Source organism: Lygodium microphyllum, chromosome 26 (genome assembly GCF_053477565.2).
Source record: "Lygodium microphyllum isolate KBCC chromosome 26, Lygodium_microphyllum_v1.1.10, whole genome shotgun sequence".
NCBI lineage: Eukaryota > Viridiplantae > Streptophyta > Polypodiopsida > Schizaeales > Lygodiaceae > Lygodium > Lygodium microphyllum.
This window is the reverse complement of record NC_141160.1, coordinates 43,135,596-43,207,684: the sequence shown is the minus strand read 5'-3', so window position 1 is coordinate 43,207,684 and position 72,089 is coordinate 43,135,596. Positions and strand designations below refer to the sequence as shown.

Genomic DNA, 72,089 nt, shown 5'->3' with positions numbered 1-72,089 from the left:
AATAAGAGGAGGCCTAAAAAATGTAAGTTTTTTTACAAATCTGAGTTAGCTCTATATTAGTGTAAGGAATCTTGCCAAATGTTTCCCAAAAGAGTTTGACATATGAAATGTGATTAGTCACGACTCTCCCTATGGACAATAGTCATCTTGTGTTTCATACGTCGAGAGGAATCCAAGTTTTCCCAAAAAGAAGCATGGATCAATAGAGCTAGATCACATAAAAGGACAATTTTTCTTCCGTGGATGTTGATAATAATAATGAGTACATCAACTATATTAGTAATGGGATTATTTAGTTTGAGGTTTAGATATTGATGTTGGCATTCGAATTGAAAGTTTCACAAAATTTTATTTCACTATGAATAAGATTTAAATATTATTGATATGAACATTTAATAGATCTTCTCTCAAGGGTTGAACTCATTGAGTATAAGATTTAAGATTTACTAGATAACCATTGTTCTATTATAAGACTTGTAAAACTTCATAACATAAATGGGCTTTGATGAAATATGTATCCAAAAGAAAAGGACATGTGAAATGTGAGAAGGCATAGGTTTCTCTTGTCTAGAAGGCCTAGTTTACATTTCATACATCTTGGGCCTGCATTGTTTGATTGAAATTTGAGGTAGAATGGTAGTACAACTCTAATGAATCATTGAAATTCAGTTTTATCATTTGATAAAATGATCTATTGTTAAAGGTGTGGGATTGAGACTATGTGAGTAGTGTTTGTTTATAATAAGTGACTATAAATGTTATTATATTAGAGATTTAAAGATCTGTCCTAATTTTGAAGTATTTTTTATTTTTTATGGATATTTCAGATGGATAGAACTAAGGCCACTACAAGGAAGTAGAATGTTGATCCTAGAGGTCTTACTTCAAAGATTCATCAATCCTCCAAGCCTTCCAAACTTACAAGGAAATCAAAGCCAAGGAGAAGGTTTTCACAGCATGTTAGATACCTAAAGAAGATTAGAAGTACAATGAAGGCTCTTGATAATGCAATTCCAAAACTGCCTTTTCAAAGGATTGTTAGGAAAATTTGTGACAAGCATAGTCTTGATAGTGTTAGATGGACTAGGGCAGCTCTCAATTGTATTCAAGAGGCTATAGAAGATTTTTTTGATTGAGTTTTTCCAAGATTCTTATATTTGTGTTGCTCATGCACATAGGGTTACACTTATGGATAAAGACATTATAATTCTCAAGAGGTTAAGATACAAGTTTTCAAAGGTCGTTGAGTTTGTCCCCCTTTCTGATGTTAAGACTTTCAATATTTTAAATATGCCTCCATATAAAAAAAAGAAAGGTGATCCGGCTCCTAAGGTTGAATATGTCATCCATAAAAATGACACAAGACTACATGAAAAGGAGGAAAAGGCCACAGAAGAGCAGGCAGATAAATGAAGGAAGTATAAAGAAAGAAGGAATAAGAAAAGGAAGTAGAGCAACTCCCATATTTTGAAGAAGAGCTATCTACCCTTCTTGAAAGGGCTGACTCTAAGGGCTTCAATGTCTGTTGCTTTTTACCTAGTGATATTAACAAAAGATCTGATATGGTATTTTTTGACTCTGACTGTGTTCAAATTCTCAAGAATAAAATGAGAGAAGTAAATGGCTCTATTCTTCTTGCTGGGATAAGGTATAGTATACCAAATTTTGTTTTTACTCGCTATATTTTTCTGGCAATAGACTTTCATGTTGATGCTCACTATCTCCATTCATTTGCTACATGTGTAATGCATGAGCTCCCCTTTGATATACAACGAAAATTTGAGGTTCTTGATCCATCTATCTCATTCTATATGAAGAGTGAGTTTGATACAAGTACATTTGATCATTGGTTCAATCCAATTGACTTTGAAACTTTGGAGGTTCTTCTAATTCTATACAATGAAAAGTAAGTAATTTGATATTTTATTAGACTTAATGAGATATTATTTTACTATATTATTAAAATATGATTATTTTTAGTTATCATTGGAGCCTGATTGGAATAGATTGTGTGGAGAGGCAATGTTTTCTCATCAATTCTATGAAAGGAAGCCATGAAAATACCAAGTTGTAAGTTATATAATCTAGGGTCTCCTTGATATTTTGATCTTTTTTTTGCAAGTACTCTAAAAACACCATATTAAAAATTTTGAGAATTCTCATATAGTTAATATATCTAATATTTAGCCACATGATCAAATCTTGTCTCCTTACTTGAAAGTGAAGCCTACCCTAATTACTATATAAATTGTCTTTCCAAGTCCCACTTTGAAGAATAAGTTAAGATTTAGTCACATGGCCAAATCTTTACTCTTTATTTGAAAGTGAAACTTGGGATATTCCCAAATTCTTTAATATGGTGTTTAAATATTTTGATCTTTTTTATAATTACTCTAAATTTTATTACATTTTTTGTATAAAGCTATAAAAAGATTGATTGAAGTGCTAGACAAAAAGCCACCCATGCCTTTTGATTTACTTGCAACAATGCAATATAGACAAGTTGCGATAAGGTCTTGATTAATATGGTTGGAATATAATAAAAAATTTATTCTATAAACCACCATAAACAAGTTTCATAGTTTTACTTTATATTGTTGATTTCAGTGTCCTCATCAAGATGATAGTCACTCTTATGGCTGGAGAGTGATTGCAAATGCCAAAAGATTAGTTAAGTTTATTTATCTCAATTATTATAAAATTATAAAGATAATGTAAAAGATACTAAACCTTAAGATAGAGATTTATTACAAAATAGTCTATTGATGATAATAATATAGTCCATTGTAAAAAATAACAATGAACTAAAAATCTTTTCTTACAAATGCATAACATTTTACAAGGGATTGCTATATAAGTGAGTATGTTTGGTATGTAATAGCAAAGGTCATGAAATATATAATGGTCAATTGTATACAACCGATAAGAATGGACAATAGTGGGGGCTTGGATATTGAAGGAGAGGAGGTGCATGTAACTACAACAGGGGAAGTTATGCCTTCAACACCCAAGGCAACCAAAGCATCAAAAAAAAGGCAAAAGAACTCCTAGAAAGGATGTTCCTTCTCCTAAGAAAAGTTCTCAAAAAAAGAAGTAACTTTGCCTCATTGCTTGTAAGCCCTTGTGTGTATAAGTCATGGAGATGACTAAAATGAAAGAGAAAAAGTTTCAAGAAAAAAAAGAATTAGCTTTTCCTCATTGCTTGTAAGCCCTTGTGTGTATAAGTCATGGAGATGCTGAAATGAAAGAGAAAAAGAGTAAAGAAAAGGAAAAGGATATCAAAAGAGGAAACCAGCAATGCATCTCGCTTTTGATGAGTGCCACAATCACCTTAGGTGCATCCGATGGCCTCAGTTGGCCGGCTCCGTGCCTAGCCCCCTAGCCCCTTTTTCTTCCCCCACCTCACACACTTAGAGTGCATCAAGGGTAGGACATACCTAGGGAGGTCACCCTCACATATGGTTAGACATGTCTCTCTAAGCTACACCCACCGCACCTCCCCTATGCATGAATTGGGTCCTCAAGTGTAGGACAACACCCCATGCTTTACCTACAGTCGACCCAACTCCCAGTTCCATTAGCATGGACACAATGCATTGCACTATAAGATAGACACACACTTAGGCAATATGCCTTCATATCCTTTTGAAGTGGATCCAATGCCCTACAACCAATTACCAACTTCGGAGGTCTCGTCACCTACTCAATCCACTATCGACCTCCACAGTCTTCACCATTACTTCAACCTCTCCCCGGCCCTCATAGGCTCTTTGCAGGTGTTCCTTGGCTTCATTGGGCACCTTGTATGCCCCCATTTGCCCCCTTATCCTCAAGATAACCAGCAGGCCCCACTATAGCAACTCATGTTTTTTTGCGCTGGTTTCAAAATTTGGCTCAAAATTCCCATTTTTTCTCATATCTCAAGTATCCGAAACTCGATTTAGGCAAGGTAAGAGTCTAACTTGGGGTTTTGGCACACTTCGAACGTAATGGCGATATCAAATCTGCCAAATTTTTATCTGATCATAGAATATTTTGCAACAGATCTGAGTTTATTTATAGCAAGAAAATATTTTGAGATGCTTTGGGACTTGGTTTAAGCTTCCATAGCTCAATTTATACATGGATTTACTGTGGTACATTGTTTGGGCAGCAAGGTTTTATCAAGGACGGCTTATACATAATGCTCTTTGTTGAGATTCGAGTGTCCTATTGGATGTATTGATGCTTGGTCATCATGGTTTATGCCCGGATATGCTATTTGAGAGCTATTGAGTCTTGATTTGGATGCGGACACTTTGTTGTCAGTTGGGATTTATGCTACCTCGGTTGACAGGTTATTTGACCTTCAGTTTGGTTATGCCTATGGTCTATGGTGCTCCCGACTACTCGGGATGATATACTGATGTATTTGGATGATGCCACCTTGATGTTTATGCTCTCGAATGCTTCTTGAGCAAAGATTAGAGCTCAAATCTTGGTTCACTGTCATTTTCTTTGCAGTTGGCATTTCACTTGACAAGGTTTATATCCCATGCTACCCATTATGGGATTGATATCTAATGTGGATGCTTTTGGGTTCGACTGCAATATGATAGATGGTTGGGCTTGAATCGACTTGCATTTGAGAATTTTGTGGAGTAGTTTTCATTTGGTCAGCTTATCACTTATGCAGCTTGGATGCTATTTGGCCCTTAATGCCCCGATTATGGATCTTGGATTTACTTGGATGCAGATACATGTTTAAGTACTGCTTGCTCCATTGTCTTGACAGTTGGTTATTGAGCTTTCATTGCTCAATGATGCTTAGTTATTTGCGGGTTACTCCTTGATCAGTGGACTTCTTGATAGTGCTTAGGTTTAGCAGTTATGGCTTTGTTGCTTCTATGTGATGCCTAGCTTCTATGCTACTTGGGTTGCTTTTGCCATACAGGTTAGAAAGTAGTTGCTCTTTATGTTTGCCCGCCATCTATGCACTTTGTCTAGTGTCGTGTACTTAACAAAGCCACTTATTTGGATGTTGATGTACAAATGCTTGGGCTTTTCTTCGAGCTTGACTCTTGCAGGATTTTTTGCCTCTTGTCGATCTTGGCTTGACTTGGATTTTCCCAGATGGCATTATGTACTGCAGAGCTATGCTTATGCAGGTTATGGGCTGATTTCATGGCTGAATATCGTATGCTCTTATGACAGATGTCTTATGCTTTACTGTATTGTGGTTGGTTATGCCATGCAGTTCGCTACAACTCTTCTTCATATGGGAGCTTTTGTATCCTTGGTTGATGCCTTTATGTCCTTCCGTCCATTGAGGTTTCATGAGCCTTTGTAGCAAGCTTCTACCACTAATGTACTTGCAAATGATTGTCTTTATGAGCAAGTTCCCTTTGTTGGGACAGCCCGCGGCTCCTTGAGCTCCATGAATGCTATGGATAGCCCTATTCATGATGGCTTGGATTCCTTGTCGTCTTTTATAAATGTATGCTTCCATTGTGGGAATCTTGGGCATGTTAAAAGAAAATGTTTCAGATGGATTAGAGAGTAGCAAAGACAGAGACAGACTTGACATGAGCAGAGAGTCTGAGATACATGAGATGTAGCGGGTGTTACCATTGTTACTAGTAGTGAGGTACATGTTGTTATCCATGATGATCCAGTTGAGCATATACTCCTGTCATCTAGTTTCCCTACAACTTTCTTACTCAGTGATACGGCCTATGCCTTAGATTGGCTATTGGATTCTATGGCATCTTGTCATGTTACTCCACATAGACCATGGTTCTCTACTTACATGGAGTTTGATGGATGCATTTCTTTGGGCCTTGAGTAGACTTATGCTATTCTTGGTATAGAGGACATACACCTAGCTTTGCCTAATGGGACTTCTCTTATGCTTAGGGATGTTTTACATGTTCCCATGCTCAATAAGAGCCTGATTTCTGTCAGTCAGTTGCATGATGTAGGTTACTCTTTTTCTCTTTAGGATAGGTCATAGAAGATCTATCGTAATTACTTGGTTTTGGCCAAAGGTTCTAGAGTTGGTTCTCATTACTCAGTGCATGTCTCTCATGTGGGAGATTCTATGGTTGCAATTATCCGAATACCACTTGCATTGTTATGCAATTATCACCTAGGCCATACGCATCATAGAGAGATGGAGATCTTTGTCTCGTTCAAACTCATTACTGCCTCCTATGTCACTTACAGATCTTGATGCTTGCCCTGATTGTACTCTTGTTCCTTGCACAACCCCCTTGGCTTATGGCGATCGTACAAGGCATGCTCCTCTAGATCTTGTCCATTGTGCAGTATATGGACCTATGCTTTCCCAGTCAGTGGAGTGTCATACTTTGTGACCTTTGTTGATCATGCTACCCACCGTGTTTGGGCTTTTCCATTGGTGCACATTGAGAATGCTGCAGTTATGCTTGACAGGTTTATGGATTTTACTAGTAGCAGGCCTAGGTAATTGCAGATGGATTATGAGAGCCATACTCTCTCTCCCAGCTTTTGGACCTCTTGTCAATAGTATGGCATTGATTTCTTGTCCCCACGATATTATGGGATTGCTCATGGCATGTGTCTGACCTTACAAGCAAAGATTGCTTCTATGCTTACCACAGCTAGGTTATCTTATGGCTTTTGGGTTGAGGCCCTTATGATGGCAATCTACTTGCTTAATAGGACATTGTGTCTGACTTTGGACGGTTTTACACCACATGAGACATGGAGTGGCATGAGACCCTCCTATGATTACTTGAGGATGTTTGGTTGTCAGTCATTTGTATGTATGCCAGATATGCCTATGTCACGCAAATGTATCCTCCTTGGTTATGGAGATGGTAACTTTTAGGCTTCCAAGTTATGGGATTTGGATGCCCAGCAGGTTATATGCAGCCATCATGATGTCTTTTATGAGATGTAGACATCTCTTAAGCCTCTTGATGCACGTTCAATGAGCTTTATGGTTGATGCTATAGCCGTAAGTCAGTCTTCCACTTTGTTGAGGCCGCATGCTATCTTGAGACCCCGTCTGTTGAGATGCTGGCCCTTCTTCTATGAGTGACTTTGGAAAGTCTATGTAGTCTCATGTAACATACCTTGTCCAAGCACGTTTTAGCAATTCATCGAGAAACGATTCTAGGCATCGCCGCTCGATACTCCCATGGAATGTTTCGGGGTTTGTCGCCTAGGGTTTCCCGAGTCCGCCTCGCAACGGAACGTCCACGGCTGAACCCACTAGGATTGACCTGAAATTTGGGTTCCTAGTAGACAAAGTCTCCTGACAGTATCCTAGCATCGGGTTTTTGGACATCCTACTTTACGCAAAGATACCCAATAGAATGGGAAAGGAGAGGAATGTGTTGCTCAGCCTCTCTGCCCATAGAGTACAGTCCCATTTCGGTCCCATAAAACAGCATGAATCGGGTTCTAACTTAACAATACCTAAAGTCATCGTCGGTAAAACCTTGTGAGAAGCCACCCAGTTCTCTGGGACCACCGAGTCGTAGGACGGACCCGTCGGGCATTCTGCCCACCTGCTTCCCTTGATAGCTTTAGTTTTCTAATTTGGTCCTACCACATTTATCTGTCGCATTTAAAATCGGCTTCATTAATTAAGCCTTTTAGGAAACAGGTTCGTTCGCATAATTTACAGCACATACACAAAAACAGAGCACGCAAACATTTTTGGCAAACAAGTTTCTTAATTTATCTTCAAGTTAATCTTTGTCTCCTGCCCATACAAGAGAATTATGTATCCCTTCTATCCAACAAAAGTACATGGTCCAAATCACATGGCACCAAAATTTCCGTCCTTTATCTAGAATAGGATCTTCCAACGCCCTAGACATTGGGCTCATGGGGATCTCCAACTCCATTCAAGGGGTGTCCAGATCTCCACCTGATCCACAAGAGGTCTAGGAGTGAGATGTCATTTCCGTGGTTGACCTTTTCACCACGACCACCATCGGCCTGTAAATCGAGCAGTGCCCTCTCAGGGTTATCCGCGGTGCGATCTTGGAGATGATCCATGCGTACAAAATATCCTTCCCTAATTAATCCATTTAGGAATCAAGCACGATCAAGGCAATCAGTCCTAATAACATCTTCCAGTGAAACATTTCCTTATTTTTCCATGGCTACTTGTCATTACAGATCTTTGCTATGCTTTTTCCATCTAACACAAATACTTCGAATATTTATCCAAATCACAATGCAACAATCAATTGATTGAAAGAAAACATTTAGGATATTGTTCAATCAACCAACAAAACTAATTGTATTTTTCCCAAACAATACAAGAATAGACGCGATAATAATTCCATCGCATATTTGCTCTTCCCCTTGGGATCAAAGAGTGATTCTAAGCAAAATTTACTTAATACTTGTATGCACAATTCCTAATCTTATTCTTTTTACGATTATGCTATCCATAACCCCTGACCGATTGCTCTATCAACGAATTAACCATACGCAACTAAGTGCAATTAACTTCCCTTAATACATACACTTTGCAAACTCCATCTTTCAAATATGTGAAAAGAGGCCTATCTCTTCCCCATGACCTATTCTCATACATCATAGCATGGAGCCTGATGTATCTCATGCGAGAATCAAAGCAAGCATCTATCAATTTAGAAATGCATTGCTTCCGATCGGAACCGTTGTTGGATTGACAGTGATGCCTTTGCCCGAAGCTTCGTTGCTGGTTGTAGGATTGCCATCCGCACACGACGTTCTTCACTTGAAGGCCATCGTCCGCAAGTAGACTCAAGAGATTAAGAAGGTGAAATGGATTTGAGATGGGAGAGCGTAAGAGAAGATAGTTAAGTCGAGGATCGAGATAGAGAGAATTGTGCAGCCTCTCGAGGTAACTCTTCTCTCTCTCTCTCTCTCTCTCTCTCTCTCTCTCTCTCTCTCTCTCTCTCTCTCTCTCTCTCTCTCTCTCTCTCTCTCTCTCTCTCTCTCTCTCTCTCTCTCTCTCTCTCTCTCTCTCTCTCTCTCTCTCTCTCTCAGGGGTATCCTTATCTCTACCTCTCTCTTGCAACCTCTCGAGGTCTCCTTATGCTCCCTTATGCCTCCCCATGCCTCATATTTATAATGAATTAGAGAGGAGGGGATAAGGCTGAGAACGAGAGTGGAGGGGCTCTTGGAAGACTCGGTGATCTAATGCTCAGATCATAAATTTGATGGTTGTATTGTCTCCAAAAGGGGGGTAAAACTTCAAGACACTTGATTAGAAAGCTCTCAGTTGACTCCTTCTTCTTTTCTCTATTCGAAGTGTTATCTGCTGCCTGTAGACTGCGACCACGGCGCGCGCGATTTCGCCAGCCACTTTTCTTTATTTTTTTCCTTTTTATAAAATCTCCAAAACTAACTAAAACATCACTTGTCTTTTCTTTTAAATAACTTTTAGTTCTATCTTTTTAGGATAATATCTAAAATATCTAGAATATATTAGTTTTGCCCAAAATCTAATATTTTTGGACCATCCATACTATACATATTAATACTAGTGATTAATAAGGCTCATAAGTCTCGTTCATGTTGTAACTTTCGTGAGGGGTGGCTACGGTCCTTGTGAATCCGAGGAAATTTTGTATTTACAACTAGATTTTTCTACATATTTTAATTAAATAAAAATTATTAGTTATTAATGTTTGTTAGTTTTTAATCCTAGTTAATCTTTAGTTAGTAATCTTACTAACTTGTTAACTGACTAACTAACTTTCGAACTAACCAACTAACTTTTATTACGTGGAAATATTACATCTCAGTTGTCTCCTATACGCCACGCTGATGCTATGAGCTACTCTGATGCTTATGCATTATAACCTTGCACTCGTGAGTTGTGCTTGCTTCATGAGAAGCATTCTTGGACTGCTCCGTTGTATGGAGTTGCGAAATCACTTATTTCCTGGATATCATGAACTTGGGGATGCTTGACTCTTCTTTCACAAAGGTTCCCGCTTATTGCACAACTCGCTTTCCGATTGGGCTTTGGGTGAGATGTCATGATTCCTCACCTTGTCTCTTTTATTTTTTCTTTGTTTTTTCACTCCCTTGTCCATTGGCCTTTTAGTGGAAGGTTGTTAGGGTAAAAGGCCCTTGGGCCTGCCCGTGTACAGTGGTCGCTCATATTCTTTATTCATATATATATATGATAGTGCAATAAGGTTGTCTACATACTTTTGGACAGCACCTACATTGTGTGTGCTCTTCTCTCCCGCATCTTCCTCTTCTCCTTCTCCACTGCCATTGCATCCCTTTCATGGGGTAAAAGGCCATTGGGGCTACCCATGTACAGTGACCACCCATATTCTTTATTTATATATATATGATAGTGCAATAAGGTGTCTACATACTTTTGGACAGCACCTACATTGTGTGTGCTCTTCTCTCCCGCATCTTCCTCTTCTCCTTCTCCAATGCCATTACATCCCTTTCACTCATTTGTTATTAAGTTGGAACACAAATGAGCATGGTAGTTCAATATGTTCATTCTATAAATCCTTTTCCTCACTTGATGTAGCATACATGATAATCTAACCTTTAGGATTGCAATAATGTTCTCATCGAACTAAATATCAAGATCCACTATAAGATCTTTGCTAAAATTATCAAGATTTTGGTCTAAAGCAACCAAACTACCACTAACATAATGCCATCTACTATAATAAAAGCTAAGAATAAAATTTTAAGTGGCAATCATATATTTACAAGCTTTAGAGTCTTGATCTATCTTACATATAATTTTTTGTCCTAGTGTCCCATCCTTCATCAACAAATTGTATGACATGATCATATATTAGTCTCTTCAATGAAAGCATGGCCTTTGATCTTCTTATCTTAGCATAAGAAAAGAATTCAACAAAATATATTAATAGACATAAACAAAGTAACTTTGCTTAGCCTACTTGAGATATTAGGTTTTAATGTTCTCTGTATCTCAAAAAATATTTTACATCTATAGCCCTCACTAGTAGTTGGACTTGGCAAAGGAGGTCACTCAAAGCTTGAAAAATTGGGTAAAGAAAGGGGGGATATTAATCCCCATTGGCTACGCTACATGGAGACAATATAAGAATGGTCGTTGAAGAATATTCCATTCTCTTCAAGCTGTCTTCTTTCTACCTTTGTATATCTCTTCTCCAATCAAACCATGCATCACATTCATAACAGCAATAACAGACTCGACCAATTGCCATTCCTCAAGATTAGAGGGATAGACATCTACAAGACAAATAAACAAATGTTATAATGAAAAACCTTAAACCAAGTTCAAGAAAAGAAAAACTTTAAGAATCAAATCCTTACAATTTGGTCTATGCATTAGAATATTTGAAGTTCTAGGTTCCATATATAACTCTTTGTGCATAAACACATGTTACACCAATGCCTCTTTTATATGAATCTTATTTACTCCAAGCTTGAAATCTCAAATTCTACCCTTCCAAGCAGAGATGAATGAGCTCTCATATCTTCTCCAATCCATCTTCCATCTTTTTCAAATGAGTTAAACACTAATATAGATGTGATTTGGGAGCTTGGACGCCTTGTTGAATGTCGAATTTCTATATCCATAGCAGAGAGAGAGAGAGAGAGAGAGAGAGAGAGAGAGAGAGAGAGAGAGAGAGAGAGAGAGAGAAAACGACTAAGCTACCACAAAGGAGAGAAAAACACGAGAGGAATAAAAAAAAAGAGAGAAAAAAATAAGTGCCAAGCTCTTTACTAATTTGAATTTAGATTAAACATGACATTATCATTAATCCAGACATATCATTAAATAAAAGTGATCGAGATTGTATATCATTAATGCAAAGAATGTCATAATCATGAATATAAGAGACTAAAAATAGATATTAATAACATGTCGTAATATTATTATGTATGTATCTTTTTGTTTAAAATTTTATTTTTTTAAATAAAACTCTTGTTACGAAGGCTCTGCTCCTATTGGTCTAGCGCACTCTCTCTCTATCACCTAAAATGCATTTTTGAGACCTCAAAACTCCCCTAATGCATGCATTATATTATTGTGTGAAATAATAATAGAGGATGGTGTATTATTTATATATTACAAGAAGTTTAGGGTTTAAGGTATAGTTAATAAGAAAGGTACTTAGAAATGGGGGAGAGAGAGAGAGAGACAAATAGAGACAAAGAGAGGAATAGAGAGGGGGCTAAACACCATCACTTTATAAGCATCGCAATGACCCATGCTTGTGTGGTCCTAGTACAAAGCAATAGTTAATAATGATGGATATTTACATCAACCACCATAAGGTTGGGTCACTTCTTAGTTAGTGGGTTTAGCTTACTTCCTTAAGCACTTTGTAGGGTGCCAAGTCGCTAAAACCTCTAACTTGCATGCTTTATTATTTAAAGATGACCAAAATGGAATATTGTTCCTCTACTTCCATCTCACCCAAATTGCTATTGTTCTTATCATGTCCCACATCCGCATTGCACCTTCATCGAGTTTTCCACCTTGCCCAAAGAGGACCATCTTAGTTGATGTTGGGTATTTCACTCACGCCTCACTTACGCCTACGCTCACAGAGTGTCGGTGATCAGTAGGACACTAGGGCACTTTTTACTCTCGGTAGGAGAGGTTTTTTCCCCCATACTTATGGTATTATTTTGTATGTGCTTATGACAGACACTTACCGTGTTCAGGTGTAAACACCCCCTACAACCCTAAGATTTAAGGGTTGTACCTTGTGCTTTCATCTTACACTCTTTCAGTCTATTGCATTGGGTGTCGTGCTTCACTCTCATACTGTCTACTGAGTTTCTGTGCTGAGCTTCGATCCTGCCTTCATCTCACATTTGGTATCAAAGCCAATGGGCATTGTCCATCAATACACTACTGCTTATACTCCATAACAGAATGGGGTTGTAGAGAGGAAGAATCGGTCACTCATGGAGATGGCTAGATGTATGCTGAAGGCAAAGAGCTTGCCTCATAGTTTTTGGATGGAAGCTGTCATGTGTGCTTGCCATGTTTTGAACAAATGCCCCACCAAAGCTTTGAAGAAAATTACACCTTTTGAGGCTTGGAACAGCTGGAAACCTTCTGTTGGACACTTTCGTACCTTTGGGTGCCTTGCATATACACACATTCCACAGGTACTCAGAAAATAGTTAGATAACAAGGTTGTTAAATGCATTTTTGTGGGTTATAGCAGTGAAAGCAAAGGCTACAGACTCTATGATCCTGTTTCTAAAAAGGTGTTTGTCAGTAGGGATGTACTATTTGATGAAAAATCAGAATTGTCCTTGGCTAGTTTAGACACATATCAGGCTGTCCGTGATGAATTTGAAGGGTTGTTGCCCATTACATTTGGTGATTCAGTTGGAGCTTCAGTAAGTGAACTCAATGTTCAGTCAGCTGCTCCTTTGGAAAATGCATAAAATCAGCCATTGGCTGATCTGAATATTCAGCAAAGTGCTAAAACTAAAATTCAACAAGAGCTTATGCACAGTCAAGAGGCAAGACAAATGCCTAGATGGTATTTACAGACTATGAAAGATAGTCATCTGGATGCATCGATGGCTGGTCGTACTAGAAGGCAAGATCATATGCATGATACTACACATACCATGGAGTTTGTTATGGCAGCAAGCACCCTTGATGATGAGGAGCCTGAATGTTTTGAGGATGCACAATAGAGTGTGCATTGGATGGCAGCAATGCAAGTTGAATTAGATTCTATCACTAAGAATCAAACATGGGATTTGGTGTCTTTGCCATTTGGAAAGAAAGCCATTGGAACAAAATGGGTCTACAAGCTAAAACAGAATGCCATTGACAAATACAAGGCAAGGCTTGTAGCTAAAGGCTATGCACAAAAGAAAGGCATTGACTATGAGGAGACATTTGCTCTTACTTCCCGCATGACAACCATCAAGTCTATGGTTGCTTTGGCTACTCATTATGGATGGATTGTGCATCAGTTGGATATTAAAACTACATTTTTACATGGGGAACTTCATGAGGAAGTATGTGTATAACAGCCCATTGGTTTTGCAATTGAGGGCTTTGAACACTTGGTTTGCAAGCTACTAAAAGCTTTATATGGCTTGAAACAAGCTCCTAAAGCTTGGTATGCAAAGATAGATGTTTTCTTGCTTAGCCAAGGGTTCATAAACAGCTCATCTGAGTCTACCCTTTACGTATGTAAAGAGGGGGGATCCATGTTGATCATTTGCCTTTATGTTGATGATCTCTTGCTTACACGGACACATGCTGATCGGATTTCAACATTTAAACAAAATTTGCAACAAACTTTTGACATGTCAGACTTGGGGTCTTTGCATTATTACTTGGGCATTTAGTTCATACATGATGCTAGAGGTATTGGATTATCATAATCAAAATACATTGGTAAACTTCTTGAGAAGTTTGGCTTACAGGATTGCAAGCCAGTCTGTATACCAATGGAACCTGGACTAAAGCTGTCATTACATGATGATAGTGATTTGTTTGATATACACACATATGCTCCAGTAGTTGGATGTTTTATTTACCTATGCAACACTAGGCCGAACATACAGTTTGTAGTTTCAGCCCTAAGCATATATATGCATCAGCCACGCATGTCACATTGGCAAGTTGTTAAGCGTGTCTTCCGTTATTTGCAGGGTACTAGATCTCTTGGATTGCTTTATGCCAAGGGGGGACCATTGCAGTTACATGCTTACAGTGATTTTGATTGGGCTAATGATTATGATTCATGTCACTCCACTAGTGAAAATTGTTTCTTTCTTGGCTCCTCTTGAATATCTTGGCTTAGCAAGAAATAGTCCATTGTTGCCACATCGTCATGTGAAGCTGAATACAAGGCAGCTTTCACTACCACAGTTGAATGCGTATGGATTAGACGCTTGCTAGTTGATCTGGATGTATCTGTTATGGAGCCTACTCCTTTGTTCACTGGCAGTCAGAGTGACATTGCAGTCGCACGGAACCCCGTGTTTCATGCACGCATGAAACACATTGAGATACATTATCACTTTGTCGGAGAGAGGCTACATGCAGGTGATATCAGCCTTGTATATTGTCCTACCACCAGTAATGTGGCTGACATCTTCACCAAAACTCTTCCTTGTGAAAAATTTGAAGCATTTCGCCATACTTTAAATTTGATCTCCTTTGGTGACAGATGATCCTTGTACTCTTGATCACTCTTCACTCCAAGGGGGTTTGTTGGGTATTTCACTCACGCCTCACGCCTATGCTCACATAGGAGTGTCGGTGATCAATAGGACACTGGGGCACTTTTTACTCTCGGTAGGAGAGGTTTTTTTCCCCTAGACTTATGGTATTATTTTGTATGTGCTCGTGACACACACTTACATGCACTTATCGTGTTCGAGTGTGAACACCCCCTACAACCCTAAGGTTTAAGGGTTGTACCTTGTACTTTCAACTTACTCTCTTTCAATCTATTGCATTGGGTGTCGTGTTTCACTCTCATACGGTCTACTAAGTTTCTGTGCTGAGCTTCGATCCTGCCTTCATCTCACAGTTGAAATCCCACCACCAAACTCGATTACTTCCACCCATCTTCTCAACTCACTCTACAAACTTCGCACCTCTACACAATCCTAGAGGAGATGTTTGACGGTTTCAACATGTCTCTTGCACCACATAATTCCAAAATCCTCCTCAATTTGCTTATCCTTTCTCTTATAGGAGTTTATTTGAGAGTATTTTCCATAGAAGTAGAGTGAGTAATTTGGATGAGACGTATGCCCAAACTATTCTTACCCTCCTTTTTCATGTTCTCATCTTAGTGCAAGGATAGCTTGCCTTCCATTATCTATACATCTTAGATATGTATCTCCTATCACCATCGATAAAATCCGTTACTTTGCAACAAGCAACTTACCCTACCTTTTTGGGGACACCCAAGTGGTTGAGCTACCTTAACAATGTAAAATGTTAGCCACTCTTCATTATGATGATTCAAAACTTTACCCACCTATCAAGTCTCTTATTTATTCAAACCTAGCCAGTGTTGAATTTCCCGTATTGTGAGCCAACACAGGTGATCTATATCCCAAATGTCCTTCAATTTGCCAATGCCTAGAGCATAAAGTTTCCTTGAAAGTCTTGGGTTTCCACTTATTGTTGTCATCACATTTTCAAATGCTTCATGGCTCCTCTTCCATTATCTTTGCCACACCATTATGTCCCCTTAAATTGACCCTTCCAAACTGAGGTAGTCATTGTGCTATCTCTAATTTCGATACCTTGACCTTGATAGCATTACATATAAGGACATCCTAGTAGTTTAGTTTAGGCTCACTCAAGATTCTACTACTTACCAGCCAAAACTTTATTGAACCCATGGTTGTTGAGTATCAAGTCTTCTGACTAGAAATCCTAGTCTATCAGCCTTGTCCTTCACCCTTTCTAGGCTCATCTCACCTTCCAAATTGTGTGATATGTTATTGTAAGACCATTTGCAATGCTCTTGCAAGCATCCATATTACTTGATTGAGACTCGAATCTCCTCTTCCATTATCTTTGATGGCCATTGCACCTTCTTAAATTTGCCCTTCTGAATTGAGACCAACCATTGTGTTGGCTCTACATCTAATACCTTGACCTCCAGAGCATTACACATAAGATACGAACATCCCAACAACTCAACTTGGACCATACCCCACCCAATATTTTATTACTTACCAACCAAAACTTTATTACGCTAGCCAGTGGTTGTTGAGTATCAAGCCTTTTGACTAGTTGAAATACTAGTCTATTTGCCTTGTCCTTCAACATTTCTATGCTCATCCCATCTTCCACCTTAGGTGCTATGACTAATTCCCACACTATTGAATGCCATTGGTAGGTGTCATTGTATATCCATAAGAAGGCCGTAAATACCTTTTCCAATTCTCCCTACTTAGCGTTATTGGAGATGAACATGCTTGTCCCAAAGACAATAATTGGCATTAATATTGAGGACTAAATAGCGAACAGCTTCAGATTGCGGAATTTTGATCCTAACCCATTGAGCCACGAGCAAATCTTGCCATTGCAGGCCATCCCAGTCTTTCCCAGAGAATCTCAATCATCTTGCAGTGTTCTCCATCCATTGCTTGGGTATCAACATCCATGTCTTCCTGAAATCTCTTGCAACAATTCACTAAAAAAGCAATTGCAACCTCGGCCTTCCACCAGTCATTTTAATACCCTGCTCCTTGATTACCTTCTATCTACTTCTTCCCTCACTGTTCTACATCACTCCACCTCTTGTGAGTCCCCAAGGCATGCAGCATGCATGGAAACCTTTGGGGCCTACTACATGTCATTGCAGAGCAATGACCTTAATTTGCTTTAATGTGTGCTTAAATTAAAGCCACTTCACAGGGGGGTTTAGTCAGCTGCCACAAATCTATTAAGAACATGTTCCCACCAGCACCTCGTTTGCGGCCAGGAGGCCAAACTGTTTTGCAAATCTGCAAGTACCCATGGCGTCTAGGCCCACAACTGATTTCCAGATCTGAAACTAGTTCAAGCCAGAGGTTTAAGGCATTGCCCATTACAGTTCACAACCACCTTTTTTTGTTTTTTTTTTTTTTTTTGAGCTGGGTGCCTAAACAGACTCAAAGGCGGAACCCTGTGCCACCAGCTTATGATTTCGCTACTTCCTTCAGAACCAAGATCCTTGGAAGACTCCTCCCAATGAGTGGAGCGTGGGTAGGCACCTAGCACCTCGATGCAGGGGTCCAAGTAGTGATGGACTCTCACCAGCTAAAACCACCGATCCCTGCGGGTTCCCTCAAAGGGATGCCATACTCCAAGGTTGGGCGTCGGCCCAAAGGTGGTGTCCCGTCGCACTCAAGCAAACACTGCCTCCCAACAGCATTCGCTTGCTTCAGCGAGGTGGTGCCATCATTAGTACAAGTACGAGCTTGCGCACAAGATCGCAAAGGGAGGATATTGTCATCTCCCTACCCGCGAAGGGTAGGGATCACGAATATAATGCTTCCAAGTAACTCGGCGTCACCTCACCGAGGAATGCTACCACGAGGCAATGCCCCGGGACCACATTCCTCAAGTGCGGACGAGTGCTCACCTAGTTGGGCAAACACACCCCGCTGATCTCCCCACCAAGGAGTAGCGTAGCTTTATCCTTTAAGGTACACCCTCGGGACAACAGGTCGCAAGTTTCACATATAATACCCGAAATGTGCCTACCGCGTTCATCGGTCAACGCAGGACAGGAAAGCAGGATGTGTGCATAAGAGGTTCCTCCTTCGTGAGAGCTACATAGAGGGCAAGTTTGCTGACGAGAATGTCGATAGCTATCAACCATCTTCACCCCTCCAACCCATGCTAAGCACAGAAACCTTTCCTCAGAAGCCTTGACGTTCTCCGATAGGTTAGTGCGAAAGAGAGAATTCCTTGAGCATTTGAACTTGTTCTCATTATAGGAGGGGAGTCTCACACACTCGTGTTGCCGTTCCCATTTCATCCAGACATGATATCTTACAGTGAGTAGAGGTGCTTCAGGGACGTACTTTTCTAGCCAACGCACGGTCATGGAAGCCCAGGTCCATTTGTGGACTCTTTTAGTACATGACGGAGGTTTCAAGAGCTCACAAATCCACGTCCTAACCCCTGGGTACTTTTTGAAGGCACGTGCACGTTGCTCACCGCAAAATGTTGGAATGGGGGGGATATTGAATTCCTTATGTAAGGTGGATGCTCCGACCGCTGTCGATTTAACCCCTTTGCCCAAGATCCACTTCATCCCCGTGACAGCCATTGTCTCCAACGGCTGAAGGAGTATCTGACCATGCCCTCCCATAATTTCGGCACCGTACGTCAAGATCAGTAACACGCACGCCTTGAAAACATTGGGTCTTTGTCCACATGGGGGTCAAGCGGGAAGAGAGGAATGCTTGATAAGCATGAAGGGTCTTACGGCCCTTCTCAATCCTCTCCCAAATTATTGTTTCAATCAAGAACTCACTATCTAGCACGATGCCCAGATAGGTCTCTCTCACAGACCTCGATCCGTTCTGCCCCTAGGTGGAGTGGTCCATCTCTCAAAGCTTGCAAGTCGCCAAAGAAGACCATGGCCTTAACACTTTGATAAGCCAAAACTCATTCCCCACTTGGTAGCCCACTCGCTCAACCGATTCAATGCTTCTTGCAACTTCTCGACGGACTCTACAAGGAGAATCAAATCATCTGCAAAAAGTAGCCCTTAAATTTTCTCATGAATACCAAAAAGCGCTAACTCCGAATCCGTCACCCTCGTTTATGATATCATTAATAAATATGTTAAAGAGGGTGGGGGACCCGGGGCATCCTTGGCGTACCCCTTGCTTCATTGAAATGGCTTCGGACAGGTCTCCTACCCTCACCCTCATCTCTGAAGCTTGGTACAACCCCTCTATGAACCGTATGCAACGATCTTCCACTCCGCAAGCTCGCAGCTTGCAAAACAAAGCTTGGTGCAGCACAGTGTCGTATGCCTTTTTGAAATCGATGAAGGCGACATAGGTGGATTTGCCCTCCACACGACACCTCTTCACAATCTTTTCAAGGCATGCAACTTGTCGGATACACTACTTGTGCTCCCGAAATCCGGCTTGTGCTTCGAGGAAGAACTTGCAGCTCTCTAAGACCTTATAGACCCTCCACAGTTGAGGTTAGCATTTTGAGCAGCAACTATATCAAAGATATGCCACGGTAATTGTCGGGATTGGTAAGATCACCCTTCTTCGGGATGGACACCACAATGGATGACTCCAACGCCTCCAAAATCTTGCCATCTTCAAAAATCGTGTTCAATACCTTCAACATTGCTATCCCATAGGGGGACTTCAGGATTTCCCTCTGTCCATGACATCCATTGTCCTTGTATGTGATCTTGAAGACCTCTGGGGCGTGGGGGGGGGGGGGGGGGATGCTCACACATGCATACATCTTTGTAATGTAGGTCTTTTTTGGGGCTTAGAGGCACAGCAGTGTCAAATTATATGTCACATTTTCAAAAATCTTCAGCCATTCCTTTGAAACCAATTGCATGTGAGAATATTATCCCAGACTCTTTCTCCAAAGCTCTCAGAGACTCAAACCCCATCTTCCGTTTTTCTCCGGCTCACATACACACACACACACTCTCTCTCTCTCTCTCTCTCTCTCTCACTTCTTTACTCAAATTGATCACAAACGAGAAGCAAATTCTCTAAATTTTTCTCACTCATGCACATAAGAAGAATACTATCCAACTCTTTTGACCACCACAAAGAGCACACCGTATTAAAAGACCATAAAACATACCATTATGCAATCTTCCGTTTCCTCCACGGCAAAATCCAAAAGAGGATGATCCAGGGAAATTAGCAGACGCACTTAAGCAGCTGACTTGTAGAACCCAAAAAGAATGATACATCGAGAAGAACCCGAGATGTGCATGTGTCGTCTAAACCCACCCATCAAACAAAAATTACAATTGCAGAGCAGGAGGAAGCTACACGCTCCGATCTACAACTGCTCTTGAAATTATATCGAAGAAGCGAGAGAAAACACTCAAATTACATTTCCAAGATTATAATCAAGGAACAGTCATATAAAATTCCACAAACAGTACGGAAATCCAAGATGACATAAAACTCGATCAAACTTCATGAGTTTAGCAGACTGGACAAAATATGGAAGGTTCCATCAACTTCGAGGAGACAATTCAGATAACAAAAAATATAGAAAACTCAGAATATGAGGACTTGATGTTGAATTGGTTAATCAAAAAGTTTACAACACAAACAAAATTGGCCTAGAAATTAATGGCCTACAGTCTCTAACAACTTACTGAACGACATCTCGGCGTCTGAGATCATGCTACAGGAACCAGAAAGTGTAATGATTTAGTCAACCTCCTCCATCTTGCTTCCCTCTGCCTCTGCATCCTCGCCTCCCATATCATCATCAATTTCAGCAGACACACCAGCGTCTTCATCTATACTGAGGCCAAGCTTAAGCATGCGGTGAATGCGGTTACCAAAGGTGTTGGGGTCATCAAGACTGAAACCAGAGGTGAGCAGCGCAGTCTCAAACAGTAACAAGACAAGGTCTTTAACCGACTTGTCATTCTTGTCAACATCGGCTCTCTTCCTCAGCTCCTCCATGATGGGATTCTCAGGGTTGATCTCCATTGTTTTCTTGCTTGACATGTAGCTAGACATGCTACTATCGCGCAGTGCCTGTGCTTTCATTATCCTCTCCATATTTGCTGTCCAGCCATACTCACCAGTCACCAGGCAGCACGGAGAATCAACCACACGGTCAGACACAACTACCTTCTCAACCTTGTCACCAAGAATATCCTTGACTACCTTGCACAAAGGCTCAAATTTGCTCTTCAACTCCTCTTTCTTCTTCTTCTCTTCCTCAGAGTCCTCAAGTTTCAGCCCTTCTTTTGTGGCTGAGACCAGCTTCTTTCCATCAAACTCTTTCAATTGACCCACTGCATACTCATCAATGGCATCCACCATAAATAGAACTTCGTACCCTTTCTTCTTCAACTTCTCCAGGAAGGGCGAGTTTTCTACAGCCTTCTTGCTCTCACCAGTGATGTAGTAAATATCACTCTGACCTTCCTTCATTCTCGTCACATAGTCCTTCAGGCTTGTCATTTCATCTCCACTCTTAGTAGAGTGGTATCTCAGCAACTCAGCCAGCTTAGCTCTATTTTGGCTGTCCTCATGGATGCCGAGCTTGATGTTCTTGGCAAAAGACTCGTAGAACTTGGTGTAGTCTTCTTTATTCTCTGCAACCTCAAAGAACATCTCAACACACTTCTTCACAAGATTCTTCCTGATAACTTTCAGGATTTTGTTCTGCTGCAACATCTCACGGGAAATGTTAAGCGGCAGATCTTCAGAGTCCACAACGCCCTTGACAAAGCTCAAATACTCAGGAATGAGCTCTTCACAGTTATCCATGATGAACACCCTGCGCACATAAAGCTTGATGTTGTTCAGCTTCTTCCTAGTATCAAACAGATCAAAAGGAGCTCTTTTAGGGACAAACAGGACAGCCTTGAACTCCAGCTGCCCTTCCACAGAAAAGTGTTTCACAGCAAGGTGCTCCTCCCAGTCGTTGGTCAGACTCTTGTAAAAAGCGGCGTACTCATCCTTCGTGATCTCTTCAGGCTTCCTCATCCAAATAGGCTTCTGTTTGTTCACAAGAGACCACTCGTGAGACACTTCCTTGACCTTCTTCTTCTTTTTCTTCTCCTTCTCCTTGTCTTCATCTACTTCCTCAAGTTTTCCCTCTTCCTCTTCTTTGTCTTCCTTCTCTTCTTCATCTTCATCATCCGACACCTCTTTCGTGGTGGTCTTCTCAGTCCACAAAGAGATGGGATAGCTGATGAACTCAGAATGTTTCTTAATCAAGTCTTTCAACCTCCTCTCATCAAGGTACTCAAGCTGCACCAAATTTAACCATAATTCAGAAGGTGAGTTAAAAGGCCAAAACAAGCGCCCAGCCCAGTAGGGTGGAACCACGGCCGACATGACGTACAAATTCAAGACTCGTCAAAGAGCACGAAGACGTACGACATAAAAGGAAATAACAGCATACCTGGTCTTCCTTCAAGTAAAGAGTAATCTTTGTTCCCCTGCCTAGAGGCTCTCCAGAGTCACGGGTAACAGTAAAGGAACCGCCGGCCTGAGACTCCCAAATGTACTGCTCGTCGTCATTGTGCTTGGTCGTAACTACCACCTTCTCTGCCACAAGATACGCAGAATAAAACCCGACACCGAACTGGCCGATCATGCTGACGTCTGCCCCGGCAGCCAGGGCTTCCATGAATTCCTTAGTACCGGATCGGGCTATAGTACCGAGATTGTTGACCAGATCTGGAGCCAAAACCGCCAAAGCCGCCATAGGCAGAACATTATTTGCTATGTCAAACCGAATTGATGAGAACAAACAGAAGACGTGCCAAGAATCCGTTTAAATACTTGCAGTTCGCATGCGTGGCACGGAAATACGTCTTACCTGCTTTTGTCATGCCAATACCGCTGTCGATGATGGTCAATGTGTTGGTCGCCTTGTCTGGAATGATGTGAATGAAAAGCTCCGGCTGAGAGTCGAGCTTGCTCTTGTCAGTCAAGCTCTCAAACCGGATCTTGTCAAGCGCCTAAAACAGCAGAGCGAAGCAACAGAAGGAAGTTAGTAAGACAGCTCCAGACACAAGCCAAAACAGAGAAAGACAGACTTACATCAGAGGCATTGCTGATAAGCTCACGGAGGAAAATCTCCTTGTTGCTGTAGAAGGTGTTGATGATGAGGCTGAGGAGCTGGTTGATTTCTGCCTGGAAGGCAAAGGTTTCGGTCTCAGCCGCCATGGCAAGTCTGCGCGGAAGAAAACAGGCAGTGAGATAGGGAAAGATGAGATCTCTGGGGTAAAATGAGAAGGAAGAATACTGATAGTAGTCGCGTGGGGTGGAAGGATACTGGCAACACGCTTCTTCTTGAGTAGGAGAAGGGGTTAAAGAGAGCGGCGGACCAAGCGTTCTAGAAAGTTCCGCAGCCCTTGCTTCTCAAGAACGTCGATCGAGTTAGGTCTAGCTTGAAACCATAAAACCCTAACTCCTTTTTCCTTCCATTTTCCATTTCCAAAAATATTGTAAATTATTGCGAAGCTTGCGATGTATTTTTTTTCCAAACATAATTATTTTTTGAAGGCACGCTACGTGCACAAATATATGAATTTCAAGCTTTAATATTTCCAAAGAAAAGCAAGGCCAGGTACTCTTCATGCAACCCAACTCTAAGGCTTCATTCAATTAGTGGTTCGCATGCTCAAAACATTGTCCATGCTCTCTCAAAACACAGTAGACAATATCATAGATAGATAGAACAATTCAAAGGTGACAATGCCTTTGCCCCTTGCACCGAGCAGTGAACTGTAGCATAGCCTATGAAGGAAATCAAAAAGTACACAAATAATTATAAAACCATTCAAAAAAATTTCTTTTCCAGAAAGGGGCATTTGTAGTAAGAATTGGAACATCCGTGACATTATGTAACGGTGATGTCCCCATGTTTTCTCCACATGAATGGTTCCGACGATCACACTTTTTAAGCTTTCTTTTACCTAAAACGAACACTTATCAATGGAGACTTGTATCAAAGAAGAATTGAAATGAAATAGAAAATATAAATCCAATTACCCAAATTAGAAGAAGGTGCACAAGTCTCAACTCCATCAAACACAATAACATCAAGGTGCAATTGATGCACCCTAACTAGGCATGAAAGATCCAAGAATTCATGATGCTCCCAATATCATGGGATGTACAAAGAATGTATTTTTTGAATTTGGAATGCTTCTAGATTGAAAGAATCCAAGTATGGGAGAGTTGGTAGACACTTGATAACGCAAGCAAGGCTCTTATGCATAATGAGATCTAACAATCAATGTGTATTATTCCTGGAGATGCTATTGAGCTTTTTGGTGCAAGGTAATATGTGTAAATAAGTAAGAGAAGTAAGAGAAGTAAATAAATGAAAAAATGTGAGATGTTGAGCACAGCAAGGAGTGCATAAATAAGTAAGAGAAGTCAATTTTTAGAAAGTTGACCCTATTGATAAACATTTGTGAAATCATTTAACCCATCTAAAGCAAAGCTAGATGAAAATTCTCATTGCAAAATGCATCACTATTAAAAACCAATTTTCAGAAGAACATGCGATCCAACTTAACATTAAATAATAACTCTATTTGGTGAAATCAACAATAAAATGTATACATAGAGATAATCTTACTTACAAAAGTTTCATGATACAAATATTATTTATGAAATTAAAAATATTATTTTGATGATGTGATTTGTAGAATATTTTAAAAATTACAAAGGCATGTCTTAAGAAGCATATGTAATTAAACACCAATCCCCATTTTCGAAAGCGACACAATGATTGCAAAACAATGAAATTCAAAAGGGCAATAAGATGTGAAAACAACATAGAGATATTCACAACTATTTAGAAGGAGTCAATTTCATCACTTAATTCATTTGTAAATTCTAACTCATTAGTGTCAACAATCCATTAAACCTAGCAACATACAATTTTAAAGATGCAAGTTCCTTTTTTAAAAACATAACTTGCTCAATATTATCCTCGTTTGACCAAAGTGTTTGTCTCACTCTCTAATCTTGTTGAATCATGCTTCCCTCTCTTCAACATGCTATCCACCAATTGCCTTGTTTCATACACCCCCTCTACTATACCTTTCAACTCATAGTGCAACACTCCAACAATGCTATGGGGGCAAAGATATGCACTTCACAACTCCTGCAAAACATCATGTAGGCATGTAGTTTGTATTTGTATCTCCTTTGAAAAACATTACATGAATTGGCCTAATTGATTTGTAAATTCCTCAGCTTTAGCATCAACTTTTCAAAAACTCCAAGGGAAAGAACTACTATTCATCATCTTTGTAGTTCTTTGACGCTTGGAGATGCAAGGTTGTGAATTTCACATTGCCTCATCTATTGGTCACGGGTGCATCATCCCCTCCTCCAATGGCATAAAAGACATGGACCTGAGAAACATGTATATACAACATTTTTAAACACATCTCAGAACAACACATTGAAACCTTATATAGAGAAGTTAAGTAGAGCTTTGAACACAAAAATGTTCAAGAAATGCAAACAAAGATGAAAATAGTATATACCCTATTGAACGGCACTAAGAAGGTAAGTGTCATCTAGACATGGTTTTTCCAGCATCTTTCACATTACACGCATTCATTGACTTGGGAGACATTGCAAGCACTAGTTTAGACATTGCAACACGCATAATAGGATAGAGGATTGCCCACACTCCATCGCCATGCAAAAGGCTAATCAATACAACAAAACCCAACAATTATACATATCTAATTAAGAAAAAGGAGACGAAGTTGACACAAGACATGCAACTTCGTTGTGCTTATGACAGACATGTAAACAAAAGCATAATTAATTGTAAGATGCCCTCTAAAACATCTTCTAATTTGCTTTCATAGTGAAAATCCTTTACACATGATGCAAATTGAAAATTGTTTGAATCAAAACACAAAGGAAAAACACAATATCATCTAAAACCAAACTGGGTATAAGGTGAAATGCCTACAACTTGACAATGGAGGTGAGTATGTATCTAAAGCCTTCGAGCAGTTTTGTGATGAGAGGGGCATTAAGAGTTAGTTAACCACTCCCCATACACCCCTTCCCCCTAGAATAGTATGGTTGAGCGCATAAATAGAACAATTCAGAAGAGTGTCCATAGTATGCTTAGCCAGGGAGGCTTACTGCAGCACTTTTGGATTGAGGCAGTTAGTAATGCCGTACATTAAATTAATTGATCCCCATGCACTGCTCTTGACCATCATGTTATAGAGGAGGTATGGTCTGGAAAACCTCCATCATATGCTCATTTGCATGTCTTTGGTTGTGAGGCTTTCTACCATGTTCCCAAGGATAAGTACAATAAGTTGGATCCTAAGTCAATGAAATGCATCTTTCTTGCTTATGGGGATATAGATGAGATTAGCTATCGCCTATGGAATCTGCAGGCTTGGAAGATAATTTGCAACCATGATGTTATTTTCCATGAAGAGAAAATGCATAAGCAACCTAAGCAAGTAGCTGAGGTATGTATAGTGATATTTCAAGAGGAGCCTCCTATTATTGTATAGGCTGTCTAGTTGGTCTCTAGCAACTAATACTCTAGTCCCCTATGACCATGATGTTAGACATGATGTACAAGCCCCACAACTAGTCTACTAGAGATAGACGTCACCCTAATTGATTTTGTGCCTCCATGGATTGTGTCATGGTGACAGATAATACTGGTGAGCCTCTTACTTGTGATGAGGCTATGCATAGAGGTGATAGTCACTCATGGGAGAGGGTCTTGTAGTCAAAGTATGACTCACTATTAGAAAAAGTCTGAGACAGTTCAATGCCATCAGACCCAAACTTGATGTTGTGGCATTTCTTTCCAATAACACCACCTCTTGAAGATCTCTACATTTCTTGGCCAAAGCATTCAAACCCTCATCACCAATCCAATTGGATTTCCAACCATCCAAAAGAAGCATTTTGAGCCTTTTGAAGCCATCAGCAATTGCTTTTTTAATGATAGTCTCCTTTTCTTTTCCTACCTTTGATTTTCATGTAATGTGTCCTAGTAAAAATATGCCATTGAAAATAAAATTCATGCCCAATCATTCATGACATTGAGAAGAAATGCAAATTTGGATCCATGCGATACAATCAAACAAGCGATGCTCCACTCAAAAAAATGAATGCATTGGAAAATGGTGCCTAGCCTATCTGCATGTGCCTGTGCATCATGCAAGATGCAAACATAATTCCTCCCCACCCACCCAAAATCTCACAATCACTCAAGAAAATAACGGTCCTCAAAATATTGACCGTGAGAAAATAACCCATCTCACAGCTGGCAATGTCCTTCACGACCCCCAAACTCTCCCAACCACCTTTCCCACTCAACCAGAAATTCCTATTTGAGTGATGAAAATCCCAACTCTCATGCATGCAAAAAACAGTGTGTGCACAGTGAAAGGTGCTCTCTCAAGTGTGCATGCATCTAAGATTTACTACATATAGCTGTAATGGGCCCTCATGCTGTACTAGTGCTCAATGATGGTGCAAAACATGTGTTAGCCCAACCTTTTGCATGGAAGTAATTTATAAAAATTAAGAGACAACCCCCGAGTGTAGTGTATCCAACAAGTGCAATGTGACGTGCTCATGAACCCATAAATCCTCATGATGTGCAAAAGTCTAGGCAAGAAAATCATACCTGTTCCAAGATGTTTAGCATCTACTAGCAAACTCTAGCTCCAACCTATCTAAAAAAATACCAATCTTGACCAAGGCTATCAAGTTTCCATACTCAAAAATTCAAACAAAATGACAAAAACAAATCTTAAGCTATATAAACACAGGAAATCCAGCTACAAAACAAACAATCACACAAACATCTAATCTAGCAAAATCCAACCTATCTACAATTTTACTAGGGTTTTCAGTTTTTGCACAAAAACTCTTGACATATTTAGCCCTCCCCCTAGTCTGCAAACACTCATGTGCAGCACTTGCTTTCATAAAATGATGCAACATTTATGAGCCAATCAAAAACTAGGTCCAACAACAACAAAGTATCTTCTTCGCTTGCATGTGACCCTCTACTATTCTCTCACAAGATATGATTTGGGCTACAAAGAAAGGGCAAGGGCCCCTAGTACTTCTCACACCCTCCTTTATAATAGATTTTCCACATGTTATATTTGCTTTCTTAAAAGCCTTAATCTTATTTCAATCGTTCTAATGCTTTTCAAAATAACTTTAAGGCTTTTAATTGCAAAAGCCTAAAGAAGCCTTAGAATCTTTATTCCTAAAGCTTATTTTTAGCTTTTTTATGAGGTTCTATTGCCATGTTCTACTCCATTAACGTAATAGGCCGCCATCTCTACTCTTCTTTGGAAATTAATATGCACTTTGCAATTTTTGTCTCTTTGTCATCAACACCATCTTTTTCTTGTGACTAAATTGAAGACATCGAGAAAGCATTTTCCTACAAAGAATCGAGCTCTAATGGTCTTACATAATCACTTCATCAATCATCCTACTATCATTATCAATCATCCATCATGGCAATGATGAGGTTGCGAATCCGAGCTCAGCTAGTAACTTCGTGACATTTTTTGCCCTTCTCTTCGAGAGCACAGACTCGAACAACATTTGAGCATCTGTCCTTGTCATAAAGCTCGTTGAAAGGAAAATACCATCCCTCACACTTGTAATTCAAATCCATGCTAATTAGCATTCATAAGTAATGCTACCACACTACACAATCAAGATGCAATTAGAGAAACGAGCTACCTCAACTACATCCATTGTCTATTTTGCTTTGGGTATTTCTTGCTAATGAGTGTAGTAAAAATATGCCATTCAAAGTAAACTCTGTGCCCAATCATTCATGACATTGAGAAGAAATGCAAATTTGAATCCATGCGATGCAATCAAACAAGCGATGCTCCACTCAAAAAAATGAATTCACTAGAAAATGGTGCCTGGCCTATTTGCATGTGCTCGTGTGCCATACAAGATGCAAACACAATTCCATCATTAGATTAAATCCTTAACCTCATCTCTCATCACTCAGAAAAGAAAATGCCATACTCCTCTCCGTCCACCCAAAATCTCACAATCACTCAAGAAAATAATGGTCCTCAAAATATTGACTAAGAAAATAACCCACCTCACAACTAGTGACATCCTTCACGACCCTCAAACTCTGCCAGCCGCCTTTCCCACTCAACCAGCATTTCTTTTCCACACTCAAAAATCCAGACAAAATGACAAAAATAAATCTTAAGCTATACAAACACAGAAAATCCAGCTACAAAACAAACAGTCACACAAACATTTAATCTAACAAAAATCCCTGACCTATCCATAGTTTTAATAGGGGTTTTCAGTTTTCGCAAAAATGCTTGACAACGTGCGATTGCTCTAAGGGACTCCTTTATCTATCATAGAAGAAGTATATCCAAAAGTTCCTTGAGCAGTTTCATATGCAGGATGGTAAGCCTATTGGTTGTCCTCTTTCTTCTCATGTGAAGGTTAGTCAAGCCAATTGTTCACAGTCTAATGAGCAGAAGGCCAAGATGGACAAGATCCCTTATGCATCCACAATGGATAGTTTAATGTATGCTATGATAGCCACTTGTCTTAACATAGCACTTGCAATAGGGAGTTATAGCATGTTATATGGCTACACCTGACATGCGATATTGGGATGCCATGAAGGGTATCATGAGGTACCTCAAGGGCATTGCAGATATGTGCATATGTTATGGTAGCCAGGATATAGGAGTCATGTGGTACGCTGACTCTAATGATGCATGATATGCAAATGGTAGAAAGTACATCTCTAGTTATGTCTTCACCTTTGTTGGAGGTGCTATTTCTTGGATATCCAAGGTGTAGAAATGCATGGTCCTATCTACTATAGAGGCAAAGTATGTTGCTATTTCTTGGAAGGTGTAGAAATGCATGGTCCTATCTACTATAGAGGCAAAGTATGTTGCATCCATTTAGGCTTGCAAGGAGGCTCTTTGACTAGGCTGTCTGGTAGCAAACCTTGGTATTACTGATGTGGTCCTTACATTGCATTCGAATTCTATGAAGCCTATTCAATTGGCTAAGAATTTGATTTTCCATGCAAAGATAAATCACATTGAGGTGCATTACCACTTTATCAAAGAGGTCATTGAGGACAAGTCCATCGAGCTTGTCAAGATCTCAACTAACCAAAATCCTACAGATTTGCTCACTAAAAGTCTCTTGGTGGAGTAATTTGTCTTCTGTACAAAGAAGATGGGCATTGGATGAGATGATGTCTTTCCTTATCTTGTTGTACTTTATGTACATTTATACTTTGTTGCTTTTTTATTGTTCTCTCCTCATTGGATGCACATTCGCCTTTAAGTGGAAGGTTGTTGGGAATAAAGGTGCATGTGCCTATACCACTCATATAATCACTCATTTGAAAGTACCCATTTGTACACTATAGGTGGTGAGCACCCATTACTGTGACTTCATTATTTATTCTTTTGATGACTAATAGAATAAGGGAGGCCAATTACACATTGTATCTATTGGAGTTCCCACATCTTGAGTTTCTTTCTCTTACTCTCTTGCCCTATTTGCCATCGGTTACACCTTTGTTGCTCCTACTTGCTCATCGTCTCACTCGAGCTTCTCCCCATCACAATACTAGGTTTGGAATGTAATGAGAAAAAATTGGACAGAGTGAAAAAATGGGAATGTTTGTGGTCACATCTATTTTGTTTCCTCCTTTTACGGTGTTGGGGGTAAAGGCAACTCCGCTTAGCCGCTGTGTATTACTACACTAACAGTACTCGGCATTGTATACTGTAGGTGGCGGGCGCCCATCACCGTCACTTTATTCTTTTAGTGATAGTTTGAATAAAAGAAGGCCCGATCACACATTGTGACTGTTGGAGTTCCCATTTTGTATCTCTCTCTCTTTCTTGCTCCTCTTGCTCTCCCGCCATAGCTCTTCTCAAGTAAGCTTCGATCCTTATCACCTTTCAACTAGTATCAGAGCATGGTTTCTTGAGCATTCCGACTTGGTTTGTGATTCCTTTAGCTTCCTATTGATTACCTACACTCATTGGGTCTCCTTCTCGGCAACCATAGTCAACTCTCTCGAGCTCCCGTCACTCCCCAACTTCCCGAGCACCTACCTGGCCCCTTTGGGCACCCTTAGGCATTTCAACAAATGTATTCCTTCACTTGCTTCAGGTTTTCATTGAAGTTTATAGGTACAATAGGGTTTGCAAGATTTGGGGCAGCCATAACTCCCACCATTGGAGCTTATTCACATCATATCTTGCCTGAAGCCTTTGTAGGCTATCTTGGGCTTGCACTAGGCCTTCATTAGCTCATGATTGAGCCCCCTTTCACCTTATATAGTCCCAAAAGTATTAGCAAAATTCATTAACAGATCATCATGATTTGTGCCTAATTTACAGGCCCCTTGGACAATTCACGCGGGGGGTTCACTCATAGTAAAGAAGACATATCACCTACATGCAAGGACTTCTAAAAAAACCCCTATTTATGAAGCTTGTAAGACTAATATATCCCCTTATTTAAGCTTATAAGCCCCTTTCTTAAATGTAAGTCTTCATAGAACATATACTAACATTCTTTTTAAAAGTTGGAATTATCCTAAGCAATTGAAAGTATCAAAATGGTCATATCACAAAGTGATTTATGTTGTGGCACTTGGATATCATCAAAGTATGTGTCACAATTTTTTGAGTGCCCGTTCCCCCTTACCATATGAGGAGAGAGAGTAGGGGAATCAAACCCCTTTATACATAAAGTGACTACATCAAGCAGACACCAAGCTCTCTTTGGAAGAAGGGGAGTTGAATCTCTCTACCAAAACCATGGGAGAGTGCCAATTCCTCCCCTCCCACACTATTAGGGTTTTAACCTTACTTGTCAAGGTCTCTTGTATGCCATGGAGAAACTAATCTATGGAGAGAGGTGATCAAATGCATCCTCCCCCTTCTTTTTTCCCTCTATCCCCTCCTTAAATTTAAGTTCAATATAGGAAATTAAGAGGGGTCTATCTCTAATGTATACGCTTAAGTGTCCCCTTCCAAAAACCCCCCTCCCTTACACTCACATGATACCATACAACATCTATAGTGAACCCCTCGAGATAGTTCATCTCCCGCTTAATGAAGGTCATGCCTTGCTCCTAGATCATTGTGGCACCCTTGGCAATGATGCTTGATATGTTTTGAATTCTCGCGAGCCTTGGACATTGATCCGAGGTCCTATAGCACTGTTTTGAAATAGTTTACAGCATCTTACAGACACTAAATGTCAATGTTACACTAACAGTTAATGACTATGCTTGTTTGGAGCTTCCTAGCTAAGCGGTTTGAGGCCTATTGATGATTGATTGTTGGGGGATGCAAGACATATGTTTTGCCATGATCTTGGACTATTTTTTGGGCTGAAAAATCTCAGTTTTGAACAATAAATCATTGATGTACAATAGTGGGTTGAAGCCTATTACTTCATGTTTGCTTATGCCTCTTGGAATCAGGACATGCTTTGGAGATGTACTTTGATATATTGATCATCGGGGATCGACTTTGAGCTTGATATTGCTTCGGATCATTGGTTGAGCTTGATCTCACTTCGCATAGCATTTGGGCCTCCATCTTTGATGTACTTATGGCATGTACTTTACTTATGTCTGACTGGTCTTGGCATGCTTAGCCTATGCCACTACTACATGCCTTTTACATTGTCTAGAGTTAGATGCTATTGACCCTTGCTTTGGCTTGACATTCGATTGCCCGGAGCTTACTTTGGCCATTTCTTGGCTTGCTAGAGTTACAGTTTGGATGTACTTGATGTCTATGGATGCTATGTATGGATGCTATGGATCCTATGTGCTCAAGATGTCTCACTAATGCTTGATCTTGGACACTTGTCACTGGTGCACTCTTACATGCTTTGCTTGAGGTTTCTTCCTTGTCATTTATGGCTTTTGTGCCAATGGAAGAGTCTTTGGATACTTGACAGACATTGAGTAGGTGGTTTATGCTACTCGAATACTTGAGACTCGGATCTTCACTTGGATGTTGCATGGTTGATGTGCCGTGGTCCTCACAGATGTATTGGGCTGATTTGGGCTTTGCACTTCTTGAGCATACACCTATTTGTGTCAAGTTTTGCTAGTGCTGTGCACACTTTGCCCTATTACGCAAGGAGTGTGCTGGCTTATTGACGGATTCATTTGATATGCTTGGGTATTTTCTCGATGTCTGTATGACTGTCACTTGTTGATTTGTGCCCGCTTGATGTCAGTCATGCTTTGACAGTCGCTGATTGACTTGGTGCATTCATTTTGCCTATAGTTTGCTCTCATTGTACCTAGATGTTATTTATTACAGCAAGCAGTTATGCATGGATTGATGTGGAATTTTCATGCTGAATCATCCTGGTTTTGTGTACTTTTGATGGTACTTGGTGGGCAACATCATTAGCTATCAGTTTGGGGTTATTTTGCCTTGGTTTTGGTGGTATTTTGGATGTTTATAGCAGAAAACAACAAGCAATTTTGCATTGTCTGCACTGTTTCAGCTTGCAATGTGGCATCTTCTTCCACTAATAGTGATATCTTCAACATCACTAAGCTTGATGGTACAAATTATGCCTATTCGAAGAGCCAAGTTTGGCAGTATTGGTCCAAAAATCGTAGATAAAACCACTAAGGTTGCATGGAGAGCAGCCTCAAACCATGATTGATGACGAATGGATGGAGCTTGATGAGTTATGCAAGTCCACCCTCATCTTGTCTTTCACTGAATGGGTGCATTACAATGTGGTTGAGGAAGCACAAAGTGCTTGGCAGCTTTGGGATAAGATCAAGAACCTCTATGACAAGAAAAGTCCAGCAAGTTAGATGTATTGGCTGAAGCAACTTATGGATCTACGCATGAAGGAGAATATGACGATGTCTACTCATTTGAGCCAGTTCCATGCCATCCTTAAGAAGACTTGACTTCGCTAGGCATTACCTTCAATGATGAGGTTACTCCAATGTTTTTGCTTGGGACTCTAAGCGAGTCATGGGATGTATTCCACACTTCCTTATGTGCTCTTGCTACTATTTTGAACTTGTATGATGTAGAGAGTGCTCTTCTATAGGAAGAGATCAACCGTAAGAACTTGGATGCCTCTCACGTGTCGCATGCTTTGACTGTTAGAGGCATAGATCGTACTGGAAAGAATGACCGTGGGTATGGACATGGTAGAGACTTGCAGAAGTCTAGGTCTAAGTCATGTGTGGTAAGTCACGTAGCAAGTCTCGTGGGAGAAATGTTGATGTGATATGTCATCATTGCAGCAAGAAGGGTCATATACGCCCACAGTGTCATGAGTTGCGCAATGAGAAGCACAAAGAGAATGGAAAAGACAAAGTATAGAAAAAGTCCTTTGATTGCAGCATGGTACCTGCAAAATCTAGTGTGAAAATCGAGGAGATAAATGTCATGTGTAGACTGATGACTCCGATGGGAAGTACATACTTGTAGCTAGTTCTTGTGATGCTACGCCGTTGACCAAGGTTCCCTCTATGTATGCGCAGTGCTGGCTTTTGGATTCTGGTGTTTCATTTCATGTTACACCATGTCGGGAGTGGTTCCATTTCTACCGCATTGTCTCTAGTTCAGTTCGCTTTAAGTCACTTGCTATTGTTGGCATTGGGGATATACGGCTGTAGTTCTCTACTGGTAGTACTTTTCTATTACAGGATGTATGTCATGCACCTACGCTTACACGCAATATTATGTCTACAAGGAAGCTTGATGATGCCAGGTTTCATGTCTCTTTTCGGGATTCTACCTAGAAGATCACACGTGGTAGACTTGTGCTTGCTAGAAGTGCTAAGGCTGGCAGCCTCTATCCTCTTGTAGTTGATGGGTCCTCTGTTGACCATGTTTTGTCAGTGGGTTTCATCCCACATGTATCTCTTTGGCATGCTTGCCATTTGGGCCATATGTCTTTGAAGGGAATGAAAATGCTTTCTAGTTTTTGCAGCACTTACCACCCCTTGACTATTCATGTTTTGATTCATGTGAGCATTGTCTTTATGGCAGACAGACTAGGAATACACATAAGAAGCCTGGTAGGACATGCATGGGTGAACCCTTGGCATTGGTACATTCGGATGTCTGTGGGCCCATGCCCTGTCAGTCAATGGGTGGTGCAAAGTATTTTGTGATGTTTATTGACGATTTTTCACGTAAAGTTTGGGCTTATCCCATTAAGCTTAAGTTAGATGTCTTGGCTATGTTTCAGAGATGGATTGCATTGGTTGAGAACCAGACTGGGCATAGGCTGAAATGCCTTAGGACTGACAATGGGGGAGAATATGTATCACATGCCTTTGAGTAGCTATGTGACGAGAGGGGTATTAAGCGTCAGTTGACTACCCCCTATACCCCACCCCCGAATGGTTTGGCTGAGCGGATGAATAGAACCATCCAGGAGTGTATACGCAGTATACTTAGCCATGCAGGCCTACCATAGAGCTTTTGGACTGATGCAGTCAGTACAACTATGCATATCATAAATAGATCACCTTCTAGTGGTTTGGATTTCCAGGTTGCAGAGGAGATATGGACTAGGAAACCTCTATCTTATGCACATCTACATGTCTTTAGATGTGAGGCATTCTACCATATGGCCAAGGACAAGCATAGTAAGTTGGATCCTAAGAGTGTCAAAAGCATTTTTGTTGGCTATGGAGATGCATGCGAGATGGGTTATCGCCTATGGGATCCATAGACGTAGAAAGTTATCCGTAGCCATGATGTAGTCTTCCATGAAGACAAGATGCATAGCCAGCCTGAGAAGGTGGTCTAGACACACAAGGTTATATTCCAAGAGGAGCCATGTGCTCTAGTACAACCTGCACAGCTAGATGGTCAGTCTTTGCAACATCAGTTGGTACACATGGCTAGGGTGTTGGACAGGCAATAGAGCTGTCATGAGACGATCTACTAGAGATAGATGTCCACTTGATAGATTTGAGCCCTCGATGCATTATGTCTTGGTTATAGATACGTGAGAGCCTCTCACTTATGATGAGACTATGCGCAAGGGTGACAGTCACTCTTGGGAGAGGGCTATGTAGTTAGAGATAGACTCCTTGCATAAGAATATGACTTGGGATTTGGTTTCCTTGCATGCTCGCAAGAAGGCTCTGCCATGCAAATGGGTGTACAAGCTAAAAAGTACCTCTAGACACCCCAAGCACACTTATAAGGCAAGACTTGTTGCTAAGGGTTTTAAACAGGAGCAGGGAGTTGACTTTGATAAAGTCTTTTCTCCTATTGTTAAGATGACCACCCTACCCTTGGTTTTGGCCTTAGTCGTGCAGCTTGACTTGAATATGTATTAGATGGATGTCAAGACTGCATTTTTACATGGGGATTTGCATGATGAGATTTACATGGAGCAGCCTAAGGGTTTTGCAAAACCTAGCAAGGAGCACTTAGTGTGCAAGTTGAAGAAAAGTCTTTATGGCTTGAAGCAGGTACCTAGGGAGTGGTATCATAAGTTTGATGCCTTTATGCAGTCACAGGGCTACATCAAGAGTGCTATGGATTCGTGTCTTTACACAAAGAAAGCCCATGATGGCTCATTGCTTATTTTGGTACTTTATGTGGATGATATGTTGATAGTAGGGAAAGCTCATGATGAGCTGAATGCTCTTAAATCTCAGTTGAAGAGGAACTTTGAGATGAAGGATTTAGGACAGGCCTCTCACATTCTTGATATGCACATTAAGCGCGACAGGCATTAGGGACTACTCTACCTCTCACAGAGGGAGTACATTCATAAAGTCCTTGAGCGTTTTCGCATGCAGGACTTGAAGCCTATTGGTTGTCCATTACCTTCTTATGTGAAGGTCTCACTGACCGATTGTCCGCAGACAAATGAGCAGAGGGCTAAGATGGCCAAGATTCCTTATGCATCAGCCGTGGGCAGTTTGATGTATGTTGTGATAGCCGCTCAACCCGATATTGCCTTTGCAGTTTGTGTTGTGGCACGCTATATGGCTACACCTGGCAGGAAGCATTGGGATGCCGTGAAGGGTATCATGCAATACCTGAAGGACACAATAGATATGTGTATTTGCTATGGAAGCCAGGATACAGGAGTTGTGGGGTATATAGACTTCGATTATGCAGGACATGAAGATAGTAGGAAGTTCACTTCTAGCTATGTATTCACCTATGTTGGAGGTGCTGTCTCTTGGATGTCTAGGGTTTAGAAGTGTACGGCTCTATCTACTACTGAGGCCGAGTATGTTGCAGCCACTGAGGCTTGCAAAGAAGCCATATGGTTAGGCCATTTGGTTCATGACCTTGGGATTGATGCTACACCTACGATACATTCAGATTCTATGAGTGCTATTTAGCTAGCCAAGAATCCAGTCTTCCATGAGAAGACGAAACACATTGAGGTGAGTTATCACTTCATACATGGGGTCGTGGAGGATGGGTCTATCGACTTTGTCAAGATCTCCATTGAAGAAAATCCTGTAGATCTGCTCACGAAAAGCCTCACTACTGAGCGCTTTGCCTTCCTTAGGAGATTGATGGACATTGGATGAGATGACGTTTTTCCTCATCATGTTGTACATGTCTACATTGTACTGTCTTTTCTTTTTCTTTTTCACTTCTCATTAGGGAAGATTCGCCTTTAAGTGGGAGGTTGTTGGGGGTAAAGGCTCCTCCGTCCCTTTCTTGCTCTTGCTCTCCTGCCATAGCTCTTCTCAAGCAAGCTTTGATCCTTCTCACCTTTCATACAGGTGAGCTCTACTACTACTTGAGAATGCTTCTTATTGAGTGTAGGGGTTGTAAGTCATTTAAGAACTTATGCACAATAGAGGCAATTTTGGATCCAACTTTCAAAGTTGCTTGGATAGCTAAGGGATTACTAGAAGATGACCAAGAATGGTACATGTGTATGGAGGAGGCTTTGATGTTTCAGATAGACAGACAATTGCACACACTTTTTGCAACATTGTTAGTTTTTTGTGATCCTATATATCCATGCAATTTGCGAAATTGATTTAATGTTTCCACGATAAATGATATATTACACGGTTTGGTTCTCAACAAGAGCAAGTCAAAGCTGAAACATGGCTAATACTTCTGACTTATTCTTTATGGGGTGTGCCCAAAACTTATGTGAGTAATCATCAATGAAAGTAAAGAAATACTTCACGTCACCTGACAACTTACAAGGCATAGATCCACAAACATCAGAATGGATAAGAGCCAAAGGCTCACCCATGTGCATAATGCCATACTTCTTGTGAAAACTATGTGTCTATCTGCCATAAAGACGATGATCATAAGAATCAAAACATTTATAGTTAAGGGGTGAACGATATTACAAATGGGTGAGCATTTTCATTCTCTTTAATGATATGTGCCCAAGGCAACAATGATATAACAATATGTGGTACTGCATCCCCACTGCCAAAACATGGTCGATAGACCTAGATACATGTAAGGGATAAAGAGTGCTAGACTTGGTACCTCATTCCAAGATGAGTTTCCCATGGGTAATCTTCCATGAGGAATCACCAAAAGATACAAAGTAACATGCATAATCCAATTGTCTTAGAGAGCAAGCTTTTGTTCAAATCTAGAACATAGTGTACATCATGAACAATAAAGATGTTGCATGAAGTAAACTACAGTCCTACATCTTTGATACCAACAATATCCAATGCTAAGTCATTACCCAATCAGATAGATCTTGTCATGTTGCAATACGAGTATCACCAAAAGATACAAAGTAACTTGCATAATCCAATTGTCCAACAGAGAGTAGGCTTTTGTTTAAAACCAAAACATGGCATACATCATGCACAATAAAGATGTTGCTTAAAGCAAACTACAACCATACATGTCCAATACCAATAACATCCAATGCCAAGTCATTACCCAATCTGATAGATCGTGTCATGTTATGATAGGAGTGGAACACTCATGATGAGGGGGGGTAACATGAAATGAGGCCCTTGATTCAATTAGCCACATTGAGCATAGGTAGATGAGGCATCAATCAACTATGAAACATTGATGCTTCTCATAGCTCTTGTGCTTTGATAGTCACAGGTAGTAATGCTAAGAATGATAATGACAGTGGTGGGAGAGACTCTCAGAAGTCTCATTTCTTAGTCATGTGGACTATCTTGCAGTAAGTCTCATGGCCATAAGTCTGCATTGACTTGTCATTATTGTAGGAAGTAGGGTCATATTCAATTGCAATGCCATACAATGCATGATGACAAGCACAAGGAATAGAGAAAGGGCAAACTATAGGAAAAGAATAATGATCGCAGTATGGGTGCAATCAGTTGCACCACAACAATTAGGTAGTCCTTACTATTGTTGCATGTCTGTTTTCAAAACAACCATCTTATTTTTCTAGTTAATATCTTTATGTTCACACTTCTTTGTAAAAACACACATTATATCACTTCACACACAAAAAAAATTAAACTATACTATACAAACTGTAAATTTAAACCAACACCTAAACTAAACTAACCAAATCAAATAACAAACCATATAATAAACTAAACTAAAAATAATAATCTATCACCAATAAGGTATGTATCCCATGATCTAGGCAATGTAGCTAGCAAGAATAATGATGGAAGATTGTCCTTAAAGTCAAACCCTTGTGAAGACAAGTGGCTCAAAATAGAATAGAACTCATTTAAATGGGCAAACATGAAATTCATCTCCTTTATACAAAGGTCCATGAGTTGCTTCGGCTAATACATGTGAGAGGTAGGGCTTTGCTTATCAAAAAAACATAATGAAACTTCTCCCATAATTGCAATAATGCAGTTTACCCTTCAAAGACAACATGTTGTAGAACACCTGCTTAGAGAGTGAAAAAATGATTATAGATTTACATAACTCGTCTAATTCAGCCCAATCCTTGGTATCAAAGAGCTTGGACTTTATATCCTCATCTAAATGGCTTAATCTACAATTTCTACACCAAAACTTGCCATATTTGTGCCTTTGAATAGTTGTAGTTAGTGCCATTAAATTTGTCAGTGTTAAAGATAGCATTGTCATTTGATCTACCAGCCATCATGCGAATAAGTAAAAGCATAGTATAAGAAGACAAGCTGCTGAAAATGGCTACAAATTAGCCCCAAATCACAATCAAGACAAAGGATAAATAGAAGGAAACACCAAACTGTAGGGCTATCCACAAATTGTTGATTGAAAAAATGTCAAATCAAAGCATCTGCTCTCATAAATAATGCATAAACCTTCAATTTCAACACTATTGTAATAAATGGAGAAGTAAGAGAATCTAACGGTAGGTAAACCAAGCAAAAGACTAAGCTTCTATTACCAAGAATATCCCAACCAGGATATATAGAAGTAGTGAAGAGGCATACAACCAATGCCAAGATCTCAAGAAAGCATAAACCGTACATCCAATAGGCATAAACATCATACATGTTGTAGGTCTCAAAGAAGAATAAAAGAAAACACCATAGCAAGGGTAACGAAGCTCATACATAGCCAAGTAGTGTGTATATATCACTAACATCACAAACAGAGATAAATATTGATGTCCAAGACATGAGTCAAATCAGTCCACTAAAAGATAACTACATCTAGTACTCATAAAAAGAGCATGTACATATGTCAATGAGTCCCACTATCTCAATGGACTAAGCTCAACTACATAAAGCCCAAAGCTTTGCTCAAATGTAAAAAATATACAAGTAACACAAGTGACTCCCACTAGAACAAAATTGAATGCCAATTGAGCAAGATAAGCTCAATACACAAAGTACATAAGCATCCGAAAGCTAAAATACATAAAGACCATACATCGTAGAGAAATACATGTAGCAAATCCTCAAGCTCATAAGTGTAGAAGCACTATGTCATTAAGTAGTCACTATCGATACAAATGTCACCAAGCTCAAAAGTCAAAGCTCAAAAGATTTCAAGAGCATATACAGGTGTAGAGGATCAATGGTATACATCAATACATTGAATGAAGTACCCAAATGGCATCCAATAACAATAGGCATAAACTTTCTAGATAATTGCTTGCTACCAACTGTATTATAGCAGTGAAATCTCTGCTAAAATCAAGCCAATGCAAGCTTAAATCAATTCAATATCAACCAAAACATTATCCCAGTATCCACCAATGATTTGGGTTCCAATAGGCATGATTAGAAGTACAAACAAGCTTTAGATGCTGAAGAAAAACCCTACATAAACATGTGTACCATAGGTATACTATTGTATACAGCATGTAACAAAGTTTGGGGAGCTCAAATTATACCCAAAATTCATAGTGCCAATGCTGGGGGACTTCAAGATGATTGCCAAGGTAGCTTGGAGGTCATAGGAGTTGAAGAAGAACTGTAGTAAGCTAGGAAAGATAGGTAGCACAACAACTAGAAATCAGTTGGTTGTGTTGACTATGTTGCTGATGTTGGGGATAAAGGTGTATGTGCATAGCCACATGTGTATTAGTTACACCGATAGTACTTGCACACTTGTACACTATAGGTGGTAGGTGCCCATCACTATATTCTTTTAGTGAAATTTGAATAAGGAAAGGCTGGTCACACATTATGACCATTGGAGCTTCTACATCTTCTCTCTCTTTCTCTCTCTCTCTCTCTCTCTCTCTCTCTCTCTCTCTCTCTCTCTCTTTCTCTCTCTCCTTCCACCATAGCTCTTGCTTTTGCTCGTGTGCTTCCACTCCAAGCTCACTCCCTTCAACTAGTATCATAGACATTGCATTGACATTTGTGAAGAATACGTATAGTTAAAAGGTTTCATAGCATCCAGGTCCTTAGCTTGAAGTGGTATGTATTGTGGTTCACTTGCTTCCCAGCTTGTCTTGGCATGTTCTAGGGCTTCATTGAGCCCCCACTAAGCTCCCATGGTGCCCCATTTACTTCAGTATAACCAACGGTAAGCCCAACTTGTCAAGAAGTGAATTGGAGAGAGAGAAAGAGGAGAGAGAATATTGCAAAAGAGAGAGAAGTGCAAAAGTGAGAGAAAGAGAGTGATTAGGAGAGAGAAATACTAGAAATGGAGAGAGAAAGACTGGAAAGAAGAAGAGAGATGGCTGGAAGCCATGAAAGGATAGGAGAAGCTAGAGAGAGATGAAGGACAAAGATGTATCATTATGTCAAAACTTGTTACAAAATGATTGGTATCTTCACCTTTTATACCTACACCTATGTACCCTATTTTCCATCTCTTACATTCCATCTCCACTCAAAGAAAAATTTGTCCTAAAAAATAATTGAAAGCAAAAGGTCTCCCGAGCACCTACCTGGCCCCTTTGGGCACCCTCAGGGCATTCCAACAAAGGTATTTCTTCATTTTCTTTAGGGTTTCAATGCTGGTTATAGGTCTACATGTCTGAGAAGAGAAAGGGGCAGCACCATTGAAGCTCGGGTGCTCCATATCTTGATATAAGCTTTACTGAGGCACCTTAGGCTTGTTGTGTGCCTTCTTTGACACCCACTTGAGTTTTCTACCACTTTATCTAGCTCAAAAAAGTGAGCAACAACCCCATGTAGATTTGCACCATTTTTCCAAGTGCATTTACAGCACGTGATCAGTTGTTTGATCTCCTTCAGCTCATTCCAGTTCATTGGCAGCCTCATTTTGGCAGTAAATACTTGGTTTATGCTTGGCATTTGATCTTGAGCCTTGGTATTGAGCATTGATGTAATTTAATCCAGGTTTGGGACTATTATACATAGTTTATAGGCAGCCCACAACAATGCTACATTAGCATTTTATGTCTAGACCACTTTGGCATTGACATTGGTTGCTCGGTTGGTCTCGAATGCTCGTCGAATGCTAAGGGAATGTATGCCTATGATATGAGATGCTTTTGGGGATGAATTTTCTTAGTCATTGACTATTTTACATAGTCTACAGGCAGCCCAAAATAGGGCAGCCCCCTGTCATTACACTTTATGCTCATGCTACATAGTCATTTGATGCCTGATTATGCCCGGTTGGTGCCTATACATATGGGAAAGTATGCCTATGGTTTGTCTATGGTTTTGAGCTTGGATTGAGCCACTATTTGCTCAATTTTGGATGTTTATTTGCTGCTAGAATATTCAATGCTGAAGCTCTTTTGCTTATGTTTGGATATGCCTATTGCATTTGGGCTATGTCTTGGATGTATATGTTGATGTAGTGACTCTTGGGGATGGATATAGAGCTTGGATTTGCTCTCAAATCATTGATTGAGCTTGAGCTTGCTTTGCATAGCATTTGGATCTTCATCTCTGATGTACTTATGGCATGTACTTTGCTTATGTCTGATCGGTCTTAACATGCTTGGCCTATGCCACTACTACATGCCCGTTACATTGTTTGGAGTCAGATGCTACTGAGCCTTGCTTTGGCTTGACATTTGATTGCCCGGAGCTTACTTTGGCTATTTCTTGGCTTACCAGAGTTACATTTTGGATGTACTTGATGTCTATGGATGCTATGTACAGATGCTACATGGCCTATATGCTCATGAGGTCTTATCGATGCTTGATTTTGGATCTTCTAGCAATGGTACCATCATATGCCCTTGTTGAGATTATTTTGCTTGATATTTACGGATTTTGTGCCAGTGGGAGCATCTTGATATGCTTGACAAACATTGAGCTGGCGGTTTATGCTAATTGAGCATTCAGATACTTGAGACTAGGATCTTCACTTGGATGTTGCATTGTTGATATGCCGTGGTCCTCACAGATGTAGTTGGGCTGATTTGGGCTTTGCACTCCCTGAGCATACACCTCTTTGTGTCAGGTCTTACCATTGTTGTGTACGCTTTTCCCTATTACATAGGGATAGGGGGTGTGCCAGCTTACTAACAAATTCTTTTGACATGCTTGGGTGTTTGCTCGATGTCCATATGATTGCCACTACTGATTTATGTCTCCTTGATGTTGGTTATGCTTTGATAGTTAGTGGTTGACTTGGTGCATTTATTTTGCCTACAGTTTGCTCTCATTTTACTTGGTTGTAATTTATTACATCAAGCAATTATGCATGGACCGACGTGGAATTTTCATGCTAAATCATCATGATTTTATGTACTTTTGATGGTACTTAGTGGGTAGCATCATAAGGTATCAGTTCATGGTCATTTTGCCTTGGTTTTGGTGGTATTTTGGCTGTTTACAGTAGAAAATAGCAAGCAATTTTGAACTGCCTGCACCATTTTGGACTGCAGTATGGCATCTTCTTCCACTAATAGTACTATCTTCAACATCACTAAGCTTGATGGTACGAATTATGCCTACTGGAAGAGTCAAGTTTGGCACATATTGGTGCAGAAATCTCATATCAAGCCACTAAGGATGCATGGCAGGCAGCTTGAAACTATGACTGATGATGAATGGGATGAACTTGATGAGTTATGCAAGTCCACCCTCATCTTGTCTCTCACTAAACATGTGCATTACAATGTGGTTGAGCAAGCAGCACAGAGTGCTTGGCAGCTTTGGGATAAAATTAAGAACCTCTATGGCAAGAAAAGTCCAGCAAGTTAGATGTATGGCTGAAGTAGCTTATGGACCTACGCATGAAGGAGAATATGACAATGTCTACTCATTTGAGCCAGTTCCATGCTATCCTCAAGAACTTGACTTCGCAGGGCATTACTTTAATGATGAGGTTACTCCATTGTTTTTGCTTGGGACTCTGAGTGAGTCATGGGATGCATTTCGCACTACCTTATGTGCTCCTACCACTATTCTGAACTTTTCTGATGTAGAGAGTGCTCTTCTGTAGGAAGAGATCAATCGTAAGAACTTAGATGCCTCTTGTGTGTCGCATGCTTTGATTGTTAGAGGTAGAGATGGTACTGGAAACAATGACCATGGGAATGGCCGTGGCAGAGACTTGCAGAAGTCTTGGTCTAAGTTGCGTGCTAAGTCGCGCAGCAAGTCTCCTGGGAGAAATGCTAATGTGATATGTCATCATTGCAGCAAGAAGGGTCATATACGCTCACAGTGTCATGAGTTGCGCAATGAGAAGCACAAAGAGAAGGGGAAAGACAAAGTACAAGAAAAGTCCTCTGATTGCATCATGGTACCTGCGAAATTCAGTGTGAAAATCAAGGAGATAAATGTCATGCAGACTGATGACTTCAATGGGGAGTATATACTTGCAGCTAGTTCTTGTGATGCTACACCGTTGATCGAGGTTCACTCTATGTATGCGCAGTGCTGGCTTTTGGATTTTGGTGCTACATTTCATATTACACCATGCCGTGAGTGGTTCCACTTCTATCACACTGTCTCTGGTTCAATTTGCTTGGGTGATGATAGTTCACTTGCTATTGTTGGCATTGGGGATGTAACTGACAGTAGTTTTCTTTATATGATGTACATCATGTACATGCACTTACATGCAGTCTTATGTCTGCAGGGTAGCTTGATGACGTTGGGTTTCATGTCTCTTTTGGGGATTTTGCCTAGAAGATTACATGTGTTAGACTCGTGCTTGCTAGAGGTGCCAAGGCTAGCAGCCTCTATCCTCTTGTAGTTGATGGGTTCTCTGTTGACCATGTTTTGTTAGTGGGTTCCATCCCACATGTATCTCTTTGAGCCATGATGTAGTCTTCCATGAAGACAAGATGTATAAGTAGCCTAAGAAGGTGGTAGAGATATGCAGGGTTATATTCCAAGAGGAGTCACGTGCTCCTACATAACCAATTGGATAGCCTGCAATAGCAGTTGGTACACATGGCCAGGGTGTTGGACAGGCAGTAGAGCCTATTAGAGATAGATGTCCATCTGATAGATTTGAGCCCTTGATGCATTATGTCTTAGTTACAGATGCAGGAGAGCCTCTCACCTATGATGAGGCTATGCAGAGGGGTGACAATCACTCGTGGGAGAGGGCTATGCAGTCTGAGAGATAGACTCCCTGCATAAGAATATGACTTGGGATTTGGTTGCATTGCCTAATTGTAAGAAGGCTTTGGCATGCAAATGGGTGTACAAGTTGAAAAGTATTCCTGGGTACCCCAAGCCGGCTTATAAAGGCAAGACTTGTTACTAAGGTTTTTAAACAGGAGCATGGAGTTGACTTTGATGAAGCCTTTTCTCCTGTGGTCAAGATGACCACCCTACGGTTGGTTTTGGCCTTAGTCACGCAGCTTGACTTAGACATGTATCAGATGGATGTCAAGATTGCATTCTTACATGGGGATTTGCATGATGAGATTTACATGGAGCAGCCCAAGGGCTTTGCAGAACTTGGCAAGGAGCACCTAATATGCAAGTTGAAGAAAAGACCTTATGGCTTGAAGGAGGCACCTAGGGAGTGGTATCATAAGTTTGATGCCTTTATGCAGTCATAGGGCTATAGCATGAGCGGTATGGATCTGTGTCTTTACACGAAGAAAGCCCGTGATGGCTCATTGTTTATTTTGGTACTTTATGTGGATGATACTCCTCACTGGGGCATATTCACCTTAATGTGGGAGTTTGTTGGGGGGTAAAGGTGCCTCCACCTAGCCGCCAGTGTATTACTACACTGACAGTACCGCCACTGCACACTGCAGGTGGTGAGCGCCTGCCACCACTGTCACTTTATTCTTTATTGTTTCAGTGATAATTTGAATAAAGGAAGGCCTGGTGACACATTGTGATAGTTAGAGTTCCCACATTGTGAGTCTCTCTCTCTCTCTCCTCTCTCTCTCTCTCTCTCTCTCTCTCTCTCTCTCTCTCTCTCTCTCTCTCTCTCTCGCTCTTGCTCTCCTGCCATAGCTCTCCCCTGCAAGCTTCAATCCTTCTCACCTTTCAGAGGGGTATTGAGAAATATGCAATCGTACTCCTATGATAGCCTCTTTGTATGGAGCCATAAGGCAAGGAACATGCAATGGCCTAGAAGAACTCCCTTATATCCCATAGGCACAGTGAGGAAAAGTAGAACCATCCTACGACTATAAAAGATTGTACTTGACAATCATTTGAATATGAATGCTATTGTATTTTGTACGTTTAGTCTTGTCCATGTCTATTCAATATTGTGTTTATGAGTCCAAGCTAATCTATCTTCGAGCCTAATTCACTTGAGTAAGAGTCTTGTCTATTCCATTAACCATCATGCTTCTTGTCACTAACTTCCAACCTCCATAGCTAGCGTTGTTCAAGATTTGTGTTTCTTAATAGAGCGTGCTATCCCAACACTCCCCCTCAAGCTCAACTATATCTCTATAAGTCCAAGTAAGCTTCAAAATTTTCAAAGCTTCTTTGCACCTAATGCCTTTATTAAAATGTCAGCCATCTGATCCTATGTACTGACATATACCAAGTCAATATCTCCTACAAGTATCTTCTCTCTCACAAAATGGTAATGCACCTCAATGTGTTTTGCCCTAGCATGGAACACTAGGTTCCTAGCTAACTGTATATTGCTCATGTTGTCACAAGGAATGACAAATGTACCATCTTTCTACACATCCAAATCACCCAATAACTCTTATAGCCATACCATCTCATATGTTGCCATAGTAACACCTCTATACTTAGCCTCTATACTTGATACAGCAATCGTAGGGTTGGTTTTTGGTACTCTACGTAACTAGTATACTACCAAGGGAAAATATGAATCCATTGGTATATTTCTATTAGATATGCTACTAGCCCAATCTGCATCTGTGTATCCAAACACATGTATATCCTTACCTACCTCATAAAAAAGTCCAGAATGTAAAGCAGACTTCATATACCTCAATGTATATCTAAGTACATCCAAATGAGCCTTTCTAGGCATATGCATAAAACCGATTGATAAGGCTAACAACATGACTTAAGTCTCTGGTCTTGTGATAGTAATGTAAATTAGACTCCCTAATATCCTCCTAAACATAGTAGGATCTTCTATCTCATCCCCGACATAATCACTCAACTTTACACTTTGCTCCAATGGCATTGAAAGAGGCTTACGTGCTGTGATACCATGGACAACATATCTAAGCTATATTGCCTTTGGGATAGCCATACACCATTATCACACATGATCATCTCAATTCCAAGAAAGTACCTTAGCTCACCCAAATCCTTCATCTCAAACTTCTTCTTCAAAAGGTCATCCCACTATCACTGTCACCTATAATAATCAAGTCATCCATATAGATGACTACGATGATCATGCAATTCATATAAATGCAATTCACCATGCAAGAAGGAATTCTTTACATCCATTTGGTGCAAACCCCAAACTTTGACTGGCAAAGAAATCATACATCTAACACTTGCCATTCTAGCAACTGGATTGAATGTCTCTTCATAATCTATGCCACATCTTTGAGCATAAACTTTTGTAACTAGCGTAGCCTTATATCGACTAATAGAACCATCTTCATTATTCTTAATTTTGTAGACCCCTTATAGCCAATAGCTTTCTTGTCCTGTAGGGTCACTTTGCCTATTGTTGAATCTTGACGAAAAGATGAATATCAATCATGTGCTCCCACAAGCCAAGTCTACACAGGGTCTCTCACCCCGTGGCTTTCCACTATATGAATGTTAACTTCTTGTGGTTCTTTTAGGAAGGACACCTTGGCACCTCTTGTGGCTCCATCCCAAGCTTCAATTCCACTTCAGCTAGTTGTTTTTTCCTCCATTGCTTTGGGTCTCTATTTCCACCTAAAGAGGATGACTCTTCATATGAGTACTCTATTTTTTGTTGTGTGTGGGATGGTTTGGGAGCATGTTTCACGTCTATGTCTTTGGTTTGTAGGGGCATTGTGGTAGACCAAGGGCTTCGTGCACCAATCGTGCTGTGCTGAGAGTGAAGTCTTCATCGTGATGGTCCATATTCTTTTGTTTCCGTCATAATTTGTTAGGAATTCAGTGCATTTTGGGTGGTTAACTTTGCCCCAAATTTCTCCACATATTTAGCCAATGAACACAATTTAATAAGTTCTTTGGCTTTTCATTCGTCATCCACAAGTTATTTGAGGTTCTGTATCTATTTGTACCTTAGATCTCTATTTCTTAAGATATTAGCATTCATGTTGTATTTTGCTTGCTCTACATTTGTAAAGGGGATTTGTGGCTTCCCATGTCTCTCATGGACAACCTCCTTGTTGACTCCTACCATTTTTGATATGTCTTCTGTGAAAAAAAAAAAACAAAGAGAGGAAAGTTTGAAATATTATATAAGCTTACACCCTTCACTTGTTCAAAAATTAAGTAATTCTTCCCTTATTACAAAAATTGCTAATAGTGATATGCAATAACTAATTTTGAACACTTGATGAACACTTTTGAATACTTGATAACATTTGATGAACACTCCCTCCCCTCTTTGGAGAGTTAGGAATGCTTTCCTAGCTTGGAGGGGGTGAGTGGGGAAAGAATTGGGGTGGCATAAAGCACAACACATATTATTACGAAATGATAGAAAAGATTAAAATAAGAGAATGAAATATGTATATGGTGATTGATGCACACGAGAATGGAGTTTAAGGAGATGATGTGGGACCTTTCTATAGAAACCAATCATAAAAATGAGGATTGTTTTCCTTGGTAGCATAATGGTCTATGTTGGTTAGTCTAATATCCATATAGGTTATATAAGTGAGAACATCTATGAGGAAACCTCCCGTGTTTAGGTGGCTAGCAATATGTAGCTCCTCCTCACATAGTACTTTATCCGAATATAGATGTAGTAATACATGATCTTCCAGAGGGGTTTTTTAGGTGATGGCCAATGCCTGAAAGGAAGTGAGTGTAGTGTAAGTGGGGTCAGTGGTCTTGATGGCTTATCATTGTTCTAGGTTAGTCATTATTTGACAATTGAGCCATTCTTGCTAAGCATGTAGAGTGAACCACTTGTGAAGAAATGTATGTTCTGACATGGCTAGCTTCTCTAGATTTTCTATTTCTATTTTTAAGGCTTCTATGCGGTGTCGTGCCACTACGCTGTCTGAGGGGTTTTCATTGAAACGTTGAATCCACCGGGGATTAGAGCTAGAAGGAAGTAGAGATAGGAGATGGAAGAGAAGAAAGAGAATACACAAGTGGTAAACATGACAAAGACAAAGCACAATGAATTGAATCAATATGTATTGAAAGAACCTGGAATCCTTGCACTACTCAGAAGCAATCTCCAGGCATTAGATCTCTTGGGGCTTCTTCGTAGAACAAAATGTGCATTAAAATTATAGCTTCTTCTTTGCTACTCGGAACCCAAATTTGATGGCTCCATTGGCTTTGAAAGGGGGGTAAAACTTCACCCAAATCACTTCTTTTTCCTCTTCCAATTCAAACTATAGTTTTCAGCCAGTTTTCTGATATCGCGACGCGCACGATTTCGTCAATCTGTCTTTTTTATGAAAATCCCATAATTAGTTGAAAAAGCAACTTACTTTTTGCATGCCATCCTAATCTAGAAGCTTTTTTAACTTTTTTGGATTTTTACAATAAATAATATCAAAAATAGGCTAAAATTATCCAAAAATTTAGTATTTTTGGATAATCCATGCAACTCACACTAGTACTAATGACTCAGATCACATTGACTCTCTAGATCAATAAAGAAGTCGGATGATGATGCATTCTATGCTTTTTCACATTGTGTCCACAGAACATCACGACAACACAGACACAGTGTGAAAAACTCTGGAGTGCATCATCATTCGACTTTCTTATTGATCAAGAGAGTCAATGTGGTCTGAGTCATTAGTACTAGTGTGAGTGACATGAATGGTCCAAAAATGTTCGATTTTTGGACAATTTTAGCCTATTTTTGATATTATTTATTGTAAAAATATGACAAAGTTAGAAAAGCTTCTAGATTAGAATGGCATGCAAAAAGCAAGTTGCTTTTCAGTTAGTTATGGGATTTTTCATAAAAGAGAAAGATTGGCAAAATTGTGCGCATCGCAATCGCTGTTGACAGGCTGAAAACTGTACTTGGAACTGGAAGAAGAAGAAGGAGTGAACTAGGAGATTCTGGAGTAGGTGTCTATAAGGTACCCACCCATCGACTGTCCATGCATTCTTTTAGCAGTCTATCGAGAAATGAATCTAAGCGTCGCTGCCCGGCACTCCTATGGAATGTTTTGAGTTTTGTTGCCTAGGGTTTCCCGAATCCGCCTCGCAACAGAACATTCACGATCAAACCTACTAGGATCGACCTAGAATTTGGGATCCTAATGGCCAAGGTCTCCTAACAGCATTCTAGCGTCGGATCCTGGACATCCTACTTTACGCAGAGATACCCAAGCCGAAGCAGACCCATGCCACACTTAGTTCAAAGAGAATGGGAAACGAGAGGGATGCCCTGCTCAACCTCTCTGCCCATAGGGCATAATCCCATTCTGATCCACTAAAATGGCATGAATCAGGGTTTTATCCTAACAATTTCTAAAGGTCAAATGACAGTAAAATCTTGTGAGAAGCCTCCCAGTTCTCTGGGACCACCGTGCCGTAGGATGGACCCGTCGGGGGTTTTGCCCACCTACTTCCCTTGATAGCTTTAGTTTTCTAATTAGGTCCTACCACATTTATGTGTGACACTTAAAGCCAGCTTCATTAATTAAGCCTTTTAGGAAACATGGTTCGTTCGCATAACTTATAGCACAAACACGAAAACAGAGTAAAGCAATCTATTGACAAACAAGTTCCTTAACTTATCCTCAAGTTAATCTTTGTCTCCCGCCCATACAGGAGAAATTATGTATCCCTTCTATCCAACAGAAGTATCCCTTTTACCCTGCAGAAGTAACTGGTCCAAATCACATGGTACCACAAACTCAATCCTTTATCTAGAATAGGATCTCCCAACATGCCCAGATGTTGGGGGCCATGGAGGTCTTCAACTCCATTCTAGACCTACCAAGGGGTGTCCAGAGCCCCAACTGACCCACAAGCTATCTAGGAGCGAAACATCATTCCTGTGGTTGGACTTTTTACCACTCGACCTTTGGCCCATGAATCGAGCAGTGCCCTCTTTGGGTTAATCCGCAATGCGATCATGGAGGTGATCCATCCGTGCAATATATCCTTCCTTAATTAAATCCTTTAGGAATCAAGCACAACAAGGCATTCAGCCCTAATATCATTTTCTAGGAAAACATTCCTTTATCCCCATGCCAACTTGTCATCACATACCCTTGCCATGCATTTAGCATAAATCACAAGCACTTGGAATAATCATCCAAACAACAACTAACAACCAGTTGAATGTAAAAGCATTTAGAATGTTGTTCGATGATCAACCAACGAAAAAAACCAATTGTATTCTTGCCAAACAATGCAAGAATAGTTGTGATAATATTTCCATCTCATATATGCTATTCCCCTTGGGATCAAAGAGCGATTCTATGTAAAATTTACTTAACACTTGTATGCATAAATTTTAATGTCATGATTATGCCATTCATAACCCTTGACCGATTCCTCCTTGTAATTGCTCTATCGACGAACAAGCCATATGCAACTAGGTGCAATTAACTTTCCTTAATACATGCACTTTGCAAGCTCGATCTTTTGAATATTTGAGATAAAATTTATCCCTTCTGATGACCTATACTTGTGCATCATAATATGGGGCCTAACGTATCTCATACAAGAATCAAAACAAGCATATATCAACTTGAAAATACATTACTTATGACCAGAATCAAAACAAGCATATATCAACTTGAAAATACATTACTTATGACCGGAATTGTAATTGGATTGACGATGATGCCTTCATTTGAAGCTTCATTGTTGGTTATGGGATTGCCATCCATACATGACATCCTTTTCTTGGGGACCATCGTCCGCAAGTAGACTCAAGAGATTAAGAAGGCGGAATAGATTCGAGATGGGAGAGTGTAAGGGAAGATGGTTAAGTCGAGGATTGAGATAGAGGGAATTGAGCTAACTTCCTTCCTTACAGCTTCTCGGGGTGACTCTTCTCTCTCTCTCTCTCTCTCTCTCTCTCTCTCTCTCTTTCAAGCTCTCTCGGTATCCTTCTCTCTACCTCTCTCTCGCAGCCTCTCGGGGTCTCCTTATGCTCCCCTTGTGCCTTCCCATGCCTCATATTTATAGTGAATTAGAGAAGAGGCTTGTGGCTGAGAAGAGGAGCTCTTTGTGGAGGGGGATCTTGGAAAAATCAGTGATTTGATGCTCAGATCATAAATTTGATGGTTCCACTGGCTCCGAAAGGGGGTAAAACCCCAAGACACGTGATTAGAAAGCTCTTAGTTCACTCCTTTTTCTTTTCTCTATTCGAAGTGCCGTTTTCTGTCTGTAGACTGCGATCGCATCACGCACGATTTTGCCAATCACTTTTCTTTATTTTTCTTTTTATAAAATCTCCAAAACTAACTAAAACATCACTTGTATTTTCTTTTAAATGACATCCAGTTCTAGAAATCTCTATATCCTTTTTAGAATAATATCTAAAATATCTAAAATATACTAGTTTTGCCCAAAATCTAATATTTTTGGACCATCCAAACTATACATATTAATACTAGTGATTAATATAGCTCATAAGTCTCGTTCACGTTGTAATTTACGTGAAGGGTAGCTACGGTCCTTGTCAATCCGAGAAAAATATCGGATTTATGACTCTCGATTTTTAAAAATATATTTTAATTAAATAAAAATATTTAATTATTAACAGTAGTTATTTTTTCTTTTTTCTTTTTTTAGTTAGTCTTTAGTTAGTTATCTTACTAACTTATTAATCGACTAACTAACTTTCAAACTAACGAGCTAACTTTTATTGTGTGGAAATATTACAGTGTCCTGTGGTTTTACCCCCTTCCGAAGCCAACAGAGCTATTAGATTTGCGTTTCGAGCAGTAGAGAAGGAGCTGTTATTTTGAAGCACATTTTTGGTCTACGAAGGAGCTCCAGGAGATCTAATACCTGGAGATTGCTTCTGAGTAGTGTCAGACAAAGGATTTCAAGTTCTATCAATACATATTGATTCAATTTATTGTGCTTTGTCTTTGTCATGTTTACCTCTTGTCTATTCTTTTTCTTCTCTTCCATCTCCTATCTCTACTTCCTTTCAACTCTGATCCTCGGTGGATATGGCCTTTCGACAAAAACCCCTCAGATAGTGGCTACTCGTAAAATATGTGATTAATAAGCCATGTATGGCTTGCTCTTTGCCAGTTTATATGGCAATGAGTTCTTCAGTAAAATAGAGGTGTGCTTGGTGAAGATGAATTGGTACTCTTCCCAAGAACAAGGGAGACCTCTTTGTCACTCAATGCTCTTGAGAGCACACTGCCAAGACTCAATGCTCTTGAGAGCACATTGCCAAGACCTATCGACTGCTTATTGCTTCAAGCATTTCAAGTCGAAAGCTATGGCTACCTCTCACATAGCCGTGCACACTCTCTTATACATAAGTGTAGTGAGCTTACCTTTGAATATGATTGAGTTGCCTTCTCCTATGAATAAGTTGGTAGCTTCACGATCCAAGATGCACTTTCAAGCAAGCTCCATCTCAAAGCTCCAAGCTCCATAGCCACGCATGTGAGAAAAGAGAAGAGAATAAGGTGAATACAAAGAGAGGAGAAGAAGAGCTTCTCCACGGTTCCCCCCACACACACACACACACACACACACATCCTCTCTCCTACACACATGAAGGAAGCAAGAAGCAAGAAACAAGAAGAGAGCAAGTTTGGCCACACACCAAGAATGAGCTTTTTCATTCACTTTTTGACTTTTATATATACCCTATCTCTTGTGCCTCTTATTCATTACAACTTGCATGAAAGAGAGCCCACTACTCTTTTACAAAATCAATTACAATGCAATTGGTGCCCTTTTTGCAAAAATATTAAGGTGCACTTATTCTTGTGCAACTTCCTTTTACATTTAGTATTTTTTCCTGTGCTTTGTGTCTTCGGATTTTCTTTAGTGCACCTTTGTCCTCCATCATCCTCTTACCTAAGGACTATCTTCAAGTTCCAAATTTTTAGAAATTTTCCATTTTGGTATTCCAAGGGTTAACATTACCCCTCTCTTAACTAGGTGTCACTCCGATGGCACTTGAAGGTACGGGCTGAAGATGTTGAAGGTTGGTGCTATGGAATGGTTTATGGAGCCTTTGGGGAAGTTGGCCATGTTGGAGCTGTTCTATGAAGGAGGCTCTAAGGTTGCTGATGTCAAATATAGATTGGTGGTTGAAGAAGGCCTCTACAATTATTGGCTTGCTGTGAAACTGTAAAATATGTCTAACAAGAACAATGAGTATACTTTCTAGGGGGTGTGTCTACCTTACTGTGCAATGCATTGTGCAAGTGATGGTGGAACTAGGAGATGGATCCAAACCATAGGCGAAGCCTAAGGTGTTGTCCCACACTTGAGGACCCAATTTGTGTAAAGGAAGGTGTTGTGTGTGACTTAGGGAGATAGGCCTATCAAAATGTCTTGCCCTTGATGTGTCCTAAGTTGTGAAGTGGGGAAGGGGCTAGGGTGGTCCCTAGGTGCAGTGGTTGTTACACTCATAGAGTACAAATGGAGAGATTTCATTTTTCTTTGCTTTCCTTTTTTACCTCTTTTCACTTATTTTTTTTCTTTTTTTCTTTTTTAAAATACAAGGAAACATGTTAAGTGACATCCCATTCATGGATAGGGGCCAAGTTGAGGGGAGGTGTGAGGAATTTGCTTAGGAAAGCTCTAAGTTGCATATAGCCCTTCAAGATGATTCTTACACTGAGGGGTGTGGTGGAGAAAAACGAGCGGTTGCACCTAGTAAACCTACTATCTCTCATATCGTCTACTAAGCTCATACAAAATGCTAGCAAAAGGATGGCTCTCATCATGAGGCGGATCATTGCATAGCTATCTATCCTTGGATTAATGTAAAAAAAGAGGGGTGATAACTACTCTTCCTCTATAATAGGTTTTTTTTTAGTAAGATTATTGAAAGGTAGAGACAATTATGACTGGTGATGAAGGCAGGATCTGGGCAAGAAGAGGAGTCATTGAGGAAGCGTGCTATGGATGGGCGGAGCTCCCTCTCTATGAAGGTTAAGCACTCCTCCGGAGATGCAGCATTTACATTGTAAATCTTAGGGAAATCATACCTACCATGCACCTCTTGGTTGAAATCAACTCCAATTCTCCATGGATAGGGCATGTAGGTAGGATCATTCCTCTCGTATGATAATGTGTTACAGAATGCCCTCCAAGCATCTAAATTAGAGTTCCAAATGTTTCTTTGCCACTTTGGTTGTGCTTCATATCCCTCCACTTTCTTGGGCACCTCCATCACCTTGTTCTCCCAATAGTCATAATGGGGTGTCTAATTCTCTCCTCCAACCATCGGTTTCCTAGCCTTGCCAAGAGCTTTATCACTTCCTCCACCACTCTTGGAGATAATACTCTATCTAATGTTTGAGGGAAAGTGAAGGCAAATTCAAAGGGTTGGCTGTGATTCTCCCACTACTCCCATACTGTAAGTTTTTGGTTCTAGTTCATAGGATCACACTCCTCTCCTTGAGGAATGGCCACATTAGGAACTTGTCGTGGCTTGGCTTGGAGTTTTCTTTGTGCTAGCTCCAACTGTTCTCTCTACTTGTGTCTCATTTCCACCATTCTCTTGGAGGGTATGGTTTCCTCACCTTTCTCTTTTGTTTGTGCTTTTGTTTGTAGTGAAGGGGGGGGGGGGGGACTTGGTTCATACGGTTGCTCTTCCGCGATGTGGTTGGCTCTCTCGACTCCTCAAGAGGAGGTTGTCCTTGCTCCCCAAACCCTACCAATTCAAGTTCCTATATGGATAATCCAGCTGTGATCAAATGAGCTCTTTATTCCTTTACTCCTAAGCTAGTGCTAGGTTTGTTTGCCTTGGCATGGAGTCTATGTTTAAGTGCTCTCCTTACCAGCTCTAATTTTCTTTTGAGTTCATCAATTGCCTCTTCCTCTCTTGTTTGAGTGACATTTAGTATCATGTTCAAGAAGGATTTTTGTTGCTCAAGCATCCTTGTCTCCACATCTTCAGCTTTGCTTTCTACCATAATACATTCACTTTTTGAATGCGCCAGTAAGCTAAGTCTTTAATCACGTCCTCATTCTTAGCTACCCAATCTTCTACATTTCCTTTCATTTGCTCCAATCCTTGGTTCTAGTATTGGGCTAGGGTAGTGATTACTTGCTCTTGCCCTTGCCATAATGTATTCATCTATTCCTTCTCTCAATCATCCTAGTGCTCTACTTGTTTCCTTAGGATGGCTTGATCATGGAGAGCTGCGTGAAGTTGGTTATGCAATTCCACCATCTTTCTCCTTGCTTCTTGCTCACCTTGTGCCTTCGCCTCTTGTAGTTCTCTAGATAATTGTTCTCTTTGTTGCTTTAAGCTACTGACCTCTTCCTCAAGGTGTTGCTTGTCCTAAGATGCGAGAGCACATTATGCCTCTAGAGCAATGCCACTCTCCCTTTCTTCATCATATAGGTCTTTTAGACTTTCTTTACCTTGCCTTGCCTTTAAGGCCTCTTTTAATACCATCACTTCCCTGGTTTTTATGGTCATTTGCCTCATTTTTTCTAGCCGGTAGGTTGCAAAGGCATTCCTTTCTTCGTCTAGGTCAGCAAACAAGTGTGGCCTTTCATTCTTTATTCATCTTCCCATGTTTGGTGCTGAAGCTCTTTCACCAATTCGTTGTACTCTTTTGTGTTGTGTATTGCTGAGGGCATGGAAGTAGTAGATACTTCAAGGGGGGGTACCTTCATGTAACGTGTCTGCCTATTGGCTGTCTAAGCACGTTTTAGTGGTACATCGAGAAATGAATCTAAGTGTCACCACCCGGCACTCTTAGGGAATGTTCTAGGGTTTGTCGCTTAGGGTTTCCTGAGTCTGCCTCACAACGGAACGTTCACGGACAACCCACTAGGATTTACCTGAAATCTAGGTTTCTAGGGCCAAGGTCTCCTAACGACATTCTAGCGTCGGGTTTTAGACATCCTACTTTACGCAGAGATACCCAATCTGAAGCAGATCCATACCACACTTGGTTCAAAGAGAATGGGAAACGAGAGGGATGCACCACTCAACCTCTCTGCCCGTAGGGCATAGTCCCATTCCGGTCTCCTAAAACGGCATGAATCGAGTTCTAACTTAACAATACCTAAAGTCAACCGGTGATAAATCCTTATGAGAAGCCTCTTAGTTCTTTGGAACCACCCAGCCATAGGACGGACCCGTCGGGGATTCTGCCCACCTGCTTTCCTTGATAGCTTTAGTTTTCTAATTAGGTCCTACCGCCTTTATGTGCGACATTTAAAATCAGCTTCTTTAATTAAGCCTTTTAAGAAACATGGTCCGTTCGCATAATTTACAGCACAGACACAAAAACAAGTCAAGCAGTCCTTTTATCAAACAAGTTCCTTAACTTATCTTCAAGTTAATCTTTGTCTCTTGCTCGTACAGGAGAATTATGAATTCCTTGTGTCCAACAGAAGTACCCGGTCCAAATCACATGGCACCAAAATTTCCATCCTTTATCCAGAATAGGATCTTCCAATGCCCTAGACGTTGGGCTCATGGGGATCTCCAACTCCATTCTGGACAAGCAAGGGGTGTCCAGAGCTCCACCTGACCCAAAAGCGGTCTAGGAGTGAGATGCCATTTTCGTGGTTGGGCTTTTCACCACTCGACCATCGGCCTGTGAATCGAGCAGTGCCCTCTCGGGGTAATTCGTGATGTGATCTTGGAGATGATCCATGCGTGCAAAATATCATTCCTTAATTAATCCAATTAAGAATCAAGCATAATCAAGGCAATCAGCCCTAATATCATCTTCTAGGAAAACATTCCTTTATTCCCATGGTAACTTGTCATTACAAACCTTTGCCATCAATAGAAGCCTTTGAATATTTATCCAAATCACAATGCAACAATCAGTTGATTGAAAGAAAAACATTTAGGGTGTTGTTTAATCAACCCACAAAACTAATTGTATTTTTCTTAAACAATACAAGAATAGACGCGATAATAATTCCATCTCATATTCGCTCTCCCCCTTGGGATCAAAGAGCAATTCTATGAAAAATTTACTTAATACTTGTATGCAAAATTCTTAATGTCATTCTTTTTACGATTATGCTAATCATAACCCCTGACCAATTGTTCTATCAATGAATAAGCCATATGCAACTAAGTGCAATTAACTTCCCTTAATACATGCACTTTGCAAATTCCATCTTTCAAATATGTGAGAAGAGGTTTATTCCTTCTTGTGACCTATTCTTGTATGTCATAGCATGGGCCTAATGTATCTTATATGAGAATCAAAGCAAGCATCTAACAATTTAGAAAATACATTAATTACGACCGGAACTGCAGTTGGATTGACAGTGATGCCTTTGCCTGAAGCTTCATTGCTGGTTGTAGGATTGCCATCCACATGAGACATTCTTTGCTTGGGGGCCATCGTCCGGAAGTAGACTCAAGAGATTAAGGTGGAATATATTTGAGATGGGAGAGTGTAGGAGAAGTTGGTTAAGTCGAGGATCAAGATAGCGGGAATTGTGTAGCCTCTTGGGGTAACTCCTCTCTCTCTCTCTCTTGGGTGGGTGATTGTTCAGGGGTCTCTTCCACTATTTCATCTCTTTCCATATCTCCCATGGCTTCTTGTATTATGGTTGTCAACACCCCTCTGAACCCTATAGTTGATACCTTGGAAGCTGGTTTTTTCCTCTTTGACTCCACTGTTGTAACCAAAGGCTCCCCTCTTATTGTCCTTGGAGCTGTTGCTAGCACCTTTCTTGATGCCTAAATTGTTTTTTAGACATAAATAATCTAGTTCACCTCATCCAATGCACTTACTGCAATGCTTTCAAGTAAGGGCACTCCTTTTTTGTTCACAAGGGCATTATATCTTTGATTGAAGAAGAGAGTATGGACCATCTTCACTTGCAGTTTGATGGTGGGCTCAGGAATATCAGCCAAGTTGATTCCATCATTTGTGGCCACTTTCTTCTTATCCATTCCTAACATCCCATAGATATCTCTCTTCGGCCTCTTTTCCAACTTGTTCACTAATCCCAAGGCCTCCTCCACGAACTTTAGGCTAAGTTCGACTTCCACCCTCCTAGTGACATCTCCATGTCTGATTGTCATTGTGCCATTGTTCTTTTGGACATAAAAAGTTTTCAAATATTTGATGCATTTGCTATGATCTATGTTGCGACTCACCTTCTCCAGGTACTTAGCAAGATTGCACTATTCTATTATTTGTCCGATTGCCTCTTTCGATGTCACCAGCTCCTCCAGGTAATGGATGTTGTGGTATTTTAACTGGCTAAAGACATGCATCTCAGTGGCTAAGCTGTCTTTTTTGTGTTCTTTCTTTGAGAATGGGACCTTCTTGGTTTTATCTTGTTGCCCTACCATTTGGGTTTCTGTCATCGCATAACAACCAAGAATGAGTTCTCTTTGAAGGACATTTCTTGCATGAAAGCTAAAGTGATTAGAAAGAAATACTATCAGATGGTGAAATGTATAAACCACAAAATGAAAATTTCCACATCAATCAATCTATACATTCCACTCAAGAACTTCATGGAGAATTTTTACTAAAAGAAGAATAAAATTAAATTCATCATTTTCTTTTGAAGTTCAACCCCTATTTCAATTTTTCACTCGCCTTCCAATTTACCCCCTCCCCGTTGGAAATGGTGAAAATCCCTTCTAGGATTGTGGAAGTAAAGGTGTAAGGACCTTCAATACATCCTTGGTGTGCCTCACTATTTCAAGAGCCAATTGTAAAAGGTTGGGTTATACTCTAATATCGCATGACAGTCCATATACTGTGGACGAATGCCCACCCGTATGATATAAGTCAATACATAAGTCAAGAGGTCACCTGAGTTGATTCAGCTTGCAATGTGGAGTTCCTCCTTTTAGGATCCTATTCAAGTATGGATGTAGCATGATATTGTCTTCTAATGGTTGATTTCTTGTCATTGCTAATACCCTAAAAAGGAAGTTGGGGCCACATATGTTTGGTTATACTCAGAAGTCTTGATGGCACATTGTTGTTTTGCATTGGTCTCATGATTTGGTAACCCTCTTGTTTCCATTGAATGCGTAGAGTATACCATTAATATAAGAAATTGGACTCAGATTCAACTAATTGTTGGAGCATAGCAAGTTCCTGTGGTGGCACAAGAATTTTGTTCTTCTTGAAGGATGTGATCAAGCATTGGCTTAAGGCACGCTCTCTTGAAATTTGATTGGGAATCCACTCTTCTACAATGATGGAGGCCTTTGTGAAGATGAATTCGTATTCTTTTCAAGAACACAACAAGGAACATACCTCATTTGCTATGTGTTCGTCAAGTCGGCCTAGGTCCAAGCATTCATAACTTCTATAGCAAACAATGTGAAAGTTGAGTCCAATCATCGGATGCACATTTACTAACTCATCTCCTATGTCCATGGTCATGTTGGAAGCCAATTCAAGATCACCATTGTTGTGATGGCTTAAGGCCTATTGGTGGCTTTGGTTTAATTGGATTGGATAGGTTGGTAAGTGGTGTTTCTACTTTGGAATTCTCATCGGGTTTGGTGAGCATGGTTTGAGAAGTTGATTGGGCTTGAATTTTGGTTGACTCTTTGTGTAGTCGTGTGATGATCACATTAGAGTTATTAGGTGGGAGCTCATTGATGATTGGTTGGTCATTGATAATATTGGTTGAGATTTTGGTCGAAAGACCATTTGAGCACTCATGGATTAAGTACCCTTCCTCATGACTTTTCTCTTACCTATTTTGATTTACATTTTTGAGATTTATTTTTTGGAGCTTGGGATTGAGGGACATACATGTCACTTGTGAATTTGGGCAGGGACACCAAGGTGTTACCTTCATAGTAACCGTGGGCATGGAATAGGGCTTTTGGGACCCAATGTGGCCTAGTCACCTGTGTACCATAAGGGTGCCAACTCCTTCGTTTAGGTGTAGAGTGTGAGGCATAAAAACTATGAGTTCCTAATGATTGGCGTTTGTGAGATTGTGGTCTATGCTTAGGGATCCACTTGATTATTTGATCCATATCTTTGGGTGTGGTTTCTAAATACTTATGGGACTTTATAATGGGTGTATGCTGTGGTGCAATCCCCCTCCTTAGTGTTGACACTAAGGTTAACTACTAGGTGGCACTATAGGCTTTGGGTGGTTGTGGTGCCTTTGCCGAACGCCGTCTGTTCTAACATTGCCTATGGCAAGGTGGATGCACTACGAGAGTTGTAGTCAACATTATAGTGAACTTGTTTTTTGAACATGCAACCCAACAGTGATTCCTTGCCAAGTACTTTGTTTGTTAGGTAGTATAACCATTAGTTTACACTTTTCCAAGAGTTGCTAGGATTGCCCCCCAAATGGGCTGAGTTTTGCATTGGTTGGTTGCAATTGGGATTGACCAATAGTGGTCTAGGGATCATATGTTAAGACATGACAATCATCTCCCTCATCAACTAGTGCATGAAAGATGTATGCCTTTTGAGCGGACATTGTTATACTCAAGTAGGCTGGTGCTACTACTTCCTCATCCTCATCCTCTATTTTAGTGATAGTTGCAACTCTCACATTCATTGGTGGTCCTATCGTTGGAGGTTCATGGAGTGGATGTGATGGAGGGTAATACTTTTTAATGTCACTTTTGTTAAAAAAGCCTATGCCTTCCCCCTCTAAGGTTTTGAGTTCTACATTACATGTTCTACTAATGTTATGAACCTTGAAAGGTCCCAATCCCATGAATTTCATCTTTTGCTTGTGTCCCTTAATAGAATACAGCAAGACTAGGTCTCCTTACTCGAAGTCTCATTGTTTGACGTGCTTGTCAAACCAACTCTTGTGTTATGCATTCTCATAGATTAGGGCATGGGTTGCAATGAGACCAGTCTCTTAGATAAGCATTCTAACTCTACCAAATGATTTGTCCGTGCTTCGTTGCCCTCGCATCTCTCTTAGACTATTATTCTTAAGCTTGGAATAAAGAATTCCATCGATAGAATCGCTTTAGTTTTGTAGGTCTGAACAACACCCTGCCAGGATACAAATCGAACCATGAACCGGCCAAGAGAGGCTGCAAGCACACTTGCTGGCCACAAAAACCTACAAAAAACCTTCTTCTTCACCAAAACCCATTGCTTCAAAACACACAAGAGGAAGGCACACAAGAAATTAGGAAATTCTTCCATCCTCACCCTCTTTCTCTTCCTCACTCTCCATTAGTTTTGGCAATGAAGCATAAGAGAAAGGAGCAAGAACAAGAAAGATGAGAGTTGTGCCAAAATGGGAGAGGGAAAAATGAAGTGTAAGAGGAGAAGATAAAGGAAGAGAGAGGGTGTAACCACATCAACCTCCCACCTCCCCAAGTCACCTGACAAGCCTCTTCCTTTTCTTTGAATTGCATACATTTTGGTTAAGGTTTAAAGGACCCTTTATTTTTTGGAATGGGACAAGAGGTATTTGACCTTTCTTTTCCTTTCCATATTTTTTTAATGTGAGCCTTTTGGATTTCATATTTGAATTTTTTGACAAGAGGTACATTTGCAATTAGTCATTTTACAAAAAATTATTTCCATGTGATCACATTTTGGTTCCTTTATTTGCACATACTTATCGGTCATCAAGGTCAATTTGAATGGGGTCTGTCCTATGGCCATTTTGTAGACCGTTTTATATGCCTATAAAGTTGCCATGAGCTTGTTGTTCCAGTTACTACGTGAAGCAGAGACTATCTTTGTTAGGACATTCACTAAGATGTTGTTCGTTGATTCAAGTTGACCATTAGATTGAGGATAATACGGTGAGGATTTTCTATGGGTTATGAATAAAGTGGATAATAAGTGAGCAATTACTTCATTGATGAAGTGTGCGTCTTGGTCTCACTAACCAACTCTATGGGATAACCAAACTATTAGATTATGATGGACCAAAAAACGGGCCGGCACTGGCTCATGCACTAGCCGGACCTCGTCACTACGCACAAGACAACCCCTCGGCCTCGCGGCCAGGAGCGTCTATCAAAATCTTTGCCTTCCTATACATTGCGTTTGTAATACGTTGTAGTCCAACTGATCCTAACCCAATATTACTCCTCAGAGGGAGTCCCTTTCACATAGCCAAAAGGCTCGAATCACATACACATGGGGTTCCTCCTACGGCTGAATGCCGTCAACCCTCTGCGACTCTCCTACACCTTGGGGATTGGCCCCTCGATGCGTCGCTCAATATATAGACATTTCGCACACAAGTCGCTCAAGGTACCAAATAAGCGTGTCCAGGAATGTACCATTGTCCTCACAAGTTTTCCCCTTTGGGATCCCACGACTAGCCTACGACATAGGAACCTCACTGCCTCTCAACGTAGGTCATATTCCAAAAACAATTGCAATGCATGTCCAGGAGCTGACTCTGATACTTTTAAATTCTTTTCATGCTCCATGCATTTGGTGGATGTCTAGTGCTCAAACATTTAGCAAAACCGTATCGTGCACAAGTGCAAATCATTCTTTCATGTTTTTCTTTCTAACCGCTTTGTGCTTCGTTGCATGGGCTTAGCACCGAGGTGATCCTCGTGCTACTAAGCTCTTGATCTTAATTATCATCCGTCCTAAATGCTATGCATAGAAATCAGCAACTTTCCCATCATCTCACACGGCATTTAGACATATTTCAACTCCTCTACCCTTCCCCGTTTAAATAGTGCATCGTTGGATAGGTTTATAGGGTATTTTGACATCATTTTATGTGAAAAAACTAGAAAAAGACACACTAGAACAAAAAGATGGGGTTGAACTGAGGCAAATCCTCATGCTTCAGTCCCCACAAGCATTCACAAGCACTGTTCTTATTTATCCTTATTTTTCGGAACCCAAAATGTATTTTCCCCTATTTTTCATGGTTTTTCCCTATTTTCCCTTATTTTCCTGCATTATTTAATTGCTGGAAATTCAAAACAGGTTATGGGCTGTGGCCCTTAGTTCCTTCTTGCAGAAAAAATGAGAATTTAGTTGATGTTCCTATTTACTTTCCCATTTTTATGCCAAAAACCCTCATTTTCTCTTGTTTTTCATGTTTTACGTGTTTTAACATATTATTTTGAACCACAAAATGCATATTTTTCTGATTTTTTGATCATGACCAGCAAGAACTCATATAAAACAGCATCATGAACCATTATTATCCCACATGAACACCATTTCATCCATCAAAAGCCATAAAAACTCAAATTTCCTTTGAAAATCTTAAATTACCGCTTATTTACGTGTTTCGGGTTTTGTGTCCATGGCTGTAGATTTGAAAAAACAGCAACACTTCATGTCCAGCAACATCACAAATCACCATTCTCAGCCCGTGTAGCAATCCGATCCATGCCGGACAAGCCTCCACCATTCTTTCTTCTTCCTTCTTCTCCCCACATGAACTTGCCTTTAGAAGAGAGAGAGGGAGGAGAGAGAAAGACTAGAATCAGAAATTTCAAACCAGGCCATCATTGCGCGAGCGAAGGGCGGCGATATGATCAGCAGGGAGAATGTAGGCAAGCCCCATGATCAAATGGGTAGGTTGTTTGCAGGCAGGGATCTCCATTGATCAACATTGGGCGCAATTTTCGGCGCCATTCCTGATCACGTTTTCTTCTTCTCCTCACGATTTTTTTCCATCTAAAATGTCAAGTGGCATCAAATGCCCCAACTCCCCAAAGGTCATGACCACTTGACCAAATTTTGTCCACCTTTTCAAATCTTGACCGATTTCTTGGCCATTTCCCCGTCCGGACTCGGAATCGAGCTCTGAAAAATCCTGGGCGTCCGGCTTAGCATCCCGCATTGGCCAGTAGCTCGTGCCAACCCGCACGACTGTCTGAAAAATTATGAAAAATCACCAAGTGTCGCTCGGGCGCCTTTAAAGCACTTTGGCGCTTAAAATCGTCCTAGATCGAGCCGCCGCCTTTGACGGTGAATATTTTTCCCTTGATATTCATAATTTTTAGCTATTTTTAAGCACTTCCCGTCACCTAAATTCCGCTCTCATTGGCGACCACGGGATAGGGCGACTCAGCCCGTCGAATCCACGAACATACCTGCACATAAACAACCAAAGAAGCATCAAACTGATACAAAACAATTATCATCATAAAACTCAGCACAATGCTCCCCCTACCCCTAGACAGAACCAAGGCATGATATCCACAAGGAGTGGGCCTAGCATCATCTAATAGAAGATCCGAAGTGAGCCACTAACCAACTGCTCCAACACAGCCAAACTAAAAAAAACTGCCAAAGAGGTTGCCCTAAGTGGTAGTCTGAACTACTTACCAACTAAAGACAACACCACTAGGAGCTCCTACAAGGCGAGGTCTCCTATAGCCTGATCAAAGAGTATTTTCCTTCAGTGCATGTCTTCTTTTAGGGTTTTTATTTAATCAATATACTTGGGCGTGTAAAAAGGAGGGAGCTGAGCGTAGTGACCCAAGGAGAACAGGGCATCGGTCTCAGGACCTGTCTCAGCACCCAAGAACCTACCAAGCCCTCGCAAGGCGACACTTAATCCTTTTCTAACGCTCACTTTTATTTTCGCTCCAACCTTCCTTGTTTGGATTTATTTTTTCCAGCGAGAAGCCACCCCTAGGAAGACAAGGTATCGGCCCCGGGTCTGACTCGTCCCCAGGAACCTACCAGGCCTTCGCAAGGCAATGATCAACTGCTTATATATTTTCATTTCATTTCTTTTCTTTGATAGGGGTTAGAACCCCTTTTTACACACCTTCGCATTTATATTCATCTTTTAGGATATTCAGGATTTCTTGGCATCATTGTTATTATCCTCTAGCAGGCTTCTCTAACTGCCTCACTACTAACAAGGACTCCTAGAACGGCTGCCTAGCAGGCTGGCAGAACAGGGCCACTAGGACTCCCTTCTAAACCAGGTCTTTGAATGTCTAACAATGTCTTTACAGGAGGCGATGACTACTCCGACCTCCCTCAAATATACTTAGCCTAAACCTGGGACTTCATGCCTTGGTTGCCGGTCCCCAACAAAAAGTATCCCCTCAACAAGTACAAATACACATATAACAGGAAAGAAAGGTACTCGTAAAGGAGAAATATCACCTGGATTGACCACAAGAAGCTTCCATCGCAGCAAAGGCTCCTCCAGGCTCCACAAAATTCCACGAACCGCGAAACCTGTCCAGCACAACACTCAACAAAACCCAATTAAACGCACCCGCACTAGACAGGAAAATGGCCCTCTTGGCCTAATGAAATCAGACATGACTTTGCTACAAAATTGAATCGGCCCTCTTGGCCTAATGAAATCAAACAATACTACGCAGAACATCCACCTGGGAACAACCATGATAGACATCAAAGCATACGATTCCCAGGGGAACAAAGGCGCATAGCCCTAAACTAGGTGCATTAAATTATGACCTATCCCTCCTGCGTATATCGCAAGAGGTGTTCGCATCACATGTCGTCGAATCAGTCTATGGGTCCCCGATAATAAAGGTAGATGAGTCTCGCTTACCCTCTGCATCACCCAAATCAACCAGCGTCTGCCAAAGAGGGCATGTTCAGAAAGCATACCCCACAAACGACCAGGTCCTGTCTCACCATCAATAGATATATCGGGACAAGGGCCACAATTAAAGAAGAGGTCCTCTTCATACGCAAGATTAGCCAATGAGTCGGCAAACTGATTCCAATTCCGTGGAATCAGCTGAAAATACACTCTATCGAATTCGTCGAGCAGGGCTATGGCAGTATGATGGTACATACAAAGGATGGGGTTCCGTACCATGTACGTCCCATTGAGTTGATTTAAAACCAACTGAGAGTCCCCTTTCACCAACAACTGGCGGATACCACCCTTTTTTGCAATATTCAAACCCATGATCAGGGCTTTGTATTCGGCCATATTATTAGTAAAATTCGCCCCGAGATAAGCAGCTAACTTCATGACAATGCGTCGTCGGGGGTCTCGGATGACAACTCCTACACTTCCTTTTTTGCATGGACCCCTGGACGCCCCATCAAAGTACAAGGTGTACGTCCATAAAGGGTTTACATATCCCGCCATCCGGAACTCTACTCGTAATTATGGTAATCGAAATTCAGCATATTCAACGGGTGGACTGTAGGCTCCATCCCTCCATCATCATTGAATTCAACAGGGATACTCGTCAAAATTTGTAGGCAGTGATGGCAGAAGACCTTGATCTCCCAAATAAATGTCCCGCCTTCTTGCTCAATCACCTTGTATCCTTTGCTCCACCAAATGAGCTTTCCCTGATGATACCTCTGCTCTAAATATGGGTGTTCTAAATAAGGGATCAGACGACCCATCAACCTCTATCACGATTTCCTTGCAGATGTCTGATCGATCTCGCCTAGACCTGCAAGGCAGCCATAGCATTAGTGCAATCAGAAGTAATAAGGTTTAATCTTATTAAGATTAACCTTATTTTTAAATTCTATCCCCTCAAGGTCAGCTAACAAAACTGTGGATTTATTCTTTCCTATTCTAACGATCTTATAGGGCCCATCCCATTTGGGTTCTAGCTTGCCTGGGAATAATTCTCGTCGTGCGTCATAATATAGAACAAGCTGTCCTTTCTTGAAGGTGTATTTCTTGGCTTTGAGGTCATGTAGCTTCTTCATTCGGCGCTTCGCCACTTCTTGGTGCAATAAGCTCTGCAACTTAAGCTCATCTAAATGTGCCAGTGTCGTCAAGCGCTCAAAAAGAGCGTCTTCATCGCTCAAAGAATGATTGACGGCAAACCGAATAGTCGGCAGCTCAATCTCTAAAGGCAAGACACACTCCTCCCCATAGACTAACTTGAACGGGGTATGGCCAGTGGCTCGTTTGAAAGTCGTATTATAGGCCCACACTGCCACGTATAACTTTTTATCCCAATCCCGTTTCTTTTCCGACACTGTTTTGGACAGGATGCCCACAAGCTGCTTGTTGGTGCTTTCGACTTGCCCATTGGCTTGCGGATTATATGGGGTTGTCTTGTTATGCTTGATGTTCCACAACTCTGTCAAACCTTTGATCACCTTATTCAGGAAATGAGTTCCGCGGTCCGACACTAATTCTTTCGGCGGACCAAACCGGCATATTATCTGCTCTAAAAGGAAACTAGCAGTTTCTTTAGCATCATCTTTCCTTGTTGCCCGTGCTTCTGACCACTTTGTAAAGTAGTCAGTTGCTACAATGATGTACCGCTTTTGCGTAGTCGATGACGGAGTAATAGGACCCACAAAGTCTATTCCCCACTTCTCAAATGGAAGTATCGCCATAATAGGGGTGAGTGGTCGTTTCCTATTCTCTCGACTATCATGTCGTTGGCAAATATCGCATCGCTTAACATACGCAAACGCATCCTGGAAGATGGCAGGCCACCAATAACCTGCTCTTAAAGCCTTTTGGGCTGTAAGCCGTCCAGCAAAATGGCCACCGCAAGCAGAATCATGGCACTCCTCCAAAATGAATGGCACCTCGTCAGGCATCACACATCGGCGATAGATATCATCAACCCCTTGCCGATATAATGTACCTGCGATCAAGGCAAACTTTAACGCTTGCTGCTTAATTTTCCTTTTCTCAGCCTTAGATAGTTCGGATCCCGCCTCTCCCGTTGATAAATAATGCGTTATTGCAGCATACCAGGAGGGAATAGATGCCGTATCTATTTTAAATATCATATCCATGTCACTACCTTCAGCCACAGATTCTTTCGGCTCCCCAAAGTCCACTAGACATTCCACGATGCCTTGCAACCTTGGTGGCTTACTCTTGATTTCATAATCAAATTCCTGCAAAGTGATCAACCACTTCGCTAAACGATCAGGCGGCTGTAACTTATTCATCAATAGTCGAAGTCCCTCCGCCTTCGTATAAAGCACGACTTTCTCATAAAGAATGTAATGCCTAAATTTCTTGGTCCCAAAGACCATCGCTAGACACAGCTTCTCCATGTAGATGTAGTTGATTTCGGATACCCCCAGCTTCCGACTAGCAAAAGCAATCGGGTGGTACCACTTCTCTTCCCAAATTTGGGCTAAACAGCAGCTGATACTATACATGGTGGCTGCTGAGAATATATAGAACACCTCACCTCTTTTAGGTGCTTTTAAAACGGGCGCTCTTGCTAGCTCTTGTTTCACATCCTCGAATGCTACCTTACAAGGGTCACCCCACACAAACAAACAGCTAAAGGACAATAAATTTGTAAGAGGCAACGTTCTTTCTGCTAAGGCATTGATGAATCTACGGTAGTAACCAACCGAAGACAGAAAGCTATGAACCTCTTTCGGAGTGCGTGGTGGTCCCATGGCAACTATAGCTTTGACCTTCTCGGGGTCTGTCGCAATTCCTACCGAACTGACCACATGACCCAGCAATAGCCCATAAGGTACTCCAAAAGCACACTTCCGTGGGTTTAGGGCGATGCAAAATTGTCTACAGCGCTCAAAGCATTTTCTCAAAATGATCAACTGCCTTTCTCTCACGGTGGCGGCCCCTAAGTCATCAATAAACACCCTCAACTCTTCAGGGGATATGTCACCGAACGTCTTATCGGCCGTTCGTTGCCACGAACCAGGCGCATTGCATAAACCAAAGGCCATCACATGGTACGCAAAAGTACCAAATACAGTGATGAAAGTTGTTTTCAACTTGTCCTCTTCTGCAATTGCCATTTGGTTATATCCTGCAAAGCAATCCATAAATGAATATATCTCCCTACCCGCTAATTGATCCAAAATCTGGTCAATAAATGGCAATGGGTAGTAGTCCTTAACTGTCTGCTTATTCAGCTCCCTAAAGTCTACACATAAACGGATCTGATTATTCTTCTTCTTTCTAATCACAACTGGCGAACACCATTCCGTGTGTTGCACAGGAAAAATCAAACCCGCTTTTCGAAGCTTCTCTAACTCTTCAAACAGCCCGTCCCTCAATTCGAAAGGCATACGCCTTACTTTCTGCCGTACAGGACGACTGCCCTCTTTCAACGGAATTGTATGAACAGCAAGACTAGGAGGAATGCCTCTCAACTCATCATAACTCCAGGCAAAAATATCACGGAATTCCTGGATCAAGGCCACATAGTCCTCCCTTTCTGCTGTGCTGAGCATAGAGCCTAATTTGATTGGCCGCGAATCACCAAGCGTACCAAGGTCTAGCTCGATAACATCTGCATCTCTTATACGCTCTTGGCCCTCTATCGGCTCGTTCAAAGTGATCTGATAGATGTCCTCCGTGGTGGATCCCTCTTTGGACTCATCACTCGATGATGTCTCACTAGCAGATAAATCTTCTAATGTCTCCAATTCTGTAGAAGATAGAGGAGCTCTCTCACTCTGCGGGGACTCAGGATAAGCATCAACCACCACACGCTGGGCACCTCTGCCGAATATCAATCGACCGGCGGGTATATCCACTTGGCAATCCGCTTGCAAGATCCAAGGTCGTCCAAGTAATACTTGGTAACTTGGCCGCCCTGCAAAACGAATCACCCTAAAGTCCAACATGCATTCTACATTTGCAACAGTGACATGGACCTTAGTAATGCAGCCTTCCGGCTGTCTCAAACTATCATCTGCCATTCTGAGAATTGTGGAAGTATCTTGCTGAATCGCAAGACCCAACCTTTCCATCAGTTCAGAACTCATAATGTTAACAGATGATCCTGTGTCGACAATGGCATAATCTACTAATATCCCATCGACATAGGCTGCCACCCTTGGACAATGCTTCTCAGCATGCTCGAACCAGTCATCACCAACTCGCGCAATACCCAAAGGTTCTACAATATACCCGGTACGTAGAATCTTTCTAAATTCCTTGC

The 72,089-nt window shown here is 40.8% G+C and overlaps 1 protein-coding gene across 2 annotated transcripts; it reads right to left on the bottom strand.

Annotated features, from left to right (window-relative positions):
• Positions 1–20,729: 20,729 nt before the first annotated feature.
• Positions 20,730–23,637, bottom strand: LOC148013198 (heat shock protein 81-1). 2 transcript variants are annotated; one of them, XM_087668623.1, is made up of 5 exons: positions 23,492–23,637; positions 23,257–23,389; positions 23,033–23,174; positions 22,613–22,890; positions 20,730–22,458 (listed from the first exon to the last, which is right to left on the bottom strand). In XM_087668623.1, exons 2-5 carry the CDS (start codon positions 23,380–23,382, stop codon positions 20,896–20,898), a joined length of 2,109 nt encoding a protein of 702 aa, XP_087524749.1. In that variant the 5' UTR covers positions 23,383–23,389; positions 23,492–23,637; the 3' UTR covers positions 20,730–20,895. The 2 variants fall into 2 exon arrangements, with proteins under 2 accessions (XP_087524749.1, XP_087524748.1); XM_087668622.1 differs by having other exon boundaries at positions 23,462–23,613.
• Between the last annotated feature and the right edge of the window lie 48,452 nt (positions 23,638–72,089).

Bases quoted from the DNA above. Each gene is read 5' to 3' on its own strand.
- LOC148013198 (XM_087668623.1), bottom strand. From the start codon at position 23,382: ATGGCGGCTGAGACCGAAACCTTTGCCTTCCAGGCAGAAATCAACCAG. The intron at 23,175-23,256 runs GTAAGTCTGTCT...CTGCTGTTTTAG, and splicing joins TTATCAGCAATGCCTCTGAT to GCGCTTGACAAGATCCGGTT. The intron at 22,459-22,612 runs GTATGCTGTTAT...AATTTGGTGCAG, and splicing joins TTTACTTGAAGGAAGACCAG to CTTGAGTACCTTGATGAGAG.